Here is a 72,089-nt window from a genome sequence, read left to right as displayed (position 1 = left end):
TGTGCTAACTGCTATGTATGACCTTCTGGGTGGAGGATTGCAGAGTTAGGATTCCCAAGGATGTGGGTTCAAGACCTGTGGGGCCTGACACAGTAGCCCCTAGATACAGTTCCAGCTGAAATCAAGTCCCCATTGTACTAGGTGTTGCACTGACAGACAGGTCCTGCCCTAAAGAACATTCTACATACTGAAGATAGTCAAACTGTGGGAGGGAAAAGAACACCTGCATAGGTGAAGCAACTTTCAAGGTTACACAGTGGGTCAGTCAGAGAGAGCCCAGGTCTTTAATGGTCTGGAGACAGACTGCTACACTGCCTCAGGGGTATATGGATCCATATCCATCTCTCCCCAAAAGTGTCCTACAGCTCTGTTTCTTGCATTACATCACTAAAAAGTGGTTAGTTTCAGGCATGCTGCTTTGGATTTACACAGGTGCAAGAACAGAATTAGAACATCTATAACCAGTAAGTCTCAACATGTGTAGCCACCTAGTGGACATTTCTGGTTACAATATTTGTTATGTTACCACACCATGCTTCATAAAGCTTGCCTCTACTTGAAAAAGTGTCTTCTGAAACCTGTTAAATTCAAAGAGGGTTTTAGGATTTTTGTGCTATGAAATCACAGATAAAAAATAAATCACTTTAAAAGGAATATTGAAAAAAAATATCCTGTGGCTTATCTACAATAAAAACAGACATACTTTACTAAAAGGGAATTTGAGAGCAAATTATCTATGCTCAATATCGCCACATGTCAGATGAGCATCTGCCCCACATACTAAGATACAACTAGGCAGATGAAATATTACAGGTACTTACAACTATGGCTTAGGAGAATAACCAGGTGTGTGTGGTGGTAGCTGGAGGGGGGGGACCCAACAACATCATGGAATTAAAGGCATATTGGTCCTGCCTCAAAACCGTTACACTAGAGTTGAATCCATTAGCTTAAGGGAGTCTCACCAGGATAAAACTGATAGAAACGTTTTATCAAGTCCAGAGAGCTCATTCAGGAAGGTGATGATCCCCCTCTACCATCACCAACTCCAATAGGAGCTGAGGACACTTTCAGCTGAGGATCTGACTGAAACAGAGTAGCTTCTGAAGCCAAGTAAAATCTTGACATGATCAGTAAGGTGTGGAAATGGTGCCACTTCCCCCAAGAGTGCTCAAAACTGGTTATCTTACCTATTTAATCATAAACCCAATCATGGGTCAGAAAAATTCCATTGTACTGGCATATTTCTAAACAGGGGATGTAATGGTTTCAAAATTTATCACCAAACTGTCTGAGTTTAATAGACACTGGAGAGAAAGAATGGTCTTATGGAAGACAGAGAATTTGGACTGGAGGGATGTAGGTTCTTAGCTTTGCCACAATAGACAAGTTGCAATCATTCGATGCTGAATTCTCTAACTAGAGTTATCTTTTCATCTTCCTCAATATTTCGACCAAGGGGAATCAAAGATGGGAAGGGAGAATGCATACTGCACGCACTACAACAAGGCATTAGGAGGCAAATTAAAGTGATAAATTGCAAGTTAACAGGAAATATTTCACTGATTGGTACTATATATTTATTCAGAAAAGCTTAATATGCTGTTGCATGTGTGTATTTGATTATTCTGTGATGTCAATCATTTACTAATGTTTTCAGCTTAATGTTTGCAATTAATGAGACATGGGTTCTGAATAAAAATGTTTAAGAATAAAGGGTTGTTTTCAGTGAATCATATAAATCACAGCACTCAACCTTTTCAAAGGATGATTAGTGTCTGTTTTAGTCTTAAGTATTGTTTTAGTGTTTAAAGCTTTAATGTTGGTGTTGCAATAACATCATAAATCACGTAGTCAAAGTAGAACGAAGCACACTGTAGACATTTATGATGATGACTGAACTTGTTATGGTAAATAACAATGTCTCTTCAGCAATGTTGCTCTTAATAAGGATGAAAAAGGAAAGACAAAGCCATCACCATGCATTTAGATAGAGATTTCCATGAAGGATTAAGAATGAGGTGATCAACTAAATGTCACCGGAAATTGGGCATCTCTCTTATGCTCTTTTGAAAAATCCTAGGCTTAATTCCTAGATTTTTTTTTTTCTGAAAGAGAAATGCAGTGTCTGTAAATGGAGCTGGATTGATTTCAGCTCTGACTCTAGTCTAGTTCAACACACTGCACAGCATATGCTGGAAACTCAAGGTGCAATATGGAGAATGGTGAAGGTTCTGACACAATATCTCCCCAACGCACTCATCCTGGTACTGGAGAAGTCTCTTCAGTGATAATGAATTACCTCAGTTTCCAGGCCCACTCGGTCATTGGCCTCCACAGAAATATGCATGAATGTTAACAAGGTAGATCCTTTCATAGCCAATTAAATGGCACTGTGCTATACGTCACTAGTAAGATGGATAACTACTAAGCTAGACTGAATTGTTAATAACTGTGAATTAACTGGCAAACCATATTGCAGTACCAATCCAATCCTTGCACTATGTAATATTTCCTAACTCAAAACTTTGTTTGTATGGTAAAATAGGAATGCCTTTTAGACTATTCTTCTGTGGCTTTTTTTACATCAAATGGGTGGAACCTTAATTTTCTTGATTCCTTATTCAGAGACAACGGCAGTTTGGCTAAGAAAAGATTGAGGGGGAAAAATAGAGCAGGACAAAGAAAGCAACCTTTTCTGGGAGATTTCAAGTTCTCCTCCTCCCTGAGAATTTTCCAATGAAAAACTGAAACCAGCTTTTTTGGGGGGAAGAGGGTCAGTGTAGGAACAGGTTTTTAACCCACTGTAGAAATAGCCAGTAACCCTTTGATATATAGGTGAGACCCCAAATTATGGTCTCTGGTTAAGCCTTTGCAGAGGCCTTGCTGTGTAGTTGAAGCAAAGACACAAGGTCTAGCTCGGGGGGTGGCTAACCCATTTCAGACAAAGAGCCACAATAGCAGTGGAGACAGCGTGAAAAACCAGGGCAAAGTTGTTGAGAAAAAAAAGTAGCAGCTACACTGAGGGAAAATAGGTGCTGGTACATTCATTTTGATTTGTTTTTTGGCTCAACTTTGCCCCGGCTCTTCACGCTGTCTCCACTGCTATTGTGGCTCACAAAAAAGCACTGGGAAGGGGTGAGAGGTGCAAACTCTGGGAGGGAATTTGGGTGCAGGAGGAAGTAGAGAAGAGGATGCTGGCTCAGGGAGGGGGCTCCAGGCTAGAGTGTGTTGGGGTCAGGTGGAGGTTGGGGTGCTGAGCAAGCCGCAGGCTTCTGGTTGTGAGGGTGCAGTAGTTTGGGCTGGGGTGCATGAGGGGCTCAGGGCAGGAAGGCTGGGAGTATGATGGGCTCAGGACACAGATTTGCAATGTGTGGATGGTGCAGGAGTGTTGTGGCAGAAGATTGGGGACATGTGGGTGCAGGAGTTTGGGGATGAGAGGATCAGGTTTAGGGTCTGAGGGTGGGGTGCAGGAGTGTTATGATGCTGCAGCCAGGTGGGGGCTTGTTGGCCAGGCTTCTTTTTTAAATAAAATATTATGTCAAACACAAAATGTTTCAGCACTGTCTTTATTTATGAGAAAGGCAGGGAACCTGTATTGAGTCAGGGGTCACTGACCACAGAAAAGTCAGTCGGGGCCACACAAGTGAGATGCAAAGAAACAACCACTCCAAAAAACCCCAAGCCTCACTAATGTGGCCCCAACTGTGCTGATGGGGACAGGGGACAGAGTGCTGGGGAAGCCTACTCGTGGGGGGGGGGGGGATCTGGCCAGCAGAAGGGGACAGAGACAGCTGGGGCCAGTACCTGAGGATCCCGGGTCTCTGGCTGCTCTTCCCCTCCCCTCTCCCAGGCACCCCCCCTGCTCTAACCCAATCCCTCTCCCCCTTCCCCAGAGCCAGGCACACAAACCCCAGTGTAATCCTGCTCCCCCTTCCCCAGAGCCAGGCACACACACCCCAACCCAATCTCCCTCCCATTCCCCAGAGCCAGGCACAGAGCCAGGCACACACCCCAATGCAATCCCCCTCGCCCTTCCCCAGAGCCAGGCACACACACCCCAACCTAATCTCCCTTCCCCTTCCCCAAAGCCAGGCACTGGGCCCCCTATATACCAATCTCCCTTCCCCCCACTCTAACCTAATTCTCAGGTCCTGGAGGTGGAGCCACCACTACAGCCACACACATCTCCCTCCAGGAGCTGGGGCACATGCATTGAGTGGCTGGCCTTGAGATATGCTGGCTGGGACGCCGTGTGCACCCTATCCCCCCCCAATCCAATCCCCTCCCTTTCCTTCCCCTCCCCCAGACTAGACCCCCAATCTAGCCTAATTCTCAGGTCCCGGAGCCGCAGTCACCGCTACAGCCACGCATTTCCCTCCAGGCACTGGGACACATGTACTGAGCCACCCCCCACAACCTCTTCCCCAGAGCCAGACACCTCCCCTCCCTGCTCTATCCCAATCTCTCTCCCCCACTAACCTTATGCCCAGGTTCTTATGCTTGCTGCTAGGATGTGCAGGCTGTGATGTTGTGTGCAATCCAGTCTGCATGTGCACGATATGACGTAGTGCATCGGGGGCACGGTTCCTGTGAGAGTGGCTGACCTGAGTGGTTCCGGCCCAATTCCCTCAGGAGCCGCAATTTTTTTTTTCGTGAGCTGCATTCAGCTCACAAGTCACGGGTTGGCCACCCCTGGTCTAGCTGAAGCCAAAACAGATAACAGGAAGCTTGGAGAAAACAGGATGGACACAGAAAAGCAGCCCTGTCTGTTTATAAACTAGGCAGCACAACACCAAACAGAAAGCAATAACTGTGTACCACTTTCATTAATTTCACATACACACCTAAGGTTACAGCTCTGCAGAAGGCCACCCAGTCTGCACCTGGTATGGGAAAGCACACCCAGCTGCCTTCTCAAGGCCAACCACAAATTGCTGCTAAGGAACTAGAGATAGCGCCCCTCTTTCATGAACCCAACTTGCTAATCTACCAAAGGTATATTTTAAATTATTGCTTGCTGCGTACCTCACTCTGTTTTGTTTTTCACTTTATACCCCTAGGCAAGCATCTATGGACTACACCTATCGGGAAGGCACCGTTATCACTCCTACGCATCATGATCCAATGTAGCTATGCCTCACACTTCTTGGGGGGAGGGGTGGGGACATATACTTGTGTTTAGCAATTGTGTTAACCTGAGCTGTGGGCAGAATTACTATGGAATCTTTTAGACTTTTGGCTTATTGGCTCATAATAGCTAGAACCTATCCAGGGGCTCGGGAACTCCCTGCCCCATGGTTTCTCTCTGCCCATCAGCTCCCTATATAATCTATTGTAATTATTTGCTTGGCAGTGTTCACTGAGCCCAAGTGGCAAGGTGGCACTCCACCAGCGCTATGTGTAATAAACACTCCTGCTTGAATCTACATGGTGTCTACATTTTTGGTTTCCAACAATGAGTAAAAATTCTTTCCAGAAACTTGGTGGTTTCGTTTTTCAGTAAAAAAATAAAAATCAACCAAAATGAAAGTTTTCAGTCAAAACAAATATGCAAAGAAAGCCATTTTTCGTCAAAAGGATTTTTTTGTCAAAAAGACTAGCTTTACTTTACTACTAAAAACTGAGGACTAGAGTATGCTTTTGTGGTACCTGCTTAGATAAAGAGTGCTGCAGAACTACACTGTCCCAAGGGAGCACAGGGAAGGAGGCAGATAGGGAAGGATGTGGCAGGCACAGAGGAGGGCTCCAGAAGCGCACAAAAGGGTACATATCTGTCAACTACAGTCAAAGGAGAAGCATGGGAAGGGATTTTTTGTCCTTCCTACACCCTTTTGCTACCTCCAGACTGCATCCCTTTGTTGGCAGAGGGATGCAAATCAAGCACTTCGAAAGTGCAAATGAGCCTGGAATTTAAATATCCCGGGCTTCATTTTGCGTACTCACGTTCACGCGCTGTGCCGAAAATGAAAGTAAAGTCTAGCCGTGGTTCTGCCGACAACGGGGACCTTTCTCGGCAGATCCAGTAACTCCTCATTTTTTGAGGAGTACAGGATCTGCCAAAAAAGTTCCCCGCTGTCGGCAGAGCCACAGCTAGACTTTACTTTCACTTTCAAAAGGGCGCCCAAACGTGAGTATGCAAATGAAGCCCGGGATATTTAAATCCCGGGCTCATTTGCACTTTCGAAGTGTTTGATTTGCATCCCTTTGTCGGCAGAGGAGGTGTAATTTACTTTGGGTGCAACATTAGGTGCAATAACCAAGATGTGCAATTACAGACAGGTGGCAGGTGTCTGTCTCCTTGCTCCCATGAGCACACTGTAGTTGTGGTAGGCTCTTGTGCACACTGCACAAGGGCCAGAAGGCCCATAAGGTGTTTTCACACTCTGGACCTGAATAAGGATCTCAGGGTACGTCTACACTACAGCGCTAATTCGAACTAACTTAGTTCGAATTAGTTAATTCGAACTAAGCTAATTCGAACTAACTCATCTAGAACTAAAAACTAGTTCGAATTAGCGTTTTGCTAATTCGAACTAGCAAGTCCACATTGAGTGGACTCTGAACAGGGCTTAAGGATGGCCGGAAGCAGTGCCGGCAGGGCATCAGACGAGGACTTAGAGCGTGGAGATGCTGTCTCAGGCTAGCCGAGGGCTGTGCTTAAAGGGTCCCGACCCCCACCCCGGACAGACAGTTCTCAGGGGAGCCCCGCTTGCAAAGCAGTCCTGGCTTGGATTGCCCGGAGTACCCACACTGGGCACATCACAACACTCGGCCATCAGACCGGCTGCACTTGCCGCAGGCTGTCATCTGGGGAGAGGGGGCAATTGGGGGGCTGCAGGAGAGCTTCCACCCCCAGAAGCCCGCAGAGCCAGCCCAGTCCTCCCCATCGGAGCTGCGTACCCCATTCCTCCCTCACCTCCTTCCACTTACCCTTCCCTAGCCCCTCTTCTTGATGTACAAAATAAAGGACAATTGTGTTCAAAAATGGAATCTGTCTTTATTGAACAAAACTGGGGGAGACTGGGAAAAGGAGGTGGGAGAGGGGAAGAGAGAGGCTGGGAGAAGGGAGGGCAACTAAAATGATCAGGGTTTGGGAACAGGTCCCATATGAAGAGAGGCTAAAGAGACTGGGACTTTTCAGCTTAGAAAAGAGGAGACGGAGGGGGGACAGGATAGAGGTCTCTAAAAGCAGGAGTTGGGTGGAGAGGGTGCATTCAGAAAAGTTCTTCATTAGTTCCCGTAAAGAAGGACTAGAGGACACCAAAGGAAAGGAATGGGTAGCAGGCTTCAAACTAGTAACAGAAAGTTGTTCTTCACAAAGCAAAGAGTCAACCTGTGGAACTCCTTGCTGCAGGAGGCTGTGAAGGATAGAACTAGAACAGAGTTTAAAGGGAAGTGAGATCAAGTCATGGAGGTTGGGTCCATGGAGTGGTATTAGCCAGGGGGTAGGAATGGTGCCCCTGCCCAAGGTTTGTGGAAGGCTGGAGAGGGATGGCACGAGACAAATGGCTTGGTCACTGTCTTCAGTCCATCCCCTCCAGGGTCCCTAGGGTTGGCCTCTGTCGGCAGACAGGCTACTGGGCTAGATGGACCTTTGGTCTGACCCAGTATGGCCATTGTAAGCTCAGGGCTCAGGGTCGGGGGTCTCAGTGGACCACCTTGATTTTCATGCACACCTGCTCCTGGGTGGCCAGGATGGCAGCTCTCCTGCCCTAGCCAGCCACTTTCCTGTGCCTAGTGTGGAGGTCGTGGACGAGGTCCACAATGTCCGCACTAGCCCAGGCGGGTGCTCGCCTCTTGCTGTCCCAGGCAAGCTCCCGGGAGCCGCCAGCCTGGTCCCGGGAAGAGGGGGAGGGCTGGGGGGCATCAGGTGGGTGGCTCGATCCGTGCCAGGTGCAGGGTCTGCTGGCTGGGTGCTGGCAGGCTTGCACCTGGCACGGGCACCGTAGCCAGCCTGTGCCCCTTTAAAGGGTCCGGGGCCGGGAGGGGGGCAGAGTGGCCACCAGGGAAACCTGGGGAGGGCTAGCCTCCCACTAGTTCGAATTAAGGGGCTACACAGCCCTTAATTCGAACTAGTAAGTTTGAACTAGGCTTAATCCTCGTGGAATGAGGATTACCTAGTTCGAACTAAGCGCTCCATTAGTTCGAATTAAATTCGAACTAACGGAGCGCTAGTGTAGCGCCTATGAAAGTTAATTCGAACTAATGTCCGTTAGTTCGAACTAACTTTGTAGTATAGACATACCCTCGGGAACTGGCCCATTCATGTGGCTGCTTAAAGGTTTGCTACTTAAATATTATCGTTAATTAATTAATTAAAAATTGTGTGCTGGCAATGGATTTTAGTAATAGGCTCCTCCTAAGAAAATGAAGTCCTCATGAAAACTACTTTGGTATGAAGAATATGCTTAAAATGTGCACCTGAAGTTAAATAAATATCTTGTATCTTTATTACAGTTGAGACATGCTTCCTCCTGGGCAGGGGAGCTAACAGACTTGTCGGCCCTTGAGCTAGGTACATGTGTGGGCTGACTGCACAATCCTGGAAGAGTCAGAGCATTGAGTGGAAAGGGTGGGCCTGGTGCTAGCTTCACTCCTTGCCAGCCCTTGAGTGCCATCCTGGGCTCTGTAGCAGGCTGCATGGGAGTTGGGGGGCAATTTAAAGGACTCAGGTCTCTTGCTGCTGCCACGGCTGCAGTAGCTTCTTTGCACTCCCTCATCAGTGGGTCTGCATCTGGATTTTGAAGAGAGTATAAATCCATGGCTAGCTGATGAGTGAATTTTTATGCGTTGAAAGTTCAATTTACAATGAGCAAAAAGGCAATTTATAGCCTTTTATTCTGTAAAAATGAACATGGGATCTTCACAATCAAAAACATTGAAATTCTATCCTGAAATAACCCCCAAATTTCCAAAAATTAAATATAGGCAATTATCCTATATCCTAAATATAGGCAAGAAAAAACCCACTAAAACGTAAACTATTTTTCAAGATTTGATCCCTATGTAATCAAATAAATAATTCATATAGCTTAAAATGCTTGCTTTCTAGTGGGAAAGTGGATTCATGAAAAGTGACTGAACAGCAGGTGAAGGATTGTATTTATAGAGATGCTTATACAGCAGCAGTATAGGCATGTTAGAAAGAAGAGAGGAGTCAAAGTACAAGAGGAAAAAGCAATCAAAAGAAACTAGCCATTAATTCTACACCTTGCTGAAAAACCACTACAAAAATGCCTGTGAATGACTTAATTCATTTACTGCATTGTAGTCCTTTAAGCAATCAGCTAGTGCAATCCCCTGACCTGTCCTGACTTACTATATTAAGACCTAAGCAGCCTTCTAGTCAGACTGCATGTAGTTCATGAACTGTCACCTCCAGCTCTTCTCCTAATGAATGAAAACTTCACTGAGAAACCTCATTCCTTTTCTATCAATATCCAGACATCATCTATTCATTCTTTGTCCCAATTTCTTTCCCATTTGCAAAATTTTATTGTACGCTCACAGATTGGTTTAGGAATCTCTTGGGTCTCATTTGTACTCCACAGTGCATTATGGGGCTTTTTTCATTACATTTTTTAAAAGACCCAATCCTCAGAGAGCAGGGTCACATGAACCACTAACTAGTGTGTTCAGTAACACAAAGGCAATGCTCTGCTCTTCTAAAACTCAGCAAAGGTTTAGTCAGACAGATTTACATACCAAACTCCCTAGCAAATACAATTCATCAATTTCTGCAATTATTATAAATGAACAAGAGTACATGTTTATCAGGTATATATTACATCCTTTTTGCCCTGATACTGTAGTTTAGTAGTTGTTTAATTTTAGCTTGTCAAAAGCATATACAATGTCTGAGGTGTATATTATTTAAACTACAGCTGGACAACTAAAAGATGAACAGGAAAAGATGTCTCTCTCACATTTAGAAATCATGCAAATGATGTGAAATCTGGTTTACATTCTATTTTTGGCCTATGTGGTTTATCACGTGTTAATACTATTCACTTAGGTGGAGTTACTTCCAATTTATACCAGCAGAAGGATATGAATCGGGCCTCAAATTTTTAAGCTGCTGCAAATTGAAAAACAATTTTAATTTAAAATGTTTGCCTTTTGGGGAGGGGGGAAGGCTTTGCTTTTAATTCTTTTAAATTCAAGTAATAGGGGGACAACTGCACAATTTCTAAAATTAGTACTATTATCCTTTAAGACGCTCTCATGGAAAATTTATAGTAATTACTGAAAAATGCTCCCATAATGATCATTGCAACTATGACTCATTTGAGGTTCACTAATTACTCAAATCAACATCCCTATTTCAAGGTTGTGCTTGCAGCAAACAGTATGTTTTCAAAATTTAATGGTTTCCTCCCTCAGTATAGTTATCTAATTGTGCCGCCCCTGAATCAGCACAGTACTCAAGTTCAGGCGCTTAGATTTACATAGGCATTTAAATACCTTCCTCAATCACAGTTACCATTCCTCCAATTATGCAGTTATCATCAAGAATACTTTTTATATTAATTGTACTTAATTATTCCTTACTCCTCTGGGGGGGGGGGAGGGAAGGACACCAAATATGGCTAAACAAGATAGCTATCTTAGGTTATCTATGTGTGGCTTTTTCATATCATAAACTGGGGGGGTTCATTTTGGGTGGTTATTAAGCATCTTTGTGCTATATTAAGGCTCCATGAGTCTGAGTCTCCCATAATTTACACCAGTTTCACACAAATGCAATTCCACTGGCTTCAGTAGAGTTACTATTGATTTATGGCTGGGTGAGAGGAGAATCGGGCCCTAAATAACTTTCTAACAGTCTTACTAACAGACACAAAGGTGAGGATTCACAACTAAAACAAAAGAATCTTCATATTTCAGAATTTCAAAAATATGATCTGTAGTACAGTAGCACCCTGTCATGATCATGAGGGATAGCTAGCAGCCTGGGAAATAAGGGATTAACCTTAGCTAAGTCAGGTAGATTCAACCAATAGGAATGTAGGTAGGAATTTCAAACTAGGACCAAGGAATTTCTGGGTTTCCTTCCTTTGTCTCTGGGGCAGTGTTTCTCTCCAGCTATGGAGGGAGTCAGACAGAATATCTCCCTCCAGAAATAGACTCTTCACTCTTCTGTAAGCAGGGTAAAGTTTAGATAAATCCATTAGGTTTTATTGTTTTATGGTTTGGGAAATGGGATCTGATGTCTATGCATTTAAAATGGGTTTTGCTCTCCTTTGTAACTAAGCTTTTGACCCATGGTGGGTTTCCTCTCCATGAGTATATTACTTTGTGACTTTTCTATCTAGTCATTATGCTTGCAACAGGAATATTGTGGTGATAATAAAAGTTCTTTCTCTTTTTTTTTATTAACCTGGTATTGGTTAATTTTTGTGTCCTGGTTTCTACTTTAGGGATGAGATTTCCCAAGTAGTCTCTCCCTGGTTTCTTTATCATTACTTGGGTGGTGGCAGCGGATTTTATCCCCAAAATCTAGGGTTTTAAGATTTTGGGGGGAAGTTTTATACCAAAGCCTGGTAGATAAGGTTTTGGGGTACTTTTGCTGGCCCCCACTTCTGCATTTATCGTGCCAGAGTGGGGAAGGAGCCATGACTAGATGGAAAAGTCACAAAGTAATATACTCATGGAGAGGAAACCCACCATGGGCCAAGAGCTTAGTTACAAAGGAGAGCAAAACCCATTTTAAATGCACAGACATCAGATCCCATTTCCCAAACCATAAAACAATAAAACCTAATGGGTTTATCTAAAGTTTACTCTACTTACAGTAGAGTGAAGAGTCTATTCTTGGAGGGAGACAATCTGTCTGTCCCCCTCAGTAGCTAGAGAGAAACACCGCCCCAGAGACAAAGGAGGGAAACCCAAAAATTCCTTTGTCCTAGTTTGAAATTCCTACCTACATTGCTATTGGCTGAATCTACCTGACTTAGATAAAGTTAACCCTTTAGTTCCCAGGCTGCTAGCTAACCCTCATGATCATGACACACCCAAAGACCCTAATAAAGACCAGAACCTATTCAGCTAGGCACTCTACAAACACATTGTGAGAAACAGTCCCCTAGTCAATGACTGTCAACAGTCTAAATAAATAAGGCAGATAGGGAACTAAAGCAGAGAGAGATGAAGGCCCCATTTCTGCAAAGCCTTTAAGCAGTAGGCAATGATCAGGCACCCTTGCATCCTATCTTTACCAGGGCCGCATTATGACTTTCGTGGGCCCTAGGCAGTTTTGCCTTCGTGGGCCTCTCACACCATAATAATATCAATATTAAAAATTATTTTTGATATAACTTTAAATATTTCAACATTTTACTTTTTTTCTGTTTTACGCAAAATTTACTAGATTTTCATGGGCCCTAAAAGTTTCATTTTTTCTGATGTGAGAAAAAAATTAAAACATTTTCTTCGACCCTAAAAGTTTATTTTTTTCTTCTAATTTTAAAAGTAATTAAATCATTTTCGTGGGCCCCTAAAAGTATCGTGCCTACTGTGCCTAATGGATAAGTCGGACCTGCTCTTTACATGTACTCAGAATTTGGTACAAGATAAGCCCATTTTCAGGCACAGATGAATATGAGAATTAAAATCAGTACTCCCCAGAACAACACTTTTCCACTCCACCTTCCAATCTCTTAGTACTAATTTATATTCAAAATCTTGGCTTTTATGCAGTCATTTACTTCTTTGAGACTACCAAGAAGCTTCAACACACCCTTAAAATTAAACCACATGGTTTTCCTGCTCTATCTTATAAAAATGACATTATAGGAATTAGGCTAATTTTAATTTATAACAAAAGAGAAACCCAGGACTGATGTCAGGGAAAGGGTTAAATGCAGAGTGACATATATTTCTCCCTTACAGTATGTATGATCTCTAAAAATCAAAGCATGAAAACACAGGCTTTGGAAAAAGTCCCTTTGACCCATGAAAGCTACACACACAAGAAATGAGTATAAAGAAAATAGGTCACAGAACACTGCTCAACCCGACCAGCTCTACAAACACAGGTTTTGTGACCGTTCTTTGAAGACTGTGGAGAGCCAGACAATTAAATATTCTGTGGAAATATGCGAAGAACAAAGAAACAAATCCTGAGGGGCCAATTGTCTCATGGTTTAATTGGTGCATTATGGGTGAAATAAACATCCTCCAAAATAATGTTGGATGCTCCAATAAATCTGTTAGTCTATAAGGTGCCACTAGACTTCTCGTTGTTCTTGCAGATTCAAACTAACACGGTTATCCCTCTGATATTTATCCTCCAAAATGTCACTGAAAATCAGGTAGCTTTCTTTGTCTCCAGTTTCATTCTTGCAAGTGTGTCAATGATGCAACAACATTTTGGAAAAGTTTTGCAGCACTAACAGCTTGTCTGAGGAGCTCCTCAGTGCAAAGTAGCCCACAGTTCAGAGAGTGATAAAAAGCCTGATGTGCTATAACTGACCCGTCCGGCCCTTTTGTGAACTTGAGGAGAAGCCTGGTTCATCCAGAGCTGAGGTGCCTCTCTCGCGTTAAGCCATAGTCTCATGACTGAAGTCTGACAATTCCTAATGAATAGTAACGAAAGGGCAGAAAGTAATAGAGAGACCAAAGCTCTTCTGACAGACCATCAGGACCTGATCCTTGGCAAGCCACGACTCTTTCAAACTGGCATCTAACTCTCTCCACTTTTGGAAATGGAAGTGGCAGTGGCGGATTCACTACTGGGGAAACAGGACCATGCCCAGGGATCCAGCCAACTGGGGGACCCTGGAAAAACAGAAACTCCTTCTAGGGAGTGAGAGAAGTGCCCCAGCCCATGTCCTGATCCTGGTCCCAGGCAGGAGCACCAGGCAGGCAGGGTAGGCAAACCGCTGTGCCCCAATCCCATTTCTCAGCAGGAGTGGAAGGGGAACTGCAGGTGCAAAGGGTGAGGTGAATCCCCACTTAGGGCCCCACAACTCCCTAATCTGTCTCTGGACAGTGGTAGCTGCAATAGTTGGCAAATTCACTAGTTGACAGTAGTTTCTCCTTTCCTGGTGGTGCTTGAAGGCTGCAGCCTGCAATAATAACCACACAAGAAGAGGTCTAAAGATGAGTACTTTTGAGATTAACAAGGGCTCTTTTTGGCAACAGACTGAAGCAAGGCTCCTGCTTCTGTGCTGACCTGCACTTCTCCTCCTTCTCCATTTAGGGGAGACAATTTCATTTTAATGGCTCTGCGCCAACATTAAGGAACCTTCTCTGCAAATGCAAGTGTGCAATTGCCACACACACTGCTATTGGCAAGCACAAATTAAACATTTTATTAAGTAAAAGTTTGAAACAAATGAAAAGCCAAGACAAGTTTAACACGTTAAGACACAGTGAATCTGGGGGTCAAGGGTGGGTTACAGTGAAAACAAGGAAGCCAACAATGTTTAAAAGTTATAGGCATAATCCACCTTGTCTTGAATATAGGTGAAGTGTATTTAAAAACTTAGTCCACACATGTCCTCGGAGGCACCACCCATAAAGCAAAAGAGAATCTTTGTCTCTGTCATAGCTCATAAATCCACAGGTGGAGGGGGCCCCATGGTGTGGTCTGTCCTGCATCCTCTTCCATCTTGTGGTCTTCTTGAAACAACTGCTCCTGAGCAACTTTTGGTGGAAAACGGAGCTGTCCAGGCATCAGGCAGTCTTTTGTTCTTTGTCATATTTAATGTTTAATGTAGTCAGACATTTTATTCCATGATTTGTAATGGTGAGAATTTCTTACTGCTCGGGATAGTTACCTTTATCTCACAGGGACCCACTGTGACAAGTGCCTTCAGAAAATGTGAGAAAAGCACATTTTCTGAAAGGGCAAAAGGGAATATGTTTACCTCTAATCTCGTGAAGACAGAGGTGGATAGCGATATACATTTTATTAGAGCAAAGTATGCTTTAAAACGTAGGATTTTAAGCTGTAAGAGGATCTAACATATATGGAAAAGTGTAAGTATTAAGTGGGCCAATTATCAGCTTTGTCCATTTTAAAAATTTAAAGCAATTACCCCTATTATTTTCATACTTGTCCTCAGAGGCCTGGATTTAATGGATGTAGGATTGAGACATGTATCCCCTTGAATCCAGTACTCAGACTCAGTGTTAGCTTTTGGACAAAGCTGCAGATGTAGTCTCAGAGTTGGTAATATCAAAATGCTTGGAACAGGTTTTGTAGCTATGTAGAAAAATATCTTAATTAAATGATGCACTTTCTCTTAATGAGGGTTTTGTGGTGGATTACTATCCACAGCAATAAATCAAAATAAACCATATTTGCACATCTGGTACAAGTGGAATTCAAGTAGACATTTGAGATAGCTCAGAACAAATCACCCCAACCCATATAAAAGTTCTCTCTTTATATCCTAGGGTAAAGGTCATAGCAGTGTCCCCATAGCAGTGCAAAAATGAGATCTAGAGACAGGAAACATGCTTAGATGTTGCAAAGCTGTATGTCTGGTTTACATCTGCTTTGGGATCTCTGTTTGTACAGGTACTATTATAAAGAGCACAGAGATGCATCACATGTCTTATTTTGACTGGCACAGCTGTCATATAGGTTCATTTTTAATAGACACCAAAACACAACAGCTGATAAGGAACTATGTTTTATTAGGCCAAAACAAATCTCATGCGGTTCAACAAGGACAAGTGCAAAATCCTGTACTTAGGACAGAAGAATCCCTTGCACTACTATATGGTGGGGACCGACTGGCTAAGCAGCAGTTCTGCAGAAAGGAACCTGGGGATTACAGTGGACGAGAAGATGGATATGAGTCAACAGTGTGCCCTTTGTTTCCAAAAAGGCTAACAGCACATTGGGCTGCATTAGTAGTAGCATTGCCAGCAGATTAAGGGAAGTGATTATATTCCCCTCTATTTGGCATAGGTAAGACCACATCTGGAGTATTGTGTCTAATTTCCCCTCCCCCCCTCCATCTTCCACGCCACTTCAGAAATAATAAGGACAAATCAGAGAGAGTCCAGTGGAGAGCAACAAAATAATTAGGGGCTGGAGCACAAGACTTATGAGAAGTTCAGTGAATTGGGCTTATTTATTTTGCAGAAGAATGAGGAGCAGATTTGATAACAGCCTTCAACTGCCTGATTGGGGGTTCCAAAGAGAATGGATCCAGGATATTCTCGGTGATGACAGAGGACAGAACAAGAAGCAAGGGTCTCAAGTTGCAGCGGAGGAGGTATAAATTGAATATTAGGAACAATTACTTCACCAGGAGGGAGATGAAACACTAGAATGAGTTACCCAGGGAGGTGGTAGAATCTCCATTTTTAGAGATTATTAAATCCCGTTTTAAACAAAGCCCTGGATGGGATGATTTAGTCTGGGTTGGTCCAGCTTTGAGCATGGGGTTGGACTAGATGACCTCCTGAGATCTCTTCCAACCCCAATCTTCTATGAGTCCGTGATTCATACCACATGATCTGCTGTAACACAATAGAACATTAATTAAATTTGAATTAGTGAACATAAGTATGTACTTCCATCATGATTTTTTCACTACTATCTATTTGTATTGTGGTAGAATCTAAGACACTTAGTTCCACTGTACTAGGCCTTGAACAAACCCTTAGAATTTCCTAATAGTAAACCTCTTCAGATCTAAATGATGTAGAGAAATATTTGAATGCCAATTTTTCATGGCATGATCCAAGAAAACACAGTGAGAACAGCAGAGCCAAGAAAAGAACCCAACTGTTCAAATTGTCCTATTATTTCAATGACCACAGAAAGGAATGACTCTGTCATAAAAAAGGCCAAGCACTGCACAATTAACATCTTGTCTGAGAAAATGGGAGAATTTTCTCAGAAAATAATTGATAAGCCTAATTTTATCAAGGAAATAATAAATACTCATCACTTATACAACTCTTGGATGTTTAAACTTTTTCCCCAACATTATCTAATTTAAGATTATTGCAATTTGTAATGATTTTAAATACAAGTAGAGGAAGAAAAGATAAAACACACAACTAATAAATACAAAAGGATGGTAAATAATCTCTTGAAACTTCATAGTCTTTTCTTCTAATCTGGCTAAAATTCTTGGTTGTGGTTAATAAAGGATAGACAGCAGCACTAAGCCAGTTTTGGGTAAGCACAGTACTAACCACAGTCCACTTTAATATTCTCATTCCATAGTGTATGCCAGCTTTCAGTGGTTTGTCAACTATGTGAAAATTCATGTGGGCTAAATTTTTGCATTTATCATAAGGGTTGAACCTTGGAAGCAAAACCTTTGTTGTTAGTCTGGGTTGTTAAACCAAGTTTGAACAAAGGATTATCATTTAATATTACGAGTTGAAAAGTGGTAGACATTTAGAAATCTAAAATACTTACCATAGTATATATTGATAGCATTGTACGTTATTATTGCAAGACTTCAACTGAGAATTGGCTGTTGTTGGGCCAGGCCATGTTCAAACACATAGGAACAGATAGTGTAAAATTTCACAGGCCTGCTCACTTTAATTGGACTAGGACAATTTACACCAACTCTGTTCCAAATGAAAGAATCTAAGGAACTTACCAGCTAAATAATGCCATTCATAAACTGCAGCATAGTGAATCTACTGGCTTCTAAGGAATTATAACAAAACTTCACACAGTAAAGATTCTTCACAATTCTTAAGCACTGTTTAGGAGCTAGGGCGGGGTGTATGGGCTAGCCGTAGCTCTCACACTGCAAAAGCATGACATTCATCTCCAAAATTTCCCTATTTACATATGCTGTTCAGAAGATATAGGCGCATCTGAGAGAAGACTTTGATTTCTCTTTCATGGTCATGTATCATCTACTGGAAATCCTTAGTATAGTTCTCTTATTGCTATAAAGACTGAGTTAACCCAACTCACACTTACTGTACCACCCTTAGAACTTTAAACAAACAGTATTATAATAAAATTTCAAGCACTGGGGGAAATGGAGGCAATTACCATAATCTTGAATACCCTGAAGTTCTATATTCATGACAAGCAAATTAGTATTTCTGATAGCCTCGCAACACAATACCATACAGGTGTATCTACCTATTGTGTGAACACCAAGTACATCCAGCCTAGATATAAAACGTCATTTCTTTTTAAAACTGTACCCATGAATTCTAATTTTAATTTAGAATTGGGAAAATTAAGAGGAAACGAATCCTGTGGTGAATGCGAAGCTACTGTGTAATAGTTTTATGAATACTGTGTGAGACTTAATTATTGAGATAACTGTATAGCTAGACTAGGGTTAGTGGAATATTTGTTATACTAGCCACATTGTTTAAATTCAAAAGGGACTATTAGAAGACCAATCATTGACAACAGAATTGGCTTCCAAAGTAAGAATATGATAGCATACACCTGAAAGTCAATGGGAAAAGTCCATCCCAAGACAGGTGACAGCTTGAGATGAGAGAGCACTCAAAGAGATAAGAAAAGATCGGGAGGGCTATTAGCCCAGTACAGGTTGGACCTCCCTGGTGTGGCACCCTTGGGACAAGAATGGTCCTGGATGATGGATTCTGACGGACAAGGGGTGGTCATTTCTGGCCCCCCTGCTGCCAGTCCCCTCCAGCCCTGGTCCAACTGCTGCCCTCCCAGGTGGCTCCCCTCTCTCACTGGCCCAGCTGCCCTGTCAGCCCTCACTGCCCTACTAGGCAGCCCTGCCACCTCTGCTAGCCAGACTCTCTCTGCCATTCCAGTCAGCTCCACCACCTGTACATGCACTAGGCTCCTGCTCCAGTGCCTGGGCAGCCCCTCAGCCTCTGCATATTGGGTTCCTGCTGCCACGCACAAGGCTCCCACAGCCCTGCCGGGAAGCCCTGCTGCCCTGGCCAGCCTGCAGGGCTCCTGGGCAGTAGTCCTCCAGTTGAACTCTCTGGTCCTGGAACATCTGTGGTCATGCTGGACCAGACCAGAGAGTCCCGGTTAAGAGAGTTTCAACCTATAGTTGTGACAAATCCTTCTGTCATTAAGTAACACTTGAAGTATGCAGATTGACAAGCAGAATATAGACAGATAATTTCTCTTGCAACCTTCCTGTTCTGCAAATAGTTAGGAATATAAAGACTATGTTCCTTGAAACATGCCTTACTTCATTTCCCTTTTAAGCCTTCATTTTTGTATGTGAAGCCCTAGTCATGAAATATTTTATCATATCAGTAATGCACCTTTCAAAACTGAACATTATTCTAGTTACTAGTTAAACTGAAGTAGTTAAATTAGTTAATTAATGCTTAAAACATGCCATGGTATCTGCAGTACTTTCCAGTAAGTAATACAGATAATACTTAGAATGGAATAGAAAAAGGCAAGATGCGTAGACATCTATTTTAATGCAACTAATATTTCGGTGTGACCCCTAATTCAGCAAGCTAGTTAAGCATGTGTGTAATTTTAAGGAGATAAACTTTGAAGGGGACTGCTTATGCAGAGCCCTGCAAATCTACAGATATCTGAGTTATAGCTCATTTTCACAGATATGGATACAAATTTTGTATCTACAACCCAGATCATTTATGTCCATAGATATCCACATCCATGAATGTCAATGCAGTTCCCTGTGGCTCAGTTCTGCAGGTTCAGATGTGGATGTTGATACAAATTTTGTATCCACTCAGGGCTCTACACTCATATTTAGTCACAGTGGGGATTAAGATACCTTCCTAAGCCAGCTGGTATTATTTTTCAAACAAATATCTTCTTCCATTCTACCATCTTGACTATTAAGCAAAGTTTGAGCAATTCCTATAGTTGATGATGTTTAGTCACTAATGTTCACAAGTAAATAGTGTCTAATGACTGGTCCATCACTTACAGCAGGGATCCGCTCCTTAAAGGCACATGTCCACATCATTAAAAAAAACCTGAGCATGGATTCAAATATACATATCTGGGGTTCAAGTATATTTGTATCTGTATTTGTTTGTTTTTCACAAGCCTTTATAACGTCTCAGAGCGGAACTTATTGGGCCAAACTATCACTAGGCTAGGTCTCCTCACAACAGTCCATTCCTAAAATTAACCTTCTCTCTTTATAGGGGTGAGTATTCTGAAATGATGCCTTTCATTTAAACATTCATGGACGTCCATTTTCCTTAAATGCCTGACAGTGCTGCTTGTTATTTCTCTTTGCACTCTAAGAAAACAAACCTATTTCAGACAAAGAGGCTGGAATTTTCTTATGTCTGAGTCTCTCTGAGCACAGTACCTGTAGGATAGGAACATAATCTCATTCAATCCTTGCATGTAACTGTATTTTACTGTGTTAAAGAGGATGATCTGGAGAGAAGAGTTACATGTGTCCGCATGTAGCAGCTTGCTACAGTTTGGTATTTTTCTGTAATGGAAATGCAGAGCAGTCTTTGGGGAATTAAAATTGATCTCTTCTGAAGATGGAGAGTGTGCCTCATTAATTGACCCAGCCTCTGAGACTGCATAGTGCGCTAAACATCAAGTATCAGAAAGCAGCTTTTAGGAAAGCAGGAAAGCAGATTAGGACTTTGGGCATGAGCAGACTGCATTAAGACCAACATCCCTAACAATGAGAGTCTAGCTGCCTGCTTCAGACATTTACAAGACAAAGGGCAAACATCAGTTATCCACTCCAAACACATGGTCAAACTCATCCATTTCACCTGCAGTCATAAGGATTTTACATTCAACGACAAAAACACTTTGTCCAAACCATAGCAACAGCCATAGATATGAGGATGGCTCCTCAAGATGCCAATTCTTAATGGGTCACCGTGAGGAAGAATTACGAGACAAATACACCACAAAACCAGATACATTGATGAGATTTTCATGCGAGGGCAGAGAGATTAAACTTCTTCGTTTTCCCCCACAACTTCCATAACTACCACCTGCCCATTAAACGCTCTCTGGAATATTCTCACAATAGCATCAACTTCCTGGACACCACAATCAACTTCCACAATAGAATCCTACAGACAACCACGTAGAAGAAACCCATGGATTGCCACTTTTACCTTCACCTTACTAGTAACCATCTCCAACACACCAAGAACCTGTTACGCAGTCAGACACTCAGAGAAAATTCAGTCTCACCCATTAATCCCTTTTTGTGTTTTATGACTGGAGATGTGTTAACAGATCACTCTGACTCGAATGGTCTCTGACAATATGTGCTAACTACTTATGCTAAACCATCTCTTCTTGTTTATTGCTTCTGGGTCTTTTTACTCAGTTAGCTTTCTGTTTCTAAAGGAGACCATGCAACCTGATAACTATTTTTGAATATTAGCTTAACTTTTATATGTAAGAATTGCTACCTGTTTAGCCATCACGGTTTTTCCTTTGTGTATTTTACTTAGTGGTGAGAACTAAAGAACAATTCTAGTTACTTCAACTAAATGAATTCCATGGCTGCTTAGTCCAGTAAATTGAACAGGTTGTAGCCATTGCCTTTTGTAAGGAGAAAGGTATAGATGTGTGTGACAGAGTGCCAGGCTCCTGCACCTGGGAGGTGGGTGAGCACAAATCCTCCCACATTCAAAGGCAGGAGCTGGTGGGCCCAGGACTCAAATAATGTTTGGGAACAACTCATGAATTACATGGTCAGGAGGATCATAGATACCAAATCAGGCACCTGCTTCTGATCCAGCACTCTGGTTATTCAGGTACTAGCTATTCCACCCTGGTGTGAAATTAATTGGACATGGGTGTTCAGTGGCTTATTTGAGCTTAATTGACAAGCTAGTGAGAAAAATCAGTCCATCATCTGGGAACAGTTGAAAGCAAGAAAGGAAGGAAACGCAAGCTGAGAAGGCAGACAAGGGCCAGCAGATACAGCCTCTTGAGGCAAAGAGATTTCCTTCTCTAGAAAGAGGAAATTATTACAGCACTGTGGGATCCCTCCGAATCTCATAAATCTCATAAAAAAGACCTACGAAGATATGAACTGTAGGGTCTTGCATGAGGGTCAACTTACAGAACCCTTCAGAATAAAGTCTGGTGTTCAGAAAGGTTGTCTGCTGTCCCCCTTCCTTTTTCTTTTGGCTGTTGTTTGGAACATGAGAGAAACAACAGCTAATGAGAGGAAAGGAATCCAGTGGACCCTGTTTTAACAGCTAGAAGACCTTGATTTTGCAGATGATCTAGCTCTTCCATCACATAATGAACTTCAAATGCAAAATAAAACAGTGAAGCTGGACAAGATTTCACAGCAGATGGGACTGAAGATCTATGAGGGGAAGATCAAGATCATGAAAGTGAATGCAGCAAGTAACATCCTGAGAGGAACAACACTGGAGGAAGTTGATACCTTCACCTATTTAGGTAGCATTGTAAATAAAGTGGGAGGTACTGATGAAGATATTAAAACCAGAATACAGAAGGCAAGAGGCTCTTTTGAGGAACATATGGAATTCAAGAGAGATCAAGCTATAGACCAAAATAAGGATCTTCAGCTCAAATGAAAAATCAGTACTTCTATATGGCTCAGAATCGTGGTGAAAAACAAGGACAAACATCAAAAGATTGCAAACTTTTATTAATAAACGTTTGCGTATGATCATTGGTCTGAAGTGGTCTGACAAGATTCCAAACATTAGCTTATGGGAAAGAACAGGGTAATGCCCAGTAGAGCAAGAGATATTGAGAAGATGGAGACGGATTGGCCATACACTGAGGAAGCCACCAACTAGCATTATCAGACAATCCCTATCCTGGAACCCACAGGGAAAAAAGGAAAGAAGAAGGCCAAAGAATAGTTGGAGAAGAGACCTGGATGTGAATGTGAGGAAAACGGGCAAAAGCTGGAGGGAATTAGAATAGGTGGTACAAGTCAGAGAGGCTTGGAAAGAAATTGTTGATAGCCTATGCTCCCATAGGAGCTAACGGTAAAGAACAAGAAGAAAAAGGACCAAGGGGGAGAAGTTCATTCCACTTGCATGGTGTGGTACAAGGCTGTAATGATGAACTGCTGGAGATATCCTAATAAACAACACACTGGTCCCATATAAATCTGGAAAGCATCTGTACCAGCGAGCGGCAACCTCAGCTAGTGAGTGGGCTGCATGAGTGGCTCTCCATCTAACCAGGCCACAAGACTGTCGTAACCAAGATGTGCCCCCGGGATAGAGTGTTTCTAATTACACTTGCATACCTAGAATTTGTGGGGTGTGCTGATTGAACCATGGTAGCACTTGGACTGGATGCAGAGGGAGCACACAACTCTCACTGTCCATGTTGTGTGCAATCACCATGCACCTCACTTCATGTGCCCCTACTTTACAGGTGTGTCGTTTTAGTAATACCAGTAGGGAAAAAACTACATGTATGGAAATCAGAGGAATCTGGCAATCCTGTGTGGGCAACAGTAAACAAAATGCCTTGTGGGCCACACACAGAATCCCAATGGGCTGGAGGTTGCCCACCACTGATCCAGACTGTTTGTGGGAGTCCAAAGAAGTAGCTCTGTCACTTCATCGATATTGGCATAGTTATTTGCATTGTCAGAACCCATCTATGAAGAGTTCCCCTTACACATCGTTGCAGCCTCTCCAGGTCAAGGTTGAACCCTATTAGTGAAGGAAGTGCATGCTTTCACTGCTACAGATGGTGCTACAACCTTCGTCCATCGTAGAGCTGTACAAATAATTGTTCTTAACATACTGCCTGTGAAGAAAACAAAAATTAACTTCAGGTCTGCCAGAAAATGAATTTTTCAGTGGACCAAAAAGTCTTTAAAAAAAGGATTTTATTTTCAACATCACACTTGTGAGCAAGAAAGTTACAGTGCAGTCAAGTGGCAGTGTAGACAAACCCTTACAAAGACCACGTTTTCCATAGTTGCATAGGCATGAAATGTTCTTCAGAAATGTAACCTTATTTTTTAAACGAATTATGATTGCAGTACTCACAGGGATGAACATTTGAATTTAATGTAAACTGATGTAGTGTTATATTCCTGATTCCAAAGACAGTTTGAGAAATTGTCATCTTTACAATTCAGAATAAATGTGAACCACTGCCTAGTTCACTGCTGATCACTTACTAAAAATATGCAGGCATCATGCTGATCACATTCTTCCAAATTGCTTATCACCCTCTTCAATTACCAAAAGCCCTGTGTCCTCCACCCAACTTCTAAAACATCCAGCTTCCCCAGGACAGCTTCTCAGCTGCTGTTAAATATTGCCAATACAAAAAAGTCTGTAGCTTATCAACATGCTGATGGCATGATGTTGAATTTACCATCAAGATAAATGGAGCACATTCTACTAAACTGTTGCTCATCATCATATCGTTTCAGCATCCCCAATCTTTTCAGTTAAATGAAGCTTCTACACAATGTCTATTGTTCTACAGCAAAGCTCCAATTCCGGAAAGCATACAATTCATGCTAACGACTATCCCAATTCAAGCTGAATATGGAGCTTTGCTCCATACTTTGCTGAATATGGAGGTACTGTTGAACTCATCTTGAGAATCAGACTAACAAGAGATGTCACTGTTCAGTTTAGATCCTGGGTGATGCTGAGTACACAGGGCCCCGTTAATACTGTCATCCTGTTACTTAGAAGTTCTTAGAATGAAATAGTTTAACAAGCTGCATGCTATTGTTGCTGAGCACTGTATTGAGCAAAAGGAACCTATTAACAGACAGGACATTTCGAGCTTGAAACTCAGATTTATGGTCCTGTAACTTCTGGATGCTGCTGTGGCTAAAGCCACAGGTTATTCTAAGCCTTTAGCAAGAATGCTTTAGGCACAACTGGGTGCCCTACATATGAAAGTGGAGCTCTAACTGAATTTTTCTCTGCAGGTGGCCAATCTTTAATGACATTTATATGGTTTCTGAGATTAATCTGGTGAAAAATGAGCACAAGTCTGTGTTCAAAGATGAGGCTTGCCAAACCATAGTCAGAGGCTGCTACTAAATGGCAAGTCTTCCAGGATTTTATGTGGATGACTGCTGAACAGCCAACACTCCTGTCAAGAGGCAGAGCTTATTTATAACGAATGCCAATCTATTTATTTATTTAAAATATTTTGCTCCGCCTATCTATTTAAAATATTTGAGGCAGTGTACAAAATTTTTAACATACACTATAAATACACATTAAAAATTAAAATATGAGACTCCAGCAGGACATAAAACCTGCTAAGATATCTCGAGAGGAGGGACACACACACACTGTAAATCGTATTGTTGAAAGGACCTCTTAATCCCCTCCTACCTATCTCCACTTCACAAGACACTGTGATTGAAAATGTCAGGCTTATTTACCAAGTTCCTTTCACCTTTCCTGTATTCATTAATTTGCTGGAAGATGCTAAATGGATACATCAGAGCTTGCCTGAACTATAGATTTTTATTATAGATTATTAAGTATAAATTATATATATACACACACACACACACACACACACACACATATAAATATAGTAGCCCAATGTCTGTGACTCTGTAATGCTGAAATGCTGGCTGTTCCCTCTGGGCAGCGCTGTTGCCTCCCGCCATGGCGCTCGGCTGACTACCCCAATCCTCCCCCTCACACATCATACTCCCTGCCTCCCAAATGGTTTAGTGGATTTTGTGGGCCTCCGTGACCTGATATTGCCCCTGCCTGTAAGAGGAGACAGCTCGATGAGATGCTGAAAGCCCAGTCAGATGGTTGGCAGAACAGGAGGGTGCTCAGCAGGGCACACAATTCTGCTATTTAAAAGCAAGCCATCTCTTCTGGTCATGTTTGTCCAAACAAGTCTCGCTAGAGCACAGAAAACATGGACTGTTTTCCCACCCTGCGTATTTCCTGTCTGATACATGATGCCACTTCCCACAGCAATACAGGAAATTATCGCCTCCCATAAATATAAATACATGGCTTTCAGGCATGAAACAATCCACACTCCAAGAGCAACACAGTTCAAGTAAACTAACTCCCAGTGTCAGGCCTGCTGACCTGGGAGGGAGAGAAGCAATTTAAAAGGGCTGAGGGCCCCCGGTTGCTGCCGCAGTAGCTGTGTCCAAAAGTGTCTCTTGATTGAAAGATGCTTTTGATATTCCGTATGCAGGTTCCAAAAAGGAGTTGCTTGGCCCCAGAACCTGCATAAGATTTATTGAATGTGTCTTTCAATTAAGAGACACTGCTGCAGCTTTCCCTAGAGCAGGCAAGATGGATCCAGGGAAGGGAGGGGAGAAGGGGATGGGGCTGGGCCAACCTCCTGTTCCTCTGGGAGAGGGGGGGCACTTGGGTCTTCTCCGGGCAGAGAGAGGATTTGTGACCCTGACCACAGGAAGGGGAAAGAGAACCACTGATTTCTGCTCAGGGGCTCCGAATTACTGTCAATTGCCTGTCCAGTGTAGACAATTCTAATTAACCAGAGAATTCTCCTGTTAACATAGCTACCGCATCTTGGGTGGGTGAATTATTTATGCCAATGGGAGAAGCTCTCCCATCAGGATAGGCAGTGTCTTCACTAAAGTGCCACAATACTGCCACTGTAGCACTAGTGTAGACCTAACCACAGTCAGTGGAAGATTTTTTAGTAAAACCTCACCTCCAAATCCCCTTGCTATGATTAATAGACCTATTCATCTACACTGGGGGAAAAAAAGGTTTAGGCTTGTGGGACTTAGTCTGGTGGGCTAACAACTGCGGTACAGATGTTCAGGCCCCGCAATTTTATAGACCCACCACTGTGGTTGTGCTGACTCAAATCAGCTGACCCAGGACTACAATGGCCGATATCTGGGTAATTTATCACAATGTAGATACACTTATTGTCCTCCCCCCCAGGATTTTTTTCCACACAGGTTTATTAAGAACAATTCTATTACTGTTACAGAACAACAATTTCAATGGAGCACTGCAATACAGTTGCCAAATATATCATGAAAATCTTTGTTGATATTGGAACTAATTGAAACACATAAGGGATTAACGTCAACTTACAATAGGAAATATTTCATGTGTCACTGTTACTAGAACCTGGGAAGTATAACTTGCAACAAAACTAAGGAAACTGGGATTTATGTACTTTTTTTTAATACCCCCATATAACGTGTGACTAAGTTAAAAATGAATTGCAGAGCAATTTTTTTTTTATAAAATAAAGATCAACTTGAGGTCATATCCTACTAGCAAAATCACAAGGGCTTTTGACTTTTCACCATTTATGGCCCTACCCATCTGTTATTTAGTATGGGTTCTTCCTGTTCTCTCATGTATCAAATGCAATATAAAAGCTTAGAAATCTGCATTATAATTAGCATGCTTGAAGAATGGAATTCTAATATATTCACTGGAGACACACAATACAGTAGAAGCATTTATCTGCCTCCAAAAAGTATGGTTCACTGCTTAAACCTCCACCATAAGCTTGCTGGCTTATCAGACTGTTTCTGAAGGATAAAGAGGTAAGGAGTGACTCATACCTTTTGGATAAAGGTATATTGGGCAAAAACTGGTAATCATTTTGCTTTCCTGTCTAGAACTGGACCAAGGGCCTTTTCAAATGTAAGCATTAAAGGAACTTAATAATCAAGTCCAAAAACTGCAAACACTGCTTTATCTGCTAATTTCAGCAGCTTGAGGATGATAAGGAATTACTATACTTCTTCACATGAAATCTGATGTCCTATTTCTATTTGAAAATGTTCCCCCGTACACGTAAATAGGAAGAGCTCCAAAAGTTATATAGTCAGATTTGCTGGTCTTGTGGAAGCTCTCACATCCATCTGACAGGTCTACCCTACAGCCAAAGGTCGACTTAAGGTATGCAATTCCACCTACATAAACAACATAGCTGGAACTGATGTACCTTAAGCTGAGCTTTGGTGTTGTCCTCACAGTGGGATGTTGATGAGAGAAATGTTCCCGTTTACTTCCCTTACTCCTCGCAATGGTGAGGAGTACTGGGGCCAATGGGGGCACCCTCTGCATTCGATTTATTGGGTCCATGCTAGGTTCATTAAATCAAATGCCGGAAGATCAACCGCCACATTGTCAATCTTCCCACAAGCATAATCATGCCATCCCCTTATAACCTGTACCTGTAACTTGGAAATAAATAGTAACTCAGTGATAGTTCATTTCAACAGAAATTTTACAGATTTGCACCTCAAACGCAACAAGGAACTTTACGATCACTAACATGACTGTTAGCCGCAGACCGTTTTTGTAACACCAATACATAATGGCAAAAAGACTTCATCTGTCTCCATTCTGAATGAATATTCTGTTGTAATCTGGGGTAAAATACCCTGCCTTGAGTCTGGGGCAGCAGGGACTTGGCATCATAGGCCAGTGCCAAGATGGACAATACAATTTGGGCAGGGAGAGAAGGAGACGCTGGCTTTTTTTCCCAAGTCAAAACCAGGCATTTCAACAAATGCTGTTTCTGCAAAAAACACTCCAAGCTGTTTGTCCACGTTCCAGTGAAGAAGAAAAGCAAATGCTTAAACCTCAAAAATGACTTTGAAATGGAATCCTCCATTTAATATGTACCCATAAATGAGAGTGTATTTTAAAGGAACCAACCAGAGGAACTAGTGACAAAAGGTCATTGACTTCAGACCAGTGACCAGAGGATAGTTACATCAGGTTCAAGAGAAATAAAAGCCTGTCCTCACACACACACTATTTTTTGTTAGGCCAAATGTTTCCATTTCAGACAGACCACTCCTCACTGTGGAAGAACTGAAGATTGGACTCCTGCATTACCTTGCTGGCATCTTGCACCTCTGGCCTTCAGTAATGAAACACAGCATCCTTTAATGTTTTTTCATAGCAACATTCCACATTGCATCCTGTGCAGCCATTTACACCTGTGACATGCAGATGTAAACATACAGCCTTCCTGATTTGCTACTGTGGCTGTTCACCATTTTGCACATAACTAAATGTCCACACAAAGCACAACTCAACTGGAGAATTAAACCTATTTTGTCCTATAGACTAGATGCTTGTCTCCTGAGGTGGGAAGAAATGTGATGGAGAGTCAGCGTAGATCACATTATCATCTGTATCTCTAGGACAAGTATCTTATCATTGACATTGATGCTATATTTATGTTAGCCGCATTTGAAGATGGTTTATAGCGTGGTTTGCATTTGTTAGGGAGCTACAAGTGTGTCATGATTAATTGACTGGCCAATGCTGAAATTTTACAAAGCTATTAATGGTTCTGTGGAGTTTCTCCAGCATTCCCCTCACCTTTAAAAATATTTCCTCTAAAGGATGGCTCTGTTGCTGCAGAAACACAGATGGGTTACTGTGTTTCCTAGGGGACAGGAAACATGTCAATTCTGCCTTTTCACTGGGATTGGGAAGATAAAGTTACATCTGTGTTAGGCCCTGTCTGTCTCCTTAACACAAGTAGGATTATATGGTCACAAAGCATTGCAAAGTATTAGTAAGCAATGATCAAGAAGAGGAGAAAGTGCTCCCAACTACTGCTTCTGTAGTACTTGTAGTAACAAGTATTATGCACAAGAATTAATTCCATTTAGCATTAATATGAATGAGTATTGTCTATATTTTAACTCCTGTACATCTGTTTCATTCTCTCTATTCATTCTTTTTCTTTAAAAGAAACAAAATTAGATCATCCTGTTTGCCTTTCAAACAAAATCCTGGCCTATTCTCTCCCAGTGCAGTGACTCTCGCAGCTTGCTCAGAATGCAATCACATGATTGTGTGCTGGTATGAGCTCTCCTGTCATATTATGCCCAAGCTGAGTTATGTGCACTGGCTTTCTGAAAAGACTGGCTTTATAACAGCATTGATGGCTTTCCATGCCCTTCATGGTGTTGGCTTGGCCATAGCTGTGTATGGTCTCCCTCACCATTTGTGACATGGAGATGCTGGTCATTGTGTCCAGTAGTCCTGGAGTCAGTGCATACTATTCCCATCGTGCTAGAGGTTTCACATCCTTTAGAACACTGACCTAGGTCACATGCTTGGAGTCAGGAGATAAAACTTATTTTCTCATTGGCATGGCTGTAAAACCAACCCAGTAATGTTTCAGTTTAGATGGACATTTAAACTTTCTACATCTTTGGGCCACATTCAGCTCTGGTGTAAACACATGTCTCCAGTTGTATTCTGTGGCTGATGTCAGTCCAGAATTGGAATCTGTTCTGTCTGTAAAACAACTGACTACACATATAATGGACTACTGTAAGTGTCAATCAAGGCTTAATTAGTGCCTGTGAAGGTACCTTCTGGCAATAATTGATTTCTTAATCCAGATCTCAATCTACTCTACTGATATTCTGTAATGACTTTCTGAAGTCAGTGATAACAAATTGTATAAGAAAAGATGTTTTCATCGGTCTGGAAGATTCACAAGTGACCCGAAGACAGAGTTAACATGCTGCTGCTGCCAAGAGTCACTAAGCAAACAGCAACCGCAATTACAATTCACTTCTCTAACTCAGTTTCCAGCAAAAAGGCAGCACTTTTAACTTTAATTATGGCTGCCCCAGTATGAAGGAGGTAGAAAAAAATTCCTTCCATTACTTACTTTATCTTTTGTCTTTTACACTCCTCAGCAATCTTAGTCAATTAAATTATAAAGCTGATTTGCTGACAACATGTGGTCAAAATGTAAGAGAAAGAATGATTCTCAAGTTAGCTTCTCTCCTTCCTGTAGCAGTAGCGTATCAGCTGCCAAAGTGCTTCTTTTAAATTACCAGAGGTCTGAAGCAGATGATTTTAGGGAAGAGATGAGGGAGATGTTGGTAATATCCTTGTTAAAAAGGAATGTCATTATTTTTAACAGTTCATTTTTAAATCATACTTTGACTACAACCAAAGGCAAGAGTAGATCCTGTTGTAAATTTAATGACATTGATAATGAATGGGCTTCCTGCATTTATATTTGCATCTCACTCTTCTCTTCAGGGGTTGCTTTATGACTCAAAGCCCAAATCTCGTGCTGGGAAGAGATGGCTTGAGTCTCCTCTCACATGGTGAAAGCAATGAAGTTACTTTGGGGTGAAACAGAGAAGTGGAGATTCAAGCCTGTCCTATTGAAGTGAGAATGGGGGACATAGGCATATTAACAGAAAATCTGACAACTCTGGCATCTCAATGCTTTATATTTAGTTAAGCATGCAAATACCTAACATTTGATTGACAACACAATGAGGATGCCCTGGGATTTTTAATATTGCCCCCAGTTTCACATCCAAATATTTTAACATAGAAAAAGGAACCTTTACAAAACTCAAAATAAATGAAGGCAAAATATTTGATTCTTTCCTTTCACTAGATAAAGTGTCTAGATTTAGATTCTTGTGGAAAACTGGGACAAGAATGTTCCTTCCTGTGGGGCTGCACACTTCTGCAGGTTGTCTTCTCCCGCTAGTCATTGTCTTTATTCCTTCTCAGCCACCCAGCTTCTCTTTGCTTAAGCTCTCTACCACAATCGGGAATACTTGGCCTACATTGGGGTAGAAACCAGCCGAAGAAGATGCAATGTATCAGTAACAATGAGGAATGCTGTGGCACCTTAAAGGCTAACAGATTTCTTTGGGCATAAACTTCTGTGAGACAAGACCCATTCATCAGATACTATTGTATGCATCTGACAAAGTTGGTCTTTGCCCATGAAAGCTTAAGCCCAACTCTGTTAGTCTCCAAGGTGCCACAGGGCTCCTTGCTTTTGTGGACACAGGCTAACACGTATTTCTGAGGTATCCAACATTGTTCCTGGGGTTGGCAGGGACACTTGTGGCCCCTTCACAGATAACAGCAGCTCTTGGGGCTCTACATATACATATAATGGCCCTGGCCCTTACTAGCTGTTATGCCACCAGGTAATAGCTAGGTTGTAGGCGCACTCAGTCACACTGCTGACACAGCCCCTGTGTTTGGGATGGGAGAGGTTGGTAGTGGCTGTTTTCAACAGAGGTAGATTAAAGGATTTGGGGACCTTTAACACCATGAATTGGAGATCATCCTCCATCCCCTTGCCTGCATCCATGAGGTGGGAGTCCCCAGCATGGAGTCGGCAAAGTGGAGAGCTCGGCTCACCATGCAGTGATTCCTGTCCCATGGGGCTGGCCTGGTTCCTTGATCTGACCAGTTGCTCTCACCATACCATGCTGGCAAGATCTTTTCCTCTCAGCACCCTGTACACATGTGTGCTTTGTGTCCCTTCTCCCCCATGAGCAGGGATCTCCAGAAATTAAATATTCCCCACTGGTCCTTCCCCCACTCCTCCTTCTCTCGCCCTCCCATGGTCCCTTTGACATTTGCTCCATTACAAGCAGGAATTTTCTCCCTAGTTCCTTACCTCAGTTGCCTAGATTTCCCTCTATCCAGTCCACATCCTAAGGTCTTTCCTTCTTGATTCTGAACAATTCCCTCCTTTCCCAAGATCTATCAATGTTTACAAGTTCCTAAAATTCCCTTTTCCACCTTTTTATTTTAGTTCCTAAGTATGGGTGAATTTCATGCTCATGAAAGGGACAGGAAAAGCCTTTCCTACAATAGTTCCATTATTAATCTGGAGCATTCTGCTATCCAGTCCTGGGCCTTTCATAAGTATGTATTGCCAAGAGTGACAAATTATACAGTGATTTTGGGATTGTGGATAAAATGTGACCTAGGGCCTTGCATGAAAACACCAAACTCATTTTCCCTTGTGACCTGAGGCAGATAACTAGAGGCTAGGTTTCCAGAGGTGAAAGGCTTCTGTCACTAAGCCACTGCACCAATTTAATTGAATATTTTCTCCCAGCACTCACAGAAAAGGCTGCTTTTACCATTTGATCTGGGTTGGGATTAGTCTAGAGTGTTTGCACAACTTGGCTCTGAGCAAAAATTGAAAAAAGAAAAAAGATAGTTTGCAATTGCTATTGAGTGAAATTCTGCTTTTGACTTATCCAAGGGTCATTCACATAGACTTCCAATCACTCTGGGTCAAAGCTCTTTTCTGTTTTGGTAAATCATACTGAGTTGGCGTCCCTGCATGTTACAATCTAGTTCACATTTAGAGTTCATCAGGCACCTAAATTAAACAGAACTAACTGAAGTATTTTCTTTTTCTTTTCCTCTGGAGTTCTTTTCTGACTGAAGGAAAAAGCAAACTAACTACAACAAAACAGAACAAAACAAAACAAACCCTAAAGCTTTCATTTGTAATTCTCTGACTTCCACAGATTACAGCATTTGCAATTTTCCATTCAATTGTTGGATGGGGGAAACAGTCATCAAGATTTTCTTTAATTTCCCAGTAGGGCTATGCAGATCAGTTTGCATCCTAAACGTGATAATGCTCACTTTTCCTCCCCATCCCTTCGCATACACACATACATAATGGATATGAAGAAGAAATAATATGGGAGGGAACAGGCAGCTCTTCACCATTTGTAAGGCTAATGAGCCTCTTCATTTGGTCTCATTATGAATGTGCCACCTCTGGCACTGGGCTTTGGTTCTGTTCCTGGTTACATCAACATCAATTTCCAAGCACACTGATGCATTACTAACCTTCTTCACAGCCAAATCTCTTCTTTTCAGCCCCTTTTTTGTTGTACTAGCTGAGACCTTCCCCTTTTCATTGCTTTCCCTCAGAGAGGCACACAAGCCTTGACTGAAAAGTAATGAGACTATTAATTAGAGTCTCTGGAAAAGAGGGCTATTCTGCTTGGGTGTTGTCTCTGTCTCTCTCTTTGTTGCAGGCATGTTCTGTGAGATTAATTCCTGTTTACACAGTTTAAAACAAGAAATGAATATCTCCAGCTAGGACATAAAATGCCAGTCTGAGTAAACAGCCTAATTCTTCTTGGTGAGGAGGACAGACTAGATTCATATTAGGGAGACAACCCTTTAGTCTGCCAGACATTCTACAGACACCTAAGAAAAAAGGGTCCCATTTCTATTCTATTAAAAAAAAGTTATGGTAGGTGCTGATTACAAAAAGACAAAAAATACTACAAATATGATACTAGTACTGTATGTGACATCATGGGGTTCTCAGTTAAAATCATGCAGATATAAAGATGCCTGATCCTTTGTAGTCAGGTTATGGTTTCATAAGCTGTGCTAGGAGTGAGCAAGCAGGGGCCCCCAAATTGACAGTAGGCACCATCATCCCAATGACTATTATTAGGAGAAAAAAAAAGGTTTCTGCCTCTCCCAGCAGGGGGAATCCATATCTGTAAACCTTTGCGTCCTGCACATTATCAACGTGGATCACACTGGCATTCACAAGACCTTACACTGTGGTGCACCAAAGCCTGTAGAATGGTAGAGCAGAACTCTTTCCAATATGCATAATCACATTCTTCCTGTGGGGGGAAGGGGCAAATTATGGGCATGTTTGCCATCAACAATCTGAGAGCAGGTGAGAAACCCATTCCCTGAAAGCCAACTATTATTTCTGGTACATTCTAATACCAGTCACATGTAGGTAAATCACAGTAACATCTGTACTCCACTATACAGACTGAAAAGTGATCATTCCATTTCCTTCTACATTGTCCCCAAAAACACATGTTTAAGGCAGTCATTTAAGGGTCATCCAAGTGAGACAGGAAAGCTTTTCATGCCTTTTGTCCCATCATATGACCTCTCTTCCCCATTTCCCATCTATTTCAGCACAATATTCAAGGATGAGATTATGTTTCAGAATTCCTTAATTCTATTCATGGGCAGCCATCATACGTGTGTCCGCATGTATAATGGCAAAATACGTAACACCTTTATTAAAATCAACTTTACCTCTGAATCACTCACTTTATGAAGTTATACAATGGAGATAGCAATTCTTGCTGGTCTCCTAATCTACATGCCTTATATCTTGCAAAAATCAAGAATTAATATTACAAAATACGCCGCACTGACTTTGTGAACAGCAGCCTAGGGAACAAGTACATTAGAATCCTCTAGCCTGAGCACTCTGGAATTCTGAGGTATAGCTGTGCTGCCCCAAACTTGGTTTTCACACCTGGCAGTGCACTATGCTGATAGCCTAGTCATTAGACCAGTGTGTTAATAATTGATGGAGGATTTCACATCCTATCGACAGGAAATACTGAGCTGTCAGCCACTAATCTTTACACTTTTCCACTATTTCCTTCTTCCTGCTTTTAAATCTCAAGCGCACAGAATAAGGAAAGCCTTGGACTCCAAGCAGATCATGAATAAAGAATTTAGCTCACTCATTAGCGAGTACCACAAGGAACAGAGGTCAAAAATCTCATTTTGGTAAATTTTATATTGCATATTGCCTTCACTACATGTTGCGACAAGTCCCTCAGACACCAATTGAAGATTAATATGCAGCCACATACACATAAATTCTATCAGGTAAGACAGTCAGAGGGGCAATCTGGATGATGCAAAGAGTGCAGAGAAATCTGAAAGAGGCCAAGTCAAATTTGTTTTAAAAAAGGCAGTATGAAGAGGACAACGTGTGGCCAATCTGAAAACCACTTAGAGCACTATAACGGCTGCACTGCCATGCAAACCCTAGTCCTTTTCTTCAACGAGGCTGTTTGGTCTTGTAGCTGAAACAGAGGGATGGCATAGAAGAGAACTGAGTTCTAATCCCAACTCTATTGCTGGTTGACTGGGACAAGACATGTTCTTCCCCTCCCCTACTCCCACTTCCTAAATCTCCTTGTCATGTGTGGTTTCCATCCTGAACCAAAAATCAATCCAAGCTCACTGAGATGTGGTTCAGGTCCACTCAAAGACATTTGACAAACAGGGGCCAAAGTTTTCAATTACTATGCCTCTGTGCTAAGGGCCTCAACTTTATGTTGTACTAAGCCACAAACACATTTCAATATCAAAAATTTGATAAGGTAACAGGAAAGCCAAAATACCAAATCACATGACATCTTTGAAATCCACTATGAAAACTAGATAAATCATTACTACGTTTAGCTGTATCGACATTGAAAATCAAAATGAAGTCTGTGGATTGAGAAAGAATTCAAAATGGAAGCCAAGTAAAATTGCCACCAAAACACCACCTTTGCACACAGTACGTGGCTATGCTCATGGCACCATCAAGCTGCACACGGCACAGAATCTCCACAAGGCCCCAAAGTTTTGCACTTGGGACCTTCAGTGTTTTCTCGCCTTGGGTTCTATATAATCTGGATTCATGAGGCGATCTGGTCGGCAGTTTCCTGTTCCACCCTGGAGAAGAGTTGTTCCATCATCTGGAGACCATGGCGAAGGGCAGGACCAGTCCAGTGACAGACCAGACCTAAATCCACTGCCGCCAACGGGGTGCTCCAGTCCAGAGCTGTGGCAATTCCTCAGCATTGTGAACTTCAGCTACCTGCTCCCCACACCATCGGGTTGTGACACCATAGAACCTTGGTCTCCATTTGCTTGCTGTGGCAAAGGCCCTCTACAGCACTGGGAACTGCTCTGATTGCTGTCCATGAACAATATACTGGTCCATTGGAAAAGCAGGGACTAAGCAAAGAACTGAACGGTTCCGCCATACCATCGCTAACACACTGGAGTTCAGGACACCTCAGTGTTCCTCCCCTGAAGCTAACAGCAGCTAAAGGGTAGAAGGTCCTGAGCTTCAAAACCACCAGAGCCTCTGACAGACTAAGTATAGACTGTTTCGTTTAACTATTCTATCTTCTATTATATCAGTGGGTGAAAGGTTGGCTAATTTGTTCAGTGTTTGTAATCCATTATTTTAATTTACCTGTTACCTGTTATACTTTACAATAAAATATATTATATTCTTAAATTTGACATTCGTGTCTTTGCTTAATTTTGGAGCTGGGAAATCCGCCCGTGATTAGATACGGTAGTTTCCATGGTGGACCACCTTCTGGGACAAAGGCATTTAACAACATTTAAGATCAGGCCCATTAAATTTAGCTTGCTAGTGTGCCTTTGCTAGTAACACTACTGAGGTACGGGAGCTGAGGTCAGTTTTCAGCTTTACTAGCCTCACATCAGAAATTCTCACCTGGGATTCAGTTGGGTATATTTGGTGCTCTGAGACATCTGCCTAACAATCTCTATTAACTACATTCACCGATTTAAAAAAAATAAATTGATGACATTTATCTGAAGTACCTGTCAAATGAATGTGCCAGGAGGAAACCTCTAAGCACTCAAGGCACTGAGAAAAAAATAGCAAAGCAATATCTGAACATAAAGTTATGAAGTTATCCCAGCCAGTACACCGTAAGTAATATAAAAGGTAATAAGAAGAAACTACTGCAGCACAAAACGTTGCACAGCTTGGTAACACACTTTTTTGCATGGAAGAGGATAACCTGATTTGCAATTTGATTTTTATTCTTAGAATTATTGGAAAGACTCACTCATCATGCTGTAACTTATCTGAAATGGCTTTGGACTTCTGAAATTGGCTCCGTTCTCAGATAATTTCTTAGCGCTGTGGTATTCTACAGCTTAGAAATTCCATCTTCAGAAATAAAATGGACAGAGAAGCACAAGTTCACAGAAGACATCCAAGAGAACAGCTTATCAGAACTACATGGGGGGTGTAGTTTCCAGAGACACATTGGCATTTTCCCTGTTCATTAAAAAAAATATCTAAAATCAAGGAATGAGCTGTCTGGTTAATACAGTAAACCATGTAAAGGGAGACATGGAGGTTTGGACTTCCTACTGGAAATTGTCATATTATAGATTTTGCATTGAGGTCCATTGCATTTAGCAGCACATCATTCCAGGATGACAAATTGTAGGGAGAATTTAAACACGGCATCAGCAAATGATGACACAACACAAGCAACTATGGTTGGACAGAGCCTCAACTTCAATTGAAACCAAATGTTTTGACATGTATTCATTCTATAATAATATGTACTTTACAAAATAAACCACATAGCTGCTAATCCCGAGTGGGAAGTACTGAAACAAGTAAACAGAACTGGTCTACTACTGAGCTAATGATCCACTTCCAACTTAATAATAAAATAATACCACCATAGCTCAAACTTGGTTTAACATTTTTAAGCTAATTGCAAAGAAGGAAAAGACTCAATTGACTTCATTGGGGTCTGGATCAGGCTAAATGTGCTGACAGCTAGAGACATGCTGAACAGTCTGAAAATAAATTCAAGACACCAGTAATACATGGGGCGACAGAGATACTATCACTTCATTCTCCTCCAGGTCACAAAATTAACTGTGCAGCCACCGCTGTTTTTTGAGACTGGTGTTCATTTTATATTTCTGGTGTTTCTCCTTTTTAACATCCATTGCAATAGGAAATGTATTTTCTTTTCCCATATATAAATTCCAAATAATAATAAGATGAACAAATGCTGTAGAACATACATATGCATGTGTAACCTAAGGATAAGAAAACCAACATATTTTGCTACTTTCCATGAGCACATGTTAACAGGCACTTGCTAGAACATCTGCACATAGCCAATTAATTGCTTCTTGGAATTATCTCCCCTTTTCTTCTGCTCCCAAAAGCAGAATGGTCCCTACCAACAATGGATCTTTATCAGTCTTCACGTACTTCAATGTACTTGAAATCCTTTTCTTTCCCTTAAACTTCAATCCACCTTAAGAACAGCAACTACATTCCAATCAATTTGGTGAGATGAACATTATTTACACTTCAGTTTGCACCTTTTTGTAAGATTTCATAAGAGAATAAATCCACACTTCCAGGGATGGTTGTGCGTGAGGAAGTCTGGGGCTGTTAAACAGAGGTGTTAGACACGTATGGGAATGTATTAGTAAGGGTTGCACCTCCATCTCTAAGATTTCCAAGTGACGGTAGGAGCATAAAAGAGAGCAGGATGGTGAGGAGAGATTAATTACATGTGTCTTTTCTTCTTTATTACTATATATTTGATGTTGTCACATAAAATATCAATATCCTGTCACGTAGACAAACAGGAGATTTGGAATTAAGGCTTCAATGACATAAGTACGGCTTACAATATATGAATTTAACTTGAAAAAAAACCCACAATGGTAGTCCTGTGGCACCTTAGAGGCTAACACAAATATATACATAGTATCATGAGCTCTCATGGACAAAGGGGTTTTTGACCAAGAAACCTCGTGATAATATACATATATTGTTGTTAGTCTCTAAGGTGCCATAAGACTACTCATTTGTTTAAAAGTTGTTTTTAAAAGTTACAGACTAACATGGCTACCCTTCTGAAACTTGTAATATATGATAGTCAACAGAATGAGGTCCGATAATTTCCAATGCCCAACTTGTTCCAAAGCATAGATTATTAAAGACGACCTTATATAGGGATTTAGTGAAAATCTGCTGGAATTATCGGTGGCCACTGGCAGCATTACACACAATATGTAATTTATTTGTACATGTCTAAGACAAAAGGATCCATTAGAAAACTGCACCGATACACTACAGCGAGGATGTACAGTAAAACACCCTATTAATCCTTTAACATTGGCTCTCGCTTACATTTTTAAGGACCATATCCCTAAGAGGTGTTGAACCCCTGTAACTCTGATATAAAAATAATGAGTGGAAGTTGCTAAGTACCTCTATGGAATTACCTAATACAATCTGGCCAACAATCACCATTAAAAAGTCAATGCTGGTTGTGCAAGCACATCCTGTGTAGCTCACTGGAAATGTATGAGAAATAGGAATTCACAGCACACAGAGCGGAGGATGGAGACACTAGAGGATCAGAGAAAATCTGGTACAGGCACATATAAATCCCAGATTTGAACAGTATCAGCCTTATGCTGAACAGTCACAGATTTCGGGACCCTGAAAGTTCATTTCCCAGTGGATGAGAATTAGAAATGCAACTTTTTTTTGTTTGTTTACTTTAAACACAGCCCTGGAACAAAGATGATTAAGGGAAGAAGCAAGCTCACCTGTTCCTAGCAGCAAGTCTTCCAAAAATAATTCCATCATAAAAATAACAATGGAGCATTTTTTTCAAGGCTCAACTGTGATGCTCTCGCTGTCAGAAAAAAAAACAACCTTGTAAATACTATGTGGTGTAGCAATGTCACCTGGTGACACCTGCTATAAAAGTAATTATATGGATGATGACAATGGGAGAAGAGAAAGGACAGATTTCCCACATGCAAAAATGAGGTGCAAAGTCCCAGGATTCCATGATCTGGAAGTTTCCAACACTACTTCTGATGGGTTGTACAAGTAAAACCAAAATTAAGGGGCCAGATTGTTATGTATGGTTGAACAATGGTTGTTACAACTTGAGAGAAGTTAATTATGCTACCTTTCATTCTCCTGACTCTGAAAGAAGCTGGGAGATTGCTTATCCTCTAGCCTATGTTTACACGTGGAAGAATGATTGCAGCGCAGGCTGGCATACCAATGGTAGCTTTAACATAGCTAATACAGCTAAAAATAACAGGAAAGACATAGTGGTTTCAGTGTGTGCTAGTAACATAAGTTCATACCCAGAGTCCTCATTGTGCTTCTACAACCCATGCTGACCCCCTTGCTGCTACATTTATAGTGATATTTTAGCCCTACTAGCTAGATTAAAGCTAGCTTTGATAAGCAGTCCAAGCTGCAGTCACACCTCCAAATTGCAATGCAGTGCAGCTCCACTGTGATGTTGATAAATTCAAGATTGTTCAAAGAAGAGCCACAAGAATGATGAAAGGATTAGAAAATCTGATCTACAGTGATAGACTTAAGAAGCTCAATCTATTTAGCTCAACAAAGAGAAGGTTGAAGGGTGGTTTGCTTATGGTCTATAAACTCCCACATTGGGAACAAATAAATAATAATGGCTCTTTAATCTAGGGTATCATGATCTAATGGCTGGAAGTTGAAGTGACACATTCAGACTGCAACTAAGTCCTCAAGTTGTTCCTTAACATTTTTATTAAATTTACACAGACACATGTAAAACTATACATAAAATGAGACTGTTTAACCAGTGGGACAACTTATCAAGGGTCAAGGTGAATTCTCTGCTGACTATTTAAAAATCAAGAGTGAGTGTTTTTCCTGAAAGTTCTGATAGAGGAATTATTTTGGGAGGGGGTCAAAATATGACAGGAGGTCAGACTAGATTATCACAATGATCCCTTTTGGCCTTAGAATCCATTTTGGAAACACTGGTTCTCCTAGGGGCCCTCTAATGTGAAGGTCAAATGAGTGAAACAGGGAATCAACCACATCAGCTTACTGTCATTGTGGGACTCTCCTAAACAAGGGGACCAATCACCTAGCTGTTTAAGCCTGCTATTACCCCCTTGCAATAGCAGAGGAGTGCAAAGGGTGCAGATAAGAGCAAAGGATCTGGCCTGAATGAAACTCCTGACTCTGAAACCACTACAGGTCAAGTACTTAAGCCTGATTCTGCTCTAGTTTACCAGGGAATAAATCCTTGAAGCATAATTCTCCCCTCACACCACTTCTACATGCTGACTTCAGTGACATTAATCAGTGAAAGACTATTGTAAAAGGAAAATAGTCACCCAGCTTCCAGAGTTGAAACTAGCATGAATTTGTTTGAGGCAAATGGTAGCTTTACTCTTGCTTCTCCACAAACATAAGGGATACAGATTCTGCATCACAGCATCATTGGTGCCTAATGGATCCAAGGCACGATTCTCCTATGAAGAAACACATATACACAGGCATGAACACAGAGAAAATATTTACTTCTTGGGGTTTTTGATTGCAGTTTTAAAGTAGGAAGGATTCCACAGGATCTCTATCTCCAGATGCTGCCTGAGGAAAGAAAAGGAGACCAAAGACCTGGCTAGTCATGTAATGCCTCCTCCACTTATGTGCCAACTTTCCTGATCAGTAGATGGGCCAGAATCACACAAGAACTTTAAAGGAAAGATGAGATGTTTGAAGTTAATGCAAAAAAAGTAGTCAGGGAAGGTATTGAAAGAGCATGGCCACCATGACAGGAGAGAATATCATAGGATATTAGCATAAACATTTTGCACAGAACTGGCAGGGTAGAGATGAGATGAGGAGATTGTAAAAGCTGAGATGACCAATGAACATAGCAAAACCACATTTTTATTTATTTTCATGCTGGTGCCATTTGAAAAGAAGTTACCAAGATACAGTGACTGAACTAAAGTTCCAAGAAGAGCATGAAACATACGAATTGCATAAACTGTATGCGCAGCACAGGCCTGCCACCTAATCGATCTCAATGGAATGTGTGTCGCCTATTGATCTGCTAGGCTGCCAGCACTGGACACCTAACTAGCTGGGGTGATGAGGTAATCAATTATCATGCAGATTGATCCACAGCACTTTGTCTAGGAAACTGATCATAAGAAATAGGAAATGAGCTGGTTCTTTCTAAGTGTGGTAGATATATAGATGTATTTCCCTTTGTACAGAATGGATTAGCTATGCAGTTTGCTATCTAAGTGCATGCCACATGTGAATGAATATTTTTGGAAAGCGCGAAAGAGAATTCAATAATAGGAATTTGTCTTGTATAACATAGGATTTGGCTGAGCTTACTTTTTTGCACTACGATTGCATGTGGTGTCCAGACATATTGATCATTCTCATTGCTATTCATCTGTCAATTCACAACAACATTACAGATCAAATAAGAGTTTTTCCACAGAATTTAGGGGTATCTAGTAGGAAGTGATTTTAATGTGAAAATATAACAGATTATGTCTGAGGCAGTATCAAGACTTGCTGGTACTTTAATGATCTGACAGACACCAAAGATGATGCAGGTAAAGAGAAAGGTTCACTCGTAAACTGGTCCCACCACTGTAAGTCAGATTTACAATTGTGCTTTGTGTTCTTTGCACTCCAGCTCAACAGCCCTAGAATACTAGAAAATGTGACTAATGCTCTTTGAAATACCTTACCACTGAATATAAAGTCTCCTTATTTTGTTTGGCTTGTTTGAGTTTATTTTTACAAAAATTAGACTCCTTAAGACTTATGGTTCACTCTTTCTATTTGGGAATTCATAAATGTGTATGATACTTGGACTGCTGAACCAGATCACTGGCAACTGGATTATAACCCCACAGTCCTAATCCTTGTGAAGGGCATCATGCAGCCGCACTAATACAAGAGCGAGGTGGTGTAAGTGGTCAGGAATTTTCTGCCTGAATGATTTTCTGACCAAAAGGAATGTCTCACCAAAAATAAATAAATAAATAAATAAAATCAATTTTCCATGAAGAAAATTCAAAATATTTGAAAGACTCTTTGCAATTTTCCCCTGAATGTGATATTGACTAGAGCCTTCCTGCTCCACTCTTACGTATAAACTCCTCCTGAGCCCCAAACCCCTCCTGCACATAAACATCTGCAGCTCTGCTGCACCCAACTATCAAAAGCCTCCTGCATCCCACATCCAAGGAAGTCCATTGAGCTGTACAGTCCTACAATCTGCCTCCTGAGAAGTCTCCCATCATCCCCATATACCAATTACTTTGGTTTTCACTTCAGCATTATTTAGTATGTGGCAGCTACTATTCAGGGTTTGTCATTTTCCTTAAAATAGCAGGAAGGTGATGTCCACAGTGATGATTTGGGGACTCTTGGTCTACAACATATTGATTTTACAATCAAGAGCTACTGTGGTCACCTTTCTTATGTGGAGTATTTTATCTTTGATGCCCTCAAAAACTTAATGTGAAGTGCATTAGTGTAGTCATAATATTGTCATGAATGCAAGCTCGGTTGCATTGTACTTAACAGGCTTTTAAAACGTCCTTAGCAAAAATTAGCCTCTAACATTTTAATCTCACTACTTAGCATGACTACAGATACATTTCTAATAAAAATGCTCTTAGACTTATACACAATTTTATACACATTATGCCAAAGTACTAATATTAACCACGTATATTACAGTGGCTCCCTAAGAGTATACAATCAGATATAAGAAGCAGTTCCTTACAATTCACAACACAAAAACACTAAGAAGTGATACAGAAATGATACAGGTGCACACTGGAAATGTGACCGGACTTAAAGGCAAATCCACATCCACACAATCTATTATTAAACATATTCCCTGTACACAGGGATCATTATCCAGAAACAATAAATACTTCTCCAAATGTTTGCATCATCCATTGATGAATATATCTAGCTGATGTTTCCTACTTCACCTTATCACTTAAAAAGAAAATAGACAGCAAAATTCAACATAGAAAAATACTATGACAAAGTGGTACAACTAAACAAACCATGGCTCAGAGTTAAGGTTGCATTGTGAAGACAGATGTATTGTTTTGGAATGGGGAATAATGGATGAGATGCTGTGCTGCACTTCTTGGAGTAAGTAGAGAAGGGACAAAGATGGCTTTTCCTGGCAGCATGTAGGCATTTTGAGAAACTACTCCATGTTATGAGGGCCCATCCCAGGCTGTTAGGGGCAGCAGTTGTCACATAAAATCTCTATAGTGCTGTGCAGTGTGTGCTGGCCCCTTACCCTGTCTCTCCACTGACCTGTTCCCTGGTGACGAGAGAGTGCCTGCTTACGGGCTGACAAAATTGACACAATTCTTGTGCTATGTGGATTCACCACTGGCTGGCTATGTAGCTTCTATGAAGGATGAGTTATTACAGGGGCCATGCCAAGTGAAAAAGCTTATATCAGCTGCCCAAAATTACAACGTTCCCAATTTTTCCTTTCCTTCCTTTTACGTGCACAAGCTTTGTAAATGAAGTTACAGCTAGGCACATTGTAACCACTGAGCAAGCTCAACTGACTTTAGAAAGGAATTTTTGTTTGTTTGTTTTTGGTTTACGGAAGTTCTAGGTAGCTTTAATTTGTCAGGAAGTGTCAGATATGGAAAAGATGAACAGATCAGTTCACACATGAGGCAAGTATCTGACAAGCTCTCATTAGTGATGGTTAGAGGAGAAGCAGGAGAAAAGCTGGATATTGCATAAAGGAGAAAACAAACAGTTAAAGGCTGGATTTACCTAAACAGTTGTAGTCCAGAGAATAGCATAATCCAAGAAGAGATAAAGGCACATATTGGTAATATTATACAAGCAATTAGTTCTGTCAACTTCAAAATAACAGATCAAGCAGAAAAATCAGTCTAAGAACTAATCTGTAACTGCACAAAAGCAGTGTCTTGATAGCACCTCTGAAACATGGCAGCTCAGACAGGACAGGAGGTTTTTATAGATGTTTCCGATAACTGACATCCACAAATGACTCTTACCGTGAATTAGTGAATATAACCCGCGGGTTGTTCATGTTTTTATTAACAATGCTCTCCTCCCACCCCTCCTTCCCCCATGGGGTATACATGTCCGCGTCTTATGCAAGTTGATTTTCACTCATAGTAAAAGAAGACAAGACCAACATAATAAAATCAGCATCTTCGATTTAATAATAATTTAATTTAATAAGAGCAACAGTGTTATTGTGTTTACTAAAATACAATAAAAGTTAAAACTTTACTTACTGTGAAGCTACTAAAAATAAATAAATATTAATACATACGATATTGCAGTTTAAAAAAAATCCATTCTACATATTGTCATAAAATAAATAGTAAATGCTGCATGCTGAATAAGTTTATTCTGCATCACTTGAGTCATAACTAGCATCCTCCTCCTCAGCATCTGAGTTTTCAAAACCATCAAAACTTTCATCATACTTGCTGTCTTGAAAGACATCTATAACCTCAGCTAGGTATGCTTCGGTGACAGTTGAGGTCTGTGATCCTGTGTCAGATTCACTGTCGTAGTTGCATTCAGAGCTAGACAATTTGACTTCCGGAAGAATTTCACATTTACAGAATCCATTGCAAATAGTAGCCGGTGTTAGTCTTTCCCAAGCTGCCAATACCCAGCTTGTTGCACGTAAGTTGCACGGTGCTGTCGACCTGCCGGAGTGGAGGTGTGCTCCCCGTTTGTCATCCAATTGTCCCATTCTTCATGGATGAAGCACTTGAATGAGTGGTTGTCAGCTATATCAAACAGTTGCAACTTGCAGGTCAATCCACCTGGAATTATGGCGATATGTGCTCCCACGGCGTTGATATGTTTTTGAACCAAAGTTTCTTTATAGGCAGCCAAGGCATCTAAAAGTAGCAGAGATTTGGGATTAAAAACCCCACCTTTTCATGCACAAAAGCATCTGTCTGTCCATGTCTTCATCACCGCGGTGTTCATCCAGCCCTTTTTGTTACAAACTACAGAAATGCCAGCTGGTAGTTTTTCTTGAGGCACTGTCACCCTTTTAAAAATTACCATCGGTTTTAAATTTCTCATCACCTGTCATGCATGCCAATGCGACCATAAAACAGGTGCATCCATGGCCTGTGGTTGCTACATTGACTGTCTTCACTCCAGTTGCTGCAACAGATCGAGTTGAGGGTATATCGAAGGACATGGGCACCTCATCCATGTTAACGACATTATTTGGTTTTAGGCACAGCTGGTTAATTTCTTTATGGACAAAATCTTTGAAATCATCCATCTACTTCTCCCATTCGTCAGGAAGCCGTTGCCCAACACTTGACCGTGCTTGAACTGAAAGGTTGTTTCATTTCATAAATTTGTAAACCCAATTACCTGAGCCTCTGTGAAAATCATCGATTTTCATCTCCATAGCCATAAGTTGAGCCTTGAGCTTTATGGCTACCGTTGACACCACACGTTGGCTTGCTCTCTGTGCAAGAACCCACTTCACCAGGTTTTCTTCTAGATTTGGCCACTTGGCTTTCTTTCCTCAGCATGCTCTTTTCTGAGGATTTAATTTCTCAATCTTCACCACTTCCTTTCTCCACTCGTGAACAGACTTCATAAAATCATGAGTGGTGTGGAGAGGGCTGATAAAGAAAAGTTATTTATTAGTTCCCTAAATAGAAGAACTAGAGGTCACCAAATGAAATTAATGGGTAGCAGGTTTAAAACGAATAAAAGAAAGTTCTTCTTCACACTGCATGTAGTCAACCTGTGGAACTCCTTGCCAGAGGAGGCTGTGAAGGCTAGGACTATAATAGAGTTTAAAGAGAAGCTAGATAATTTCATGGAGGTTAGGTCCATAAAAGGCTATTAGCCAGGGGATAAAATGGTGTCCTTGGCCTCTGTTTGTCAGAGGCTGGAGAGGGATGGCAGGAGACAAATCGCTTGATCATTGTCTTCGGTCCACCCTCTCTGGGGCATCTGGTGCTGGCCACTGTCGGTAGACAGGATACTGGGCTAGAAGGACCTTTGGTCTGACCCAGTACAGCCGTTCTTATGTTATGACTTTTCATTAATGGAAAATGTTCTGCCTCCTACTCTATTGCCATTTTCTTTTGCATATGTAACAACAGATAATTTAAAATCAGCTGTATATTATTTGTGCTTAGGCATCTTTACAAATATTTTGTTGGACTATATTTGTTATAAACTGAAGAAGTTTTAAAACGTTATAGTTGGTAGGTCTTTTATACCGGTAATAGGGTAATGCTCATTGCTCAACGGTCTTAGCTGTGGTTCGTTACCGGTATAACAAGACCCAGTATTATCCGGTGACGTCATAATCTTCAATTTTTATAGCTGACAAGTGGCAATCACATCAAAGACCACCTTTTATGAAGGCAGCAGAAGTCTCTGCAGGTTATGTACGTCCGTGGGTAATCTAATTTTTTTTTTTTTAAACATGATAGAAAAACTGCAGGTAATACATGAGTGAATCTTACACGAGGATGTGTGTTATATTTGCTAATTTACGGTAATTGTCTGGTTTTTTTTTTTTTTACTTGGCCATATCATCTAAGAAGCTAAGAGTGAAAATGTGGAGTAAGTTTTCATTTGCCTTTGCAACTTAAAAAACAAACTGTGTGTGTTTCTGTGTAGTTGAGAAATACCGCCTCATGAGAAATACTGCCAAATGGCAATTTTAATAAAAGAGAGAACTTATATATACTGGATTCAACCCTGCACTGCACTAAGCACTCTGGCTCCAGTTCAGGAGACCACTTAAGCTTATTCTTAACTTACTGTAGTAACATTTTGCAAAGGCTAAAATATACATGATCAAGTTTTACTATATGGTTACAGTTAAATCAGTAACAACTCCATAAGTAGTGTAGCCTAATGGAGAAGACTCAGGGAACCTCAAATCTAGGCCTAGTTTTGTCAATGGCCTGCTTCGTTACCTTGGGCAAGCTTCTTCACCTCTTTGTGAATTAGTTCATCTACAAAGTGGGTATAATGATACATAACTCTTTTATGAAATGCTCTCAGGTACTAATGAAGGCTCTATATAGGACTTAGATATGATTTATTATGGACAGTTATATCAGAAAAAAAGTGCTTATACCAGTACAGCATATTTCCTTTAGAATATGAAGATACATTTTTACTAGTATACTGTATCCAATTAATATACTTGTACTGCTTTAAAACCAACAAAACACATATCTGTAACTGAGAATAGTGATAGAAATGTAGCCGTGTTAGTCTGGTGTAGCTGAAACAAAAAACAGGGCTATGTAGCACTTTAAAGACTAACAAGATGGTTTATTAGGTGATGAGCTTTTGTGGGCCAGACCCACTTCCTCAGATCAAATAGTGGAAGAAAATCATCACAACCATATATACCAAAGGATACTATTTAAAAAAATGAACACACATGAAAAGGACAAATCACTCCCCCCCAACCTCCCTTCTATTCTGAAATTTGATTTGTCCTTTTCATATGTGTTCATTTTTTTTAATTGTATCCTTTGGTATATATGGTTGTGACGATTTACTTCCACTATTTGATCTGAGGAAGTGGGTCTGGCCCACGGAAGCTCATCACCAAATAAACCATCTTGTTAGACTTTAAAATGCTACATAGTCCTGTTTTTTGTTTCTGCTGTAACTGAGAGTTACACTAGTTTAAACTTTCTAGCACAGAACAGATTTAAGACATTTCGTTGTTTGTTGTCCCAGACTCAAGTAATTTTAAATGGCTGTTCAAATGTCTCTCCACCCACTTCCACAGTATCAATATAGATTAGAACAGAAGTTGTTTATATGCTTAAGATGTACATTTCCATACCTTAATATATTTGGATTTCTATTAAATTTAACCTTAAATCAATAATCTGGATTATAATACTTAATATTTAATTACTACTCTGAACACAAAAGGAACCAAGAACAAATGGTGTAGTTTCTTATCTGACAGCCCCCAAGTCTCCTTAGCCAACACCAGATCCAAAAACTCACTCTCTCTAGTTTTTCCCAAGGTCACACCTGTGCATACAGGTTCCAGCTTGGCTTCTTGCCCTCTCTCTTTTCCTGTTTGTTCTAAATTGTGTGTTCTTTCATCTCTCTCTCTCTTTCACACAGACACACACACACACAGTGGGTTAACACATACCTTTTGCCTTAAGTCCAGGTTTATGCTTACAGTTGTTAACTGAACAGTGACAGGCTTTTTAATCTCAGTGGGATTTTAACTCAACTTGTAACAAAATTTTACCTAACACATAACCATATAACACCCCCACACACAAGTTCTCTCCCCCTCTTGCATCCCCTACATTGATCTGCTTACATACACACAAATATACAAGCACATACACTAGTTCCACTCCCCCACATCCTTTCTTGAATAGATCTAATGAAATGGTGAGCTTGTGACAGTAAATATTTAGCACCAATGGTCATTTGTCACTAATTTTCTTAATTCATCTGTTAGCAGAAGCTAAATATCTCACAAAAAATTGCTCTACTGCAAAATGGCCACCATATCCTTTTGTTCCCTATGAGAATAAAGCTAAACTGCCCCATGATTTAAGGAGGCAGAGATGCTGTGCTCCACTGAGAATAATATGAAAGAATCCTTCCCAAGAGAGCCAGCAAACTTCAGGCAATTGTGGCATCACTCCCATGGAGAGAAGGAGGATAGAGCAGCCCAAAGGGCTGTCACTTGCTGAATAACTACTAAGCCTGCATACCTGGCCTTTGGGGTGCCCCTCCACCTTGTTCTGCAGTCAAACCCTCCAGAGATGACAGAGTTGGGGTCACAACCCACCTCAGAGCAACACAAACATTAAAAGCAGCTCAGCTCTAGAAAGTCTCAGTACCAGGGACCTGACACAGATTTCAGGTACACAGTGGGACCAGAACCCAGTTAAATCTGCTTGTAAGTTATCTGCCCCTTTTTTGAATTAAAGAAAAATATGCTCAATCATTGTTCTCCAAGGCAACAATTATTTACACTTGGTTTATTAATAAACAAAACTGATTTTATTGAGTATAAAACTGTAGGATTTATGAGGTTACAAATAATAGCAGACAGAAAAAGTAAATTACTAATCAAAAATAAAAAAAACAAAACACACCACCTATGCTTAATACTCAAAGAACCCTGCTACATGAAATTTCTTTCCCTAGCAGTAGTTCTAATCTTTTCTCACTAGCTGGGAAGCTTCCCGAATTGTGCCTGATCCTTCTTATTGGTCAGTTCCAGGTGGTTGTAGCAGGCATCTTAAATGGTTAATAGGAGTGTACTGGCATTTGGCAACAGCCCTTATTGTCTTGTTTTCCACCAATATCTAGATTTTGCCCAAGGGGGAGAGGGGGATCCTTTGTGTTCAGTTCAAACTTTTTTCACCTTCAATGGAAAAATACAGTGTCCAAGATGGGTTCCAGCATCAGATGACTTGGCTATATCTCTTGGCAAGATCAATTACAGTCCAGAGTCACAGGAAAAATAAGACTATTCCCAGGTCATTGTCCCAAGTACTGTACAAGACTATAAGTTTCCTGAGCGCTATTAATGGCCCTCACTTAGCATGTCTAGATTAGTAAACAGGTTTATACTTCATAATTCTAACTTCAAATACAGGAATGATACATGCACACAAACGAAATATACACATTCAGCAGATTGCAACTTTCAAATGATATGTTATATGAAGTATTTTGCATAAAGCATATTTGAGTCATGTCATATTCCTTTTCATAAGCATATTTCAATAAAGAATATGGAGTGCATTGACATACCCTGATTTAAGTACAACTCAGTCCAACTTAAACTATGGAACTTTATTTGACACTTCAGCATGAATGTATTTTAAAAGCTTATCCTGTTTTAAATTATGGAGACACAGCAATTGGTTTAAAAGGTCACTTAAAAAATTAGATCTATTTCAAGCTGATTTTTTTAAAATGTTCTCCAAACAATCAAAAAATGTTAGGCATTCTGGAGTGAATCTATTCCTTATTGAGGGGAAAATAAATAGATGCTGAGTCAGAGTCTTTTCTATTTTTATTTTACTCATACACAGGACCAAGTTCGACTGTTTGATATGCTCATGCAATTTGTATTGAAGTCAATCAGCATGATAAACACATATCCAAGGACTGAATATGACTCAGCGCTATTATTAATGTTTTTGATGAGAAATGTAAAACATGCTGACCAGTAGATACATTTCCAGAGCTGCAGCAAGAAAACAGCGCTGTCTACAAGTTCCAGCTGGACTGTACATGTCCCCAACTGCATGGCAAATCTGTGCATCTTAACTCCACATTTTGTTATTTAAAAAAAGCCTGATCATATCCTGGTATCTGTGGTTCACTCATTTAACACAAAGGAAGCAATTACAAACTATTACATCTGACAGTTTTGTGCTTTTGGGACCATAGACGAGCCAGCTGTGCTGATTAGAGAAAGTTAAAATATATATATGAAATTTAGTCCCACTCTCTGCATGAATCATTTGCAAACCAATCCTGATTTCTGAAAATTAGATTCATTATTGTCTAGTATACATTAAATAGCATGAAAGAATAATTGCTTATCTTGGGGTTCATAAATTTCTCACATTGGCTATTCATGCTTTGTGACTGGTTACTGCATGATTTCACCTCCTGACTGCATGACTGAAATATTTTTCCTGGGAAAATAGTGAGCAGATAGTTTGTCATGGACGTCATAGAGTCTCTGGCATTCTGGAAGCTTTGACTTCTTACATGGGTGATGTGGCTAGTCCAGGGCTGCTTGATAGATGCCATATGGACTGCTGGCAGGGGCAGTCTTGGTCCAGTAGGACCTGTGGAGGTTGGGGTGGAGACAGCGCATGAGGTTGCCTGGCCACACCTCAGCCTCGGAGCTGAGGGAGGGACACGCTGCCACTTCCAGCCAGCTGCACAGAACCTGGTAGGGAACCTGCCATCCCTGCCAAACCCCATCCTTCAAGCATCCATGGTGCCCCCTGGGCATCCCTCCCCCAAATTAGTGGTCAACAGGTCACAGGCTGTGAATTTTTGTTTACTGCCCATGACCTGTCCATTATTTTTTAGTAAAAATAGCCATGACTAAAACAAAGTCTTAATAATGAATAACTAATAAACACTTATTTATGGAAGAATAACCTTGCATATATGCAAATTCATCCAAAGAACAAGCTTTGTGCAAGCAAAAATGACCAAGTAGTAATAAAACGGGCAATCAAAATTTGTTGGACGAGTGGTTTACAAGTCAAAGTTTGTTAAGAGTTTGTAGCATTCAACTGCTTTTAATGAAGACTCCCCATGTTTTCTTTTTAATTACCACAAGCACCAAGATATCCATTCAGCATCCCTATTCAAGTAAGCGCATTAAGAATGCCTTTTAACTTGAAAAAAATGTATTTAAGCACACACTTAACTTTAAATACACTTAAGTCAAAAGGTATTCTTAAAGTTAAAAATGTGCTTAAGCATTCTCTTGAAACAAGGCTTCACTCACCTAGGACTTGTTCTCACGGGGGGAGGGGGAGTTGTGTTCTTACCACGTGGTGATAAATACAGGTTAGAAACCTAATAAAGAGCAGTTTGTTGTTTTATTGTGAGTTTGCAGATTCCAGTGAAGATGACAAGTGGGTGTTCAAAAGAAGACACACTGCAATAGATTTATTATTTTATATCTTTGACACTTCTGCTCAGTGCCATAGCTAACTGTACATGCAAATAAACTAACTCACTTTGGAGATGCTATTAGAGAAAAATATCTAATATAGATTTTTTTTTTTTTAGTGTGCTAATTGTGATACAAGGTTCAGCAGTAATTGAGGAGATTCTATTTTAGTGATTGTTCAGCTATGGATTTTGTTCACTTTTTTTTGTAGGGAGTGGTTGGTGCAGTTTTGCTACTGATTGTATGAATTATTACTTGTCATTGTAGCACCATGAGTCAACTAAGTACCGCGAGATGCTAGTTCATGCCATTGCTCACATAGCAAATCCATCGAAAACAAAACAATTTGGGTGCAAAGTTAACTCATGTCACCCATCACATGTGACTACATATATAAAGTAACTCTTAGCTTGAAATATTGTTAAAGAATTCTCACATTGTAAATACAATGAGCTTCGTAACACAATTTCCCCCAAAAGTGGCATTAAGATTTTTTTTTTACTTGGGAAAAAATTTGTTTCAAATTGTGATTTTTTTTTTAAATCAGAAGTCTGCTTTTTTTCAACTTTAAAATTTGAACAGTGCAAAACTTTATGAAAGTATTTAAAAAGTAACATATTCTATGGTACCACATCCACACAGTCATATGGGAAAATTGTGGTCTCCTTAAATCCAACAACTGAGCGAAAAGGGTAAAAAAGGGTTAAAAAAACTAAAACATTACAGTATACTGTATGCAGTATGTACAATAAAAAGGGTTAAGAACACTTTATATAGTGCAGCATAACCAGTTTATAGTACCTCCTGATACTCCGGCATATCTGATAATCTGGCACCACCTAAATTCCATAGGTTCCGGATTATTGGAAGTCTACTGTATATCATCTTCCCATTACCACCAAGATTTGGTCCCTGGTTGAACTTACGACAGCCTTATGACTGATCTAAGATCCAGGAGCAGGGAACAGTCTCAAAATGGTTTTTTGTTTTTGTTTTTTATTTTTTTGCTCCCAGGAAGATTGATTAAAAATAAGCTACATTGCAACAATGTCCCCTAAAAAAATGCCCTGTGTTATAACTCCCAGAAGTGTCAGTTACACCAGCAGTTCACCAACAAGTGAGTCCCAAATGACTTAACTGTCCAGATTTATGAACCCTTTGCACTCTTGAAGCAATGCAAGGGGGCTATAGATGGGGTTAAGATCTGAACTATTCATTCTTAAAGGGTTTGTTAATTTTCAAACATATCAGATACTTACTTCCAGTTAGTGAAAGCATAAGAAAGCTATGACTTTAAAGGGTTTAATAAAGCACTTAGTATTCTTTTTAAAACGTAAGTCATTAAAGGGTTATGATACACAGCATCCTAAAAGTGTTATAGGCAGATTCCATTTAGATCATCAAAGTGCATCTGTGCATAGCTTCTTGCGGTTATTTAATTATAGGCGAGTATCCCTACACTGCAAGGGCCATATTTCAGAACTGGTTCCTGTTTCTCAGCGCAAGAGAGAATTTTGATCAGGTATCTATTATATCTTTGAGTGCAGCATCTCTCGCCACATCCTTTGTGGCCAGTTCTCTTAAACTCATTTTCCCTTGTACCTTCCAGTAAATTTGCATCTTCCATGTATACATGCACAAAACACCTTAAATATAAACAAATCCTAAAATAAAGCCTATGTAGACTTCTACCCCCTCCTCCCCCCACATAATAGTAGCTCTCTCAGAAAAGGCACTTTTGTAAATGTCATTTAGCACTGGAATCAGTCACAGTACATACCATTTAAATAAAACAAAGTGATTCCTGAGAGTCGTGGTATTTCCAGACATACAGGGTAAACATGCAGTTTTATTGGTGCATGGATTAACTGTCAGGCAATACTACAGTTAAGCAATACAAGAAAATTCTATAGTTGTAGCTGAGAAGGAAGGAAATGAGATTTTAGCATGAATGTGGCCAATTTTCTTTGAAAATAACAATAAAGTATGATCTCCTAAAAATATTTGACCAGGGAATTATTTTCTGCTTAATAAAACATAACTAAATATGTTTCAATTTCTCCAGATGGATATGGTTTATATATGGGGGGGGGGGGAGGCAGGAATTAATAGGAATATCAAAGATGTGCTGAGAAAAGTGCCCTGATTAAACATTTTTTGACCTCTAAACACTCTTCCTATGCATTTCCTGCAGCACTTTGGCTATTAGTCAACCAGTTAACGGTTCCGTCTGCAGAAATGCAGATGTTAGATTTATAAATATCCAAATCAGTGCTGGGTTTTGAGATGTCATGCTGATTTAATTGCTGCTCATAAAAGACAAAATTCACCTCTGGGGCCAGATGCTCTGGCCTACTCTTCAACCTGTGCATGACTCCTGAGGAACAAAGGGAGCAAAAAGCAGCCACAGCTTTGCAGAGGGAGATTTCCTCAGCATTCCTACAACCAGGATGGTCTGCTACTATACCATGCCCTGGAGCCACGGGGGCACATTGGAGGGCATGGGCAGCGTGGCTGGAACGTGTTGTAAGAGATATTTCTCAATGGCACTTTGATTGTTGTAGGCTGCCCATAAGCTTCTCTAAGCTACACAAGGATGGGGGCCAATACACAACTGGCTTGAGTATCAGCCAGCTGAAAATGACTCTTTTTGGCTCTGTTATTAGCCCTTGTGCAGAAGTTAGTGCAAAGCCCTTCACATCCCTTAATCTTTAAATGAGAACAGCATGGATGGTCAGCTCACAGGGCGGCCATCCAGTGCTGTTTACATGCCACGTGAGTTAAAGAAAAGCCTCTGTGCCACTCCACAGAGGCCACTACTGCAGACCACTTTGGAGGAAGAGCTATGGACATGAGAACGGCCATATTGGGTCAAATCAATGGCCCATCTAGCCCAACATCCTGTCTTCAGAGTGGCTAGCATCAGATGCTTCAGAGAGAATGATCAGAACATGGAAATTATCAAGTGATCCATCTGCTGTTTCCTGGTCCCAGCATCTGGCAGAGACTAGGGATTACCAGAGAACAGTGTTGTGTTCCTGACCATCCCAGCTAATAGCCACTGATGGACCTGTCCTTCATGAACGTATCTAATTCTTTTTTGACCCCAGTTATATTTGTTGGCCTTTGCAACACCCTCTGGCAGTAAGTTCTACAGGATGACTGTGAAGTAATATTTCCTTAAGGAAATTATAAATTGGCTGCCTATTAATTTCATTAGATGACTCCTAGTTCTTGTATTATGTGAAGAGGTACATAATTTCATATTAACTTCACACTTATCAGTATGGATACTGATTTTCATCTGCCATTTTGTCACCAAGTTTAGCGAAATCCCATTGTAACTCTTCAAACTCTGCTTTGGACTTACAAAAGTACTCCAAAATTATCTGTAAATTTTGCAATTTCACTGGCTAACCCTCTTTTCCAGATCACTTATACAGGAGTGAAAACAACTTGAATTTCTTACAGGTGCTTTTCCTATCACAACCCACTCCCTCTTAGGGCAGGCATATGCCGCCTTAAGAGGCTTTTTTTCTTCCCCGCTTATTTTCTATTGTAAAGTGTGCATCTGACACAACAGACTAATCTAATAAGGGTGGGGGAAGTTGTCCAAATATTTGTTAATATACTCAATATGAACCTGCTTTATTTCAGCAATGGGATCTGTCTCTGCTGTCTATGTGGGTGAGGCCCAGATAGTGCTGCTACGTCACATCAGACCAGATATGAAGTAAAAACTGAAACCTGAAGAGGATTTGTAACATAATGTAAAATATATGTAATTAAAGCAATAACTCTGGTTTTCTGTTATGCAGTTTCGTTCCCTTTGGAGTATGTACGCTCATGTTGGGAGGCTTAGAGAAGAGGGGCTGGTCACATGTGGGCAAACTGCAGGAATCTGAGCTGTGTGTCTGTAGGGAAGGAGCAGGAGTCAGGGCAGGGGGTTAGGAGTGGGGGAAAGGGGCAGGAAGCTGGCGTTATGTGGGCAAGCTACCCGAGTCATGGCGGGCTGGGGGTGAGTGGATGAGCTGCAGGAGTCAGAGGAGGGGGCGGGGTGGGGAAGATGCAGGAGGCAGGGCAGGGGGACAGTGCAGAAGGGCTCTGGGGCCAGGTTACCTACTTTACCTGGGCTTTTCCCAGGAGCCACTGGCAACAGCGCATGCCAGACATTGCACATATGTATGTGCACCAAGGCATGTGCAAATGTGCAACACCAGTTGAAACAAAACCTAGCCGGGGCACTCTGCTAAACAGCTGGGCAGCATTTGAATCTCTCCTGAGTGGCCACACAAGCACACGGGTTTATAGGGAAATCTGGTCAGCACCATAGTCACCTGCCAGTTTCCAGAGCCCGGAGTCAAGCCGGAGTTGGGGATGGGGTCCGAGTCAGGAATGGTAACTGAGGACTGGACATGAGATGTAAGGGCATGAACTGAAAGAGAGGGAAGGATCATGCAGATCTAAAGCATAGCGTAAACAGTAGCAATGGGAGAGGGAGGGATGAGGCAGGAACCAGGAACAAATTCGGGTGTGGGAGGAAAGCACAAATGGGGCCTAATGTAGTCACCAAAGTAAATCACTTTGTCACTTAAATTTCCTGTGTCTCCCTCCAACTTCAATAGCTTAGTTGGCCCAATTGGTGGAACTAGGAAATCCTCCAATTAGAGCTCCCGTGGGTAGTGCATTAGCTGATGCTATAATCCTAGTGGTTTCTCAACCCAATAGGTTTTAGCAGACATTGGGTGAAGGCCAGGATGCAGCGGCTACCTGGGGACTCCGAAGCCTATGTTCAAGACCCAGGATATCACACCTTGACCACATTGTTTCTGACACCCTGAAAGAATTCCAGCAAATTAGAGAAGCATGATTTCCCTGTGCATATGCCCCGTCATATTGTGTTCATTAATGGTCTGATACGTCTGTTCTTCACTGTAGTTTGAACCAGTCTGCCTGGCACTGAAAAATGGAAAAGCTAGGAGTGGAAATTAGGGTGGGCCCTGACTTTCTGGTGAACTGGCAATAACAAATTGTACTAGCTCAGCTTCTCTTCCAATGCCCTGTCCTCTGAATAGTCCTGCTTCCCAGATACAGGGCTTTACTTGCAAAGCTAGGCACCCACATGGGGTGGCTCAGAAAACTGCAAGGCAGAGCTGCTGGAGTTTAGCTTTCTGAAGGAAAAGCAAGCTCCCCACCCTGGATTTGAGGGCCACTGTGGCAGCACTGCACGTCTGCTCAGAATTGGGCTGGTGACAACCCACCCGGGCTTTGCCGCTGGTACTATAGCAGCGCCCTACCATCACATTACTTTTGGTTTTACCCCTTTTTCCTTGCCTAGAAGCTTTCAACAAATCTTTCTCCTATCTCAGTTCAAGTGTATACATTTTTATACATAAAGCAATGCCTCATCTCCGTTCCCCCCTGCCTGTCCCTCTCATGCAAGCTGTAGCCTTCTAAACTGATATTCCAGTCATGTGTATTATCCCACCTAGCCTGTGACATCAACTATGTTTTAGTTGTGTTTGTTTACTAGAATTTGAGTTCTTCCTGCTTATTTCCCATATTTCTTGCTTTAGTAGACAACTAAGATATTCATTTGATTGCCTTCCCCAGTTCTGTCTTGTCTCCCATTTATCTCTGCTATAACAGCACATGCTCCCAGCCCCCCCTCCCCCCCAAAAAAACCAAATTCTGACCTTTGTCGCAAATCTCCATGTTTTTGACTGTGGGCTTTGTTCACCTACCCCCATCGAACCTAGTTTAAAGCCTTCTTCGCTAGGCTGGCTAGTACGTATCCAATATGTTCTTCCCCTTCCTCAACAGGTGGGCTTAATATCTGCTTAGCACTACTTCTTGAAACAGCATCAATGTCAAGGAAACCGAAGTACTCCTTGAGACACCATCTTTGCATCCAGACATTCACCTCCAGGAAGCAATTCTGGGCCCCATCTCTTGACTGGGAAGATCAAAAGAACATCAATTATTCTCCGAACTCCTTCACCTGTATCCCCAGAGCCCTGTAGTCACTTCTGATCTGCTGAGGATGATACTTTACAATACCATTAGGACCCACATGGCTGGGCAGCATGGGGTAGTAGTCAGAGGGCTGGATGGTCTTCAACAATCCCTCTATAACATCTCAGATATTGGCCCCTGCCAGCCAGCATATCTCCCGCCATGCCAGGGTGACAGATGCTCTTCTGTCCCACGTCAGAAGAGACTTACATTTTCTCCTGGGAGTGATGACTGCAAACCTCTGAGCCTTGGGGGTACATGGCTTCTCCTCCTGCACCTCTAGGGGTTATTACTCATTTCTCATTATGCCAGGGCAGCATAATGGTTATCCATCACCATGGCTGGTGGGTTGGCCAGAAGGAACCTGCTGCCAGGGCTCTCTCTGTAACAGCCATCTCTTCCTTACCCTGTGGTGTGACAGCAATCTGCTGTAGCTCAATAGCTTCCTCAGCCTTGGATGTCTACATATGAACATTCTTGAGAAATTCCTCATTGGCATGGATTCTCCTCAGCCTCACCATAGCTCCTCCTATAGCTCTCCTACCTACTTCCTATAAATAATATCAAAACCCTCTTACAGCACACTTCAGAGACACACAAGTATGCCTTCACTCCCAATAGTCTACTCCCTAAAAATAGGCATGTGGCATTGTGTCCACCACCGACTGCAATAGTTTCAATGCCATTCATCACCATACTACTGTAATAAAAATGATGACAATCCTACCAGCCTGAGTTGAAGGACTGTGAAGTAATTATATGCAATGCAACTTCAATAAAAGACATCAGAGGAATGTGGAAGGGGAGACGAGGATATTGTGAAGAATGGAATCCCTTTCATTTGCTGACATCCAGCAAAAATTACATATATTCAGTATGAGGCACTCGGTGGGTAAGATATTACCTTTTATTGGAATAACCGATTGGTGAGACAATGTTTGGCACTTACACAGAACTGAAGAAGAGATCTGTGTGAACTTGAAAGCTTTTTCCCTCTCACCAACAGAAGTTGGTCCAATAAAAGATATTAGAAAGGCAAGTTTGGTAGAGCTGGCACAACCACTGCTGCAACAGCATTACATACATGTATTCAGTCAAGCTTGCGTTCAGATTTACCGACAAATTTCCCTCTTTCCAGGGGTACAGTGATCAATAGGCACCTTCTGAAAGAGACTGAGTCTCACTAGAGACAGAGGGAACATAACTATACTAGAAAGACTGATACACAGCCATGAACTGTCGGGCAGTGGTTTGTTAATTGTTTCCTCTGCCTTTCCATCCACTGATGCTGAAATTACAGAGCTGCTAGCTAGGGCAACTCTGTCCTGAGAAAGCAGAGACCCGACAGGATGCAAAGCTTTCCCATGCTTTTCTGTACCATTGCTAAAAATGTTGTCACCCAACCTGCTCTTGCGGCAAAGCTGTTTTAAAGCTGTTTGAGTGAATTCTCTCACTAATAGCTAGTGTCAGCAATAGTCATTTTTCTAGGTTATATAGGGCACTACCAAATCAGAATAATAGTCTTCACTACTGCTGCTGCTAACAAAGCAGTGTTTTTGTGAAGCAGACATTTGGTCACTACGAATTGGACTGAGACCATAAATTCATATTAGAAAGGTGCCAAACAGCCCTTGGAAGTTAACCATATTTGGATTCTGCCAGTCTGGCCTGGGTTTTAGCTGATGTCATGTTACCCATGGCAAGAGTCACTTAATCTAATGATTTTTTCTGAAGTTTAATATCACCTACTTTAAAACACATATCCCTCCACCCCTACCCTATAGATCATTGTATTATTATAGCTTCTTTAAACAGCATCATGTTTTAAATTAACACTAGGTGTCACAGTCACTGCTCATATAAGCAGGTGCAATGCCATTGGCTTTTACACACTGTGTTCCTATTTATGCCAGTGGTGGATTCGGCCTCATATGTATTATTTGCCACAGTGAACACCAATTAGAACCAGTGGGCTTGCAAGCGTGGGGAGGGACAGATGATCAATTCTGAGTGCTTTCCAAAATCAGAATACAGCAAGATGGAGAAAAGAGAGCAACTGCTATGTGACTAGGAAATTGCAGTTTTTATCAAGTAGATTTTGTGTGTATACAACATACTACTTTAATTCACAAGTGTCCACTTAATTCCTGTTTTAGAAATAATACTGATTCCAACACTAGTCTCCATTTCAGGAAACGTAGAATATCCTAACAAAGCACTGCTCCCACATAAAAAGTTTTAAAAAAGATTATTATAGTAATCAAACTAAAAAAAAATCATACTGACAGCATCTCCAAATAGAATGTCACCATGCTGTGAAGTCTCTCACTGACAGTCATCCACTTACTCCAGAGATGGAGTCATCTGTTCGTTGTGCTAGCCCAAACCATGATACTTTTCAGTGGGTTTAATTCTTACTTATCCTCAGAGAAAGCTTTCCTTTAAAAGACTACTCAAATCATGTCCTATAAAATGCATGGACGAGTCCACTTGCTTTAGCATGAAGCAGAAATTCATGAACTGAATGCAGGAATTTCTTCTGTGCTAAAGGTCAGTATCAGATACCACAGACTGCATCCAAGCTCTGGATATTTGTCAAAAAATTGCTCAGATAGGTTTGCTATCTACTTATACTAGCTAGTCCTGACTCATCTGCAACAGTTGAATGATCTTTCAGTGCCACATGAAAACTGAAATCCATGGGACAAGCTCTCTTCAATCATATTGTTTTTCATGTGTCATGAGGACATTGTAATGGACTCAGCTAAGGTACACCTTTTTTTGTGAAGTAGTAGGAATGTCAAGTTTTTGCAGACGTTTCAATTCTGATCTATGTCCTGAAGGTTGTATCATGTTGTATGAGTACTAAACCACATATTTACCTCACATGCAATAATACAACATAAAGCTGGGGATTGTACTCGGTTAATTTATTCTATGAGCTTAGCCCTTTTTCCTGATTGTGAATTATCTACAAATATTATTTTAAATAAACAATTTCTGTACTTGTATATTGGGCTCACCTAAAAAAGTTAATTCCCACTCTAGAAATAATACTGATTCCAATACTATTCTCCATTTCAGGAAACATCACCTAAACAGGTTCTGCCTCACCGCTGGCCTAAAAATGGAATCTATTTATTAAAATGTGGCTCCTGTAATTGTGGGATGAATAATTTGCGTGAATACGTTTGAGTCCTTAAACTGTTCACAGAAGAGTTGCTACCAGAAATTTTGTTTTTCATTAGTTATTCACACCATGTGGTCGATTACCTGAGACAGAGGGCACTGTTTCTATTCCCCTAGTGGACAACTTACATTTTACAAGTAGGAAGAGTCCCTTTTAAACATCTGTCCTTTAATACTCAGAGTTCTTTGACACACAGTCCACACAAATAATAAAATGCTTTTCAGAAACGTCCATAAGAGCCCTAGGGGTACACAGAGACCTGTGATTGTTCATGCTGCTATTCGTGACACGTTTGCTTTATGTGAATGCTCCTGCCACTCAAACCTTGCTATTCTGAATATTAACTAATAAAAAGGAGTCATAATCAGCAACCTGTCAGTCTATGGATTGTTTTAACAAGAATTTTACAGAAACATTATGATTCACCCAGCTCTAAGAAGTACTGTATATTACAGAATATAATGCCTGCTGACCATTTCAAGTCTTTGTCTTAATTAAATGTTCAATTCCTTTTCAGCAAAATTTAAACAAAATCAAGGTTCAGAAAGAAGCAACACCAAGTACATCCCATACTACTATTTAGGCAAAGCCTCTGTCTACCTATACAGAAGTTTTTCCACTCTTTATACTAAACAGGAGTCACAAAACTATGATGGAATAAAAATGCACTTGGGTAATACAAACTACGAATCTGTGCAAAGTTTATGTAGTTACTAGCATGACAGGTAGATCCAATATTGTCTAGGTCTGGCCCACTTAAGATCTAGTAACTGCCCATGTACCACACACTAAAATGTAGCAATTGTTTACATTCATCATGCAAATATGACAAGAACAAATACTATTAATTCAACTATGCAGCTCATTATGATTAAATATTTATCTTTAGAAACCTTCTTGATTAATGGCCAATGCTTTGTTAATCATAAACATAGTAAACAGGAGAGAAAGTCAAAAGGGAATACAATCATGCCTTTATTCACTGTATATGCCCACACTTTTGCAACCCCGCTAGAACAATGAAGTATTTAAGAAATACACAGAAGCATGGGAAACCCATGAGAAAAATCAGCAGTGGTGCTTATGCAAGTAGCAGTCAGACATCTGACAAGAGAGTAAGAGAGAGGTCAAACAACGGGATGCCTATTGGTTAAGATACTCTCCTAACATATTATGTGTTAGTTGATGACACTGGACATTACCCAACCCATTTTACCACCCATTACCCAACCCATTTTCTCAAGTGCTTGGAATTTTATTTCACTTAGGCAACTATTTCCTATTAGGAATCTGTGCTTAATGAGCAATATTCTTTTTGTTGTCATTGTTTGCATCTCTGGCATATTTCTTTAGCTCTCCTGAAGAATTATCAAGATGACATGATAAATAAAAGTGCAGTACTTTTTATTCTGCAGTGATACTTATGTCTCATGTCTACATGTTAAGCCTCAGTCCTACAATGTGCTTAAGCATGGATGTAATAGTTTAGGACTAGGCCCTCTGACTTCAAATGGGACTAATCATGTGCCTAGTGGTAAGCACATGATTTGCTTGATCAGAGCAAGAGTACTGAGTACCTTGCAGGGTCAAGCCCTCAGCATATGCTTCTCCCCTTTTTTAGGTATTCTAAAAATTGCTCCCCACAAGCCTTCTTGGGAGCTAGCTGTTTTGCAAGATTTCATTTTGCATGCATAGACAATTCATCTGATGAACTTTTTCTTGTACATTTATCATAAGAATTCAGTTCTAATACTTGCTGGTAATTAGATCTCTACCACTGGAGCAGGACTCCACCACTGGGGCACTGTCCCAATTACACAAAAGAAAGATTTAGAGTCAAATACATTTACCTTCATCTCCAGCCTATGCTCAATTTGTTGCTATTAATTTAGAAGATTCTCTCACCAATATGTACTTATTCAATTAATTTATGAAAATATACACCAACACAGAGCTCTAGAAGCAAGAGCTCTAGATAAAATGAAACCAAACATGAAAAAAATATCCAAGCCCCTGAACTACTGGCACTCTCCACAAGAAACTAGAGGTCATGCAAACATCAGCAACCAAGAAATCACTAGGGTTACCCACAGTGTAAATAGGAGCGGAATCTACCACACAGCTTCCTGCTAGCCTACAGGGACTAGAATCCAAATGGCAAGTCATATCACAAAGTTTGTTGGGCACATTCAGAACCTTAGTGGCCTATGCTGGCTGAAACTCAGACCAATGGAAAAACCACATGGGTTATCTGCTCTGGTACCCCAAATGGCATAGCATGGGTCTGAACATTGCACTGAGGCGCTTCAAAACAATAGAAAAAGTTTTCACTGGAATTCTCTTTTCTGAAAGATTCTTTAATAACAACAGCACATAAACCTAAACTGAGTTACAGGCACAGCTAACTTAAATGTCTAACCTAGACCTACCTAAGTCTAGGTTAGAAATTTGATGTTCTGTTGACATCAAATCACAGCTTATCTTAGCAATTGTTGAAAATGTGGTTCTGGAAAAAAATATCTGTGCAATGTTAATAGAAAGATATAGGAGCTACCGGAGCTCATCAAAAATATGTACATATCCTTTATTTTTCAATTAAAAATCTGAATTAATTTTGGAGGCTGCTGGGGACTGCTGAAACACTGTAGCCAATTTAAAAACAAAACAGAACAAAAATACTCTATATTTTATGGCAGTGTCTTAGTAGGTAGATATTTTCTTTTGGTCTTACATTGCCAGCAAAGCAGTTTTGCAACAGGAAAAAAACCTGATAGTAGAATAACTGAGCTTGTGGAATAACTCACTTGAAGACAATTTTATTCTGGACACTCAGGAAAAAGAGTACAAGATGAATGTACAAAAGCTTATGAAAGCTTGAATAGAATTAACACAATAAGCTAAAAGTCAGGAAAAGCTTTTGACTTCCAAATGGAAGACACAGAACTCAATTAGATGATTATGTGCACCAGGAGTCATTGTAACTTCTTAAGAGTTGAAAAGAAATTGTTATAAAATCTATTATATTCATGTTAGGCTATAGTCTATGAAATAATTGCCATATAAGCTGTCCTGGAGAGGCTAGAACAAGGAAGGAAACTTAGAGAATATAATTTGGTATTGCCTCAAAATAAAGAACTCTTATCAGAAAGTATAAATGATAGCAAAAATGCACTGAAATAAGAAATCCCTCAAAGGAGGTTGTTTTAGAATAGACACCAAAAATACAATTAACCAAAAAGAAATATCACATTTTCACAAGAATGGGGAATAGATTGCATTACTCGCACTAAATTCTCAAGCGTGGGTAATACTGCACTCAATTGCTCTGATAAAGTCAAGAGATTAGAATGGTTGAAATTCACCACCATGCTGAGAACATGCACGAGGCCCTCTGAACCACAAGAAACTCATATTGGTTAAGGGTTTATAGGCTTTGTGTGGGGGCCATTAGCAATGAGGAAAATTGTACCCTAAAAAGTAGCCCTGCAGTTCCTTAGTCCTATATTACTAGAAGTCTTTAATACACTGTGTTGAAAAGCCTTTTAATTTCAAATTTGGCTGCATGGAATTTGGCCAGGAACTTAGGAACCTACATTTTTCGAAAATGGCGACTTAGATAGCTTACCTCTGGTTTTCAGACACCAAACTAGAAATCCCTTCAGCTTCATTATTCATTGTTACAAAAGCTGACCACCTTCCCCGCACAAAATTCCAGTTTAAGTCAGATGTCAGGTATCTCCAAAACTCCTTAGGAAACCCAAACCTTGAGGCACAATTTGTTCAGTAGACATTCTCAAACATTTTGGCCTGAGAAGCAGATTCTCCTCTCACACAGCTTTTTACATCTATATAATTACATTTATTTCAGCACCATAATTGCTTGGTTAAGCAACATAAATGCAGGCAACTACAAAATTACCAAAATTTATTATGTGTCTTATTGCAGTGGGAACTGGTTCTCAAGTGAAACCCTGGCTACATATTTTGGGGACTCCATTAGTCAGCACAAATTCCTATTTGGATCCGTGAGGTGATTCTTTCCAGGACACAATATCATGAAAGCAGCTTCTTCTCTGACCACTATTAATCCCTTTAGAGAAAAGGGCATTGAATAGTATATAACCCAGCAGAAGAAAGAGACTCTTGGTGAGAAAATTGACAAGGTTGAAAGAAAAAAAAGATGATTTTCAGAAACTGTGTACCAGTGAAGAAAAAAACAGCCAAGGGGACTGAAGGCTGCTGAGTGACCTTTACTTTAAACACAGAAAGTGAGTGGATTTCTTTAAAAAAAAATTTTTTTGCTATTAGTCTCAGAAGGGTAGCTGTGTTAGTCTGTATCTGCAAAAACAATTAGAAGTCCTGTGGTACCTTAAAGAGCAAAAGATTTATTTTGGCAGAAGCTTTTGTGGTTAAAAACTGCTTAGTCTTATGAAGCAAAATGCAGGACAATGTAGCACTTTAAAGACTAACAAGATGGTTTATTAGATGATGAGCTTTCGTGGGCCAGACCCACTTCCTCAGATCAAATAGTGGAAGAAAGTAGTCACAACCATATATACCAAAGGATACAATTTAAAAAAATGAACAAATATGAAAAGGACAAATCACATTGCAGAACAGGAGGGGGATGCGGGGGGGGGGGGGGAGGAAGGAAGGTAAGTGTCCGTGAAATGATGATATTAGAGGTAGGGAGAGTGGGATGTTTGTGAGTTAATGATATTAGAGGTGATAATTGGGGAAACTATCTTGGTAATGGGTGAGATAGTTCAAATGTTTGTTGAGTCCTTTTTGGAAAGTGTCGAATTTTAACATGAATGACAGTTCAGAGGATTCCCTTTCAAGGATTTCTGAACAGAGTGGCCACCAGGGAAACCTGGGAAGCCTTAGCCTCCCACTAGTTCGAATTAAGGGTCTACACAGCCCTTAATTCGAACTAGCTAGTTCGAACTAGGCTTAATCCTCGTAAAATGAGGTTTACCTAGTTCGAACTAAGCACTCCGTTAGTTCGAATTAAGTTCGAACTAACGGAGCGCTAGTGTAGCACCTAGGAAAGTTAGTTCAAACTAACGTCCATTAGTTTGAACTAACTTTGTAGTGTAGACATACCCTACGTCTTTAAGAGTATGTCTACATAGTAGGGCAAAAGTCAAATTAAGATATGCAACTTCAGCTACCTCAATTGCGTAGCTTAAGTTGAAATTGCTTAATTCAGCTTTTGACGCTGTCTACACAGCAAAACATTGAAGGAAGAACACTTTTCCTTAGGCTTTTCTTACTCCTCATGAAATGAGGGTTACAGGACCCTAGACTGCAGCCTTCTTTCAGAAGAACCTTTTTTCAGAAGAGATCTTCCGAAAAAACGTCTTCTGAAAGAGAGCGTTCACACACGAAAGCACATTGAAAAAGTGATCTGCTTTTCGAAAGATAGTGTCCATACTGAATGGATGCTATCTCGCATTTAAGCTGTGATTACTATGGACAGAGAGGCAACCTGGGCACCTCTGACTTTTCCTCTTTCCTTTTCTTTCGAAAGATCTCCCTCTTCCCCATCCCCACATGCCTTTTTCCAAAATGTATCATGCCAACCAATGTCGAAAATTACCTATGTCAGAAAACCCCCTCTGTTCTTTCGATTTACTTTCAGAAGAATGCAATTGCAGTGTGGACAAAACTCTGTAATGTAGACTTACCCTCAGAGTAAGAAGTCCTCCAGCTCCACATTATTTTGAAATAATGGTTTGCAGCAAAGTAACATTTTGTTATTTTGAAATAAAAATAGTTATTACAAAATAACACTGCTGTGTAGACGTACTCTAAGGTGCCACAGAACTCCTCGTTGTTCTCTTGTTATAAGTAAAATCAATGTGAGATCATGACTTTTTTTTGGCATTTTATAGATTCCCCTTTACAAAAGTGTAGAAAAGTAAAGCAGTTCACTAATGTACACACCTAGCAACCAAATTCTACTCACACATGTGAACATAATGACATATATATGTGAGAGCAGAGCCTGACCCATGGTACTTGGCCAGTCTAGGGTACATAGCTATAGATCACGTTTGACAAAGAATTCTGAAGTGGCTCTGATTTCCCTTTCAATTTCCAGGCAATGTAATCCCAAAGGAAGCACGCTCCATCCATTGTTGGCTCTGGATCCTCCCCATGGCACTGAAGGGTTCTGCAGAAAACTGAAACAAGCCAGAGAGACTGTGGTTTTTAGCTGGATGTCAGAAATAAGCATAGGGAAGTCATGTGTATCATGCCAAGCATGACTTCCAGCCCTCTCCCTCCCATCTTGGCTTCTCTATTTCCTATATATAGTCCCAACCTTGCAAAAAACCCTTCTGACAGTTTAATAGGAAGGAAGCAGTACTGTGGAGAAGGCTGAATCCTTCAGACTTTCCAGGCAAGTAATTTGATTTCCACATAAGAAGGTTCCTCTACCCATGCAGATCTCAGGAACATAATTACCACCTCTGTTTTCACTTAGTGCTTTCTCAGGAAATGTTCAGTAACTGATTTGGGACTGAGTTAAAAACTGAGTAAGGCCACTCTGGCTGTGGCTCAAGTAATAAAATTCTGAAGTGTATTTATTTTTAATAGTTCATTGGTTTCACATCCTGAATCAAGCCCTTGTCCTGGCATTGCGGTCTAGCTTCCTCCATCAGGGCCTGGTTCTGGTACCCTGTGTAGACAGTTTGTTCACTGCTTACTACAACTTGCTACTGTTTTTGCTGAAGACCTCTCTCACAGTTCCTATATTTGGCCTCCACAGATAGCTAATCCTATGCTAAGCTCTGGTATTGTGTCTTGGTTTCAGTGTAATACTTCTCATGTCTGTGTTGGCTTCTGTAGGCTCTTCTATTCATCTGAAATTCCTCTGTAGTTAGCAAAGCTCTGAGGCTATGTCTAGACTGCAAGCCTCTTTCGAAAGAGAGCGTCTAGACTGCACGCGGAACTTTCGAAAGAGCAAGCCGCTTTTTCGAAAGAAAGCACCCAGTGAGTCTGGATGCTCTCTTTCGAAGAAGCCCTATTTACATTCAAGAACACCTTCTTTCAAAAGAAGCACTTTCGAAAGAAGGCGTTCTTCCTCGTGAAATGAGGTTTACCGCCGTCGAAAGAAAAGCCGCGTTCTTTCGATTTAATTTTGAAAGAATGCGGCTGCAGTCTAGACGCAGGTGAAGTTTTTTCGGAAAAAGGCTACTTTTCCCGAAAAAACTCCTGAGTCTGGGCACAGCCTCGGGCAGCCTCCCTTTCTCTCACATATGTGATCTCAAGTAAGCTGAGCTGTTCTGGCATTTTTGGATCATCTACAGGTCTCAGTAGTGCCTTCTGCTTAAGTGGTTTTCCTCTAGTTTGGTTATCAGCAGTCTGGCCAAGATACTTGTGGCTCCCAGTTCAGGCTCACCAGGTGATTCTGGATGGTTTCCTTCTTTTAACACTTCCTCTGGGTAGCTCAGTTGCTTCCATTTGTGACAAAAACATCCCCTCCCCCAATAAAAAACCCAGCCCGTTTAAATCCTGTCAGTTTTACGTAGCTCACATCCAATTCAGATCCTGGATGTCCCTGCTGAAGTGAGAGTGGAGAGCCCAACAGTGGGAAAAGAAGGGAGCATTCCTGTATGGCTCCATCTGGAAGGGAAGGGTGTGGTTACCATAAAGGATGTGGTTTGGAATGGGGGTGTTGGGCAGAGCCTTAGAATGGCTGGTTTGTTTTGTCTGCCCAGACTGACAGCAGCCCTGGCTACAAAGTTTCAAATGAAGTCATGTTTATATTACATAAAGCTGCCTCCAGAGCCTCTACTTTCCTTCAGTTTTAAGGTACCTTTTAATTGCTTCAGCTAAGCCTGCTGACAGGGTGGGCAAAAGGAGTGGTTGCCCCAGGCACGGTGATTCAGAAGTGTATGTGACGGCTGCGGCAGCTATCATCCTGAGCCCTTTAAATCACCACTAGAGCACCTCATGGTGGACTCGGAGCAGCACTGAAGGCTGGGGGCAGAGGAGCAATCTGTGCTCTGGTGGCTCTGCGGGCTGTCAGCCCTGGTTCTGCCCCCTCCATCTGAGGCCCCACCCCTTCTGGGAGCTCGGAGCCAGCCAGCCAGAGACTCCCCACCTTGCCTAGGAGCCCATGGGGGATGTCAGCTCCCTCACCTTCAGTTGTCTAGATTCTAAGTGTAGCGTTCGGAGCTTTGCTCCTGATTCACCACTGAATTCAATGCAGTTACATCACAGCAGAAAAGAGACAGAGAGGAAAATCAGGTCCTTCAAGTTTACACTAGAAAATTGTTATGCGGCTCTGCATGATGTGCCTCAATGTTTCCTAACCTGCACCAGCTTTTAAGCTCTGCATTTGAGTGGAGCTTCCACATATGTTATCAATGATGTCATACTGGAGATCATTCCCAGTAAATAACTGGTATTACTGCTTAAGGGGAAAAAAAATCAGTTCTGGTCATAAGTATATGATATTTTCTACAGTGCATTTCTGGAGGATTATTGTACAACTGAGGGAATTGAAATCACTGATTGTTCACCACCTCATGTCTCTTAATGAACCTGTGATTCACAATCCTCCCTTCAAAACTTACACCTGTGGTGTATTATTCCTCAAATACCATGCTCAGGACTGCCCCCTGGCACACTGCCCAATGCTAAAGCTGTTACATTACTAACAGTGATCTACAGCAGTCCCCTTTTCTCTGCTTTGTAAGCAGCGGCTTTAGGAAAGGGAAGCAACAATATTAAACATACTGATCGGGAGCCAAAAGGAGAAGAACAATACAAAGCAAGCCAAAAGGCTTAAGAATGAGAAAGAGGAACATTTTCTAGGAAAGGAACATTTTGTAACATATATGGAGTTTCCTAATACAGAAAGAAGTATTAATAATAATCTAGATCCTGATTTTCCTTTCCTTAGGAAGATTTTACATTAGTACCATTGCATTGCCTTAAATAGAGTTTCTTTTGATACACACCAGTGAGAGATCCATAAACCGCTCCAAAACAGAATTTGGTAACAAACCATTCTTGTATCAGGCAAAGGAGACAAACAGTCCCCACCCATGTTATGAGACAGCAAAACAGCGTGAGAGAACACCAACCAGGATGCCTACCACTTTCTTTTGCAGCAAAGTGCCTGTCACACTGGGAACTGTGAAGCTGGCTCTCTGACTATGGCCATGCTGGTATAAATACAGTGACTCTATTGATGTTAATAAAGTTACACCTGTGGGGTATTCCTATTTCATCTCATCTCCCCCCCACTCTTATTATGATTTTCAGCCATACAGAGAGAGAACAGCTCCATAGCTCTAAAAACTACTGTTACCCCTACCTCCTCAGCTTACTGCTCTAGATTTGTTACACCAGCCTCAGAGATTCCATTGTCTGAAATAGAGTTTCTAGGCACATCTTGCACTAGAGATAAACAGAGATAATGCAAATAAAACAAAGACAGAAACTATGTAGATCACATAGCCCTAATTCCTCTATACATCCCTGCAAGCTGAATCCTGATTTCCTGACACCTGCAGATCCTTCTTCATTCTAGCCTGTTTCCTGCAGCTCCCGTACCCTAAAACCCTCTGTCTCTCTAATACAGTCTGTGTAGGAGGACCCCACATGACACCAATGTTCACACATATGTATCTCACTTGCATCTCTTAGCCCCGATCTTATCCATCTCTTGATATCATACTCCTTTCATCCTACCAAAGACCTTATTCATTTTTGAAAAGCTACAGTAGGCAGACCTTTCAGTATCGGCCCACTTATTAGGGCTCGGCTTCAGGTACAGTGTCTCCTGGGATGACTGCCTTTCTCTCTGTTCTTCACAGCTGGCCCAGCTGCAAGCACGATGCATCCACCACCTCCCATGCCATCCTCCCGACACGGTGAGAGCTGCCGCTGAAGAAGACTTTGTGAGGATATGGAGCAGGAACACACTGCTTGCCTACGTGCCCTGCAGCAGTATCTCGAGCAGCAGAAAAAAAGGTGGGATGCCATGTTGGAGGAACGCTGTGCTGACCAGGAGC

The sequence above is a fragment of the Pelodiscus sinensis genome, chromosome 1, assembly GCF_049634645.1.
Source record: "Pelodiscus sinensis isolate JC-2024 chromosome 1, ASM4963464v1, whole genome shotgun sequence".
In the NCBI taxonomy this organism is placed as follows: Eukaryota; Metazoa; Chordata; order Testudines; family Trionychidae; genus Pelodiscus; species Pelodiscus sinensis.
This window is presented reverse-complemented; position numbering follows the sequence as displayed.